This window comes from Wyeomyia smithii, chromosome 1 (genome assembly GCF_029784165.1).
Source record: "Wyeomyia smithii strain HCP4-BCI-WySm-NY-G18 chromosome 1, ASM2978416v1, whole genome shotgun sequence".
NCBI classification, from domain to species: domain Eukaryota; kingdom Metazoa; phylum Arthropoda; class Insecta; order Diptera; family Culicidae; genus Wyeomyia; species Wyeomyia smithii.
This window is the reverse complement of record NC_073694.1, coordinates 127,566,401-127,638,489: the sequence shown is the minus strand read 5'-3', so window position 1 is coordinate 127,638,489 and position 72,089 is coordinate 127,566,401. Positions and strand designations below refer to the sequence as shown.

Here is a 72,089-nt window from a genome sequence, read left to right as displayed (position 1 = left end):
TACGAAGTGTTAAAAACATATTTTAGTCCACCACATTTTTATTTTGGCCCACCTCTATATTTAGAGCCGTGTATGGAAATATTTCGGACCAATTATATTTAAGATCATCATCGGTATTTTTAAAGTAGAAATAGTAGGTTTGAGGAGGACATCCTCCTACTGTGAATTTTTGTAAATTTAAGGCATCTAAAAATAAAAAGATTGGATTTGAATGCGGTTTGACAGGCATTCTCAGCAAACTGCATATCGTTGAATGTGATAAATTAAGGAGTAATTACCTGTAAATTGTCACAAGCTGCTTCTTGTTTAGCGCGCAATGGCCGAATGGCTGTTAAAACTTGGCATGGCCAAAATATGTTCGCTTTAGAAAAAGACAAACATATTTCGGCCATGCCTTAAACTAGTATTTTAACTTTTTCCAACTTGTTAGAGTATACAAACTGTTTCTATGATATTTTATTGATGTTACTACAACAACGAATTGTTTCAAAAACATACATATTTGTACCACTTCCTCTTGACTTTAGGTTGACTCAGCCATGACTTAGAATATGTATCAACTAATTCCAAAATAATGCTAACTAGAGTCAATTTTTTGCCGAAAAGTATAGTGTAGTGTGATTCTAAGGTTGTTATTTCAATAATGCATGCATAGTTTCCTAATATTCATTTAATTTTTCAGATAAAATGCGTAAAATGTTAACGGGTGGGCCAAAATATGCATGTGGGCCAAAATACCCCCGTTACCCTATTCCTTAGTCTCATGTTTTGATTCTAGTTCACAAACGCCCAAATCATACCTATAATAATGAGGCAACGCATACTTATATAATCTATCAAACATGACAAATTAGACTAAGAAATTCAGATCCGAAATATTTTTTTAGTTATTTTGTTGGCCAGAATATAATTGATTCTGAGAATATAATTGATTGGGCGAGGACCAAAGGCAAAACGATTATTAAACAGAGATATTAAAAATAAAAGGACTTGATTCAGCTTACATGATTGATAAAACGGTTGAACAATAATAACAAAAAAATATTATGATATTTTAAAGTCTAGGGTTTCAAAGGATTTTTACTGAATCTCTCGAGCTGAAATCCCGTGCTTCTAAAGTTATTTGTTGTATTTTGGAAAAGGTTCCTGCTGTTGTGCACCTTTTGGATATTTTTCACGTAAAACGTCTTCAAACCACATGTGATGTGAAAGTGTAGTGAATGGAACCCCGAAAATATTTTGAAACTAATATGATATGTTGTATTTTGGAAAAGGTTCCTGCTGTTGTGCACCTTTTGGATATTTTTCACGTAAAACGTCTTCAAACCACATGTGATGTGAAAGAGTAGTGAATGGAACCCCGAAAGTATTTTGAAACAAATATGATATTAGGGAGATGGGTATCTCCCAGATGGTCTCAAGATACGATGCTGGCCTAACAAGCCAGTCGTCGTAGGTTCGAGTCTCGTCTCGGGAGAGACTGTTAGTGTCAGTAGGATCGTAGCGCTAGCCCCGCAATTGTCCTGTACCCTAAATAGTCGGCTGCGAAGTGTGTGTATAAATAAACAGAAGGTCAAGTTCAGAATCGGAATGTAGCACCAAGGCTTTGCTTTTTGTGGTGTTCTGAGGCGAAGAAAACAACGACAGCGTCTTCTCTTATTGAACAGGTTTATTATTTGTACTCCTTGATATATATTTTGTTGCGATGGGCCCATTTTTTCAAGTTCACTCTTTCGTAAACATTTCCGAAAGCGTGTGAATAGATAATTAAAAAATTTAACTGAGAGTGCAACTTGTATGAAGTGCTGATGATTATCTAAAAAAGTTTATAATTCGTAATCTACACTCTCATTATTAAATACGATGACGAACGTATCCAAATATAAGTGAAATATATATGGGGAATTTATTGTTTATTAAATTTCAATTGCAACCTGTTGTAAAAAGGAATCGCATGAGGTTTCGCGGTCCGCGTTCGCATTTCTCACGATGATCGATTCAATGGTTCCTAAAACGTTAGGAATTATATCAGAGAGTAAAATTGATAGCATGTTACAAAAAATACACGACAACATATTTCGTGCGATTTGGCTTTGGTCGATTGGTTGTGCAGTTTTCAAGCTTGTAAGGAGATTTTCGAGATTTTGTTGGTCTATAAAGAAGCCGTTAGAAATCATGGATTCGAAACGTTTTGCTTCATTGAAAACTTTAAACTTTTCTATGGATTCAATTGGAAATATTTGAATATGTTCTCATGATTTGCAATGCTTGTAACTGCTGGTGATGATCAAAAAAAGTTTTCCATTCGTGATTTACATACATTCTTTCTATTGAATACAAAGACGAATTGAATTTAAAAATACCGTAAAAAGTATTTAAAAGTTTAAAAAAGAGAGATATATCAGTGAGTATCATCAATTATTAAATTTACTTTTCTTTGATGTAATGAAAAGAAATGATGGTATGATGATGCACGATGCTCGTTATGAACTGAGAGAGATATTTAGTTGCGCGGTCGGAGTATAGAACAATATACGGTGATCGGTTTAATAGTTCTAAAATTTGCAAGAAACAATGTCCTGTTCACATTTGGATTTCCAATCAACCACGTTGAAAACGTGTGACCAACTTTAAAAAGCATGAATAACTTGCATCATGATATGTACCTACCTATCATGAACATTCGCTACATAGCATAGTGACGTCTGTACAAAACTGTGTATTTGATTTATTCGAACGATCAACCTTGGAATTGAATGGAAAAGCTCTCATTTGAAACGTATGCGAAATTGAGTTTTACATCATTTTCAATTTTTCCAGTATATTTTTCCAACTTTTTTTGCGTGTACAGTGGGTCCAAAAAGTATTCGTCTAGATGAAAATTTCCTGGAAAAGCTAGAGACTGAAGCTTGATTGTTACTAGAAAAGAAAACCAGTCGTAATTTCGGGTAGCAAATTAATCATTTCTTATTTACTTTTCGAAACATAAAAAAAAACTAACAATAAATGTAACAAGGGTGACATTTCATTATATTTCATTTTACGTGTGCTAAAAAAGTATTCGTCTACTTAAGGAATATACCATCTGAAGAGTTCATACAAGAGTTAAACTTCTTTACCGACGAATAAGCCCTCTGGCAGTATCTAGCCAAATGATATATTAACAGATCATAGTGTTTTGTTGTTTTTATTGTAATTGAAGAGTAATTTAAGAGACATCATGGGTCGGAAAGGTAAAAAGACGAGTTCTGAAGAAAGGAAGCTAATTATACGCCTGCATAATGAATGCAGGTCATCTTACGAGATAGCGAGACTTGTAGGTAGGCCTAGATCAACCATTCAATCAGTTTTTAATCGCTTTAGCATTACAAAAACACTGCAAAACAAACAACGGAGCGGTCGTCCTCGATCGTTAACTGAACAGGATGAGCGGTTGATTGTGCGAGCAATAAATAAAAATCCGAAAATAAGTGCGCCCAAGTTAGCAGGTGAACTGGAGAGAAAAGGTACAAAGGTATGCACCAGCACAATCCGAAATACCTGCAAAAAGTATGGCTATAATGGACGTGTTGCTCGGAAAATTTTTTGGGTGAGTCAAGTTAATTGTCAGAACCGGCTTAGTTTTGCCAAGGAACACCAATTCAAGAAGGAAGACTTCTGGAATCGAGTCATATTTTCCGACGAGAGCAAATTCAATATATTTGGATCAAACGGTCGGCGTATGGTATGGCGCAAAAAGAACGCGAAAATGCAACCGCAAAACCTAACACCAACAGTGAAGCATGGTGGGTGCTCCGTCATGGTTTAGGGATGCATGAGTGCAGCAGGTGTAGGACAACTACATATCATTGAAGGAATTATGGATCATAAAATGTATATCCGCATTTTGAAGGATAATTTGAATGCCAGTGCTGAGAAATTGGGGCTACAAGGGAAATACATCTTCCAACAAGATAATGATCCCAAGCACATGGCCCATAACACCAAGCTATGGCTTCTCTATAACACACCGAAACAACTTCACACGCCTCCCTAGAGCCCAGATATTAACCCGATAGAGCATTGATGAATGACGATGAAATTAGGAAAAGGCACATATCTAACAAAAACCAATTGAAACAAGTTTTGAAAGAAGAATGGGAAAAAATTTCATCCTCCGTCACGGCCAATTTGGTAAACTCCATGCCCCGAAGACTGCGAGCTGTTATAGACGCAAAGAGAAACCATGGTGCTCCCACAGACCGTTATTATAAAAAAATGCACCAAAGAATCTGAGTACACCATTCGATTCGTTATGACGTCCAGAATCTCTGGTCAAAATTTCAAAATCGTCGTACGGTACATTTTTGAGTAATGCCCTTTCGAAGGTCGTGAAGTACAAAAAAGTGATATTAAAACGACGAAATACTCAATGTAAAGCACGTTTTTCAGCCACAATGTTATGAAACAACTTCCAAAATAGTTTCTACACATTCCATATATTATAATTCAAGACATTTACAATTGGTGGAAAGATTTATTTGAAAATCCCACAGTGCACAGTGGTCTAAATTCGAAAAATCGTGACCGTTCTAGATTTGACTATGAAAAATTGATTTTATGTACTCAATGTCTTCAGCAAAATTGTTTCATAGAACAAGGCCTTACTTTTGGCGTTTTAGGTTTTTCGATCAATCCCTCTAGTAGCTAGATAAAAAAATTATTTTTTCTTATTTTCAATATACCGGATTGTTTCCTTCAGCAAAGTTGTGGAAAATTTTAAAAGAAAAACAATTGCCTAATACTGTGATGTCCTATCTGTACGTTGAATACGACAAAATAGAGTTTTTTGTGGAACACCCCTCCTTAAAATTAGTTTTTTGTCTATAATTTCGTCTGTAATGGTCAAAATAATGCAAAACGTTCTAAGAATTTATGCATTCAACTAAGCTTTCCTCAAGACTTTGTAAAATTTATTGTTTTGATAATCACAGAAAAAATTATAGACAAAAAACTAATTTTAAGGAGGGGTGTTCCACAAAAAAACTCTATTTTGTCGTGTTCAACATACAGATAGGACATCGCAGTATTCAGCAATTGTTTTTCTTTTAAAATTTTCCACAACTTTGCTGAAGAAAGCAATCCGGTATATTGAAAATTAGAAAAAATATTTTTTTTATCTAACTGTTAAGTGGATTGATCGAAAAATCAGAAACGCCAAAAGTAAGGTCTTGATCTGCGAAATAATTTTGCTGAAGACAATGAGTACATAAAATCAATTTTTCATAGTCAAATCTAGAACGATCACGATTTTTCGAATTTAGACCACTGTGCACTGTGGGATTTTCAAATAAATCTTTTCACCAATTATAAATGCCCTAAACGTAACCCATTTATGGTGCATAAAAGAAGGTTTAAACATAAACCCTTCCAAAGTTGTAGTAGTACCTTTTACTAAAAGGAGAAGACTTAACCTAATGCCACTTAGGCTTAAGGAAAGTATTATCCAATTGAGCGAAAGGGTTAAATTTTTAGGATTAATCCTTGATGCGAAGCTTAACTGGAACTCGCACCTAGATGGTGCAATAAGCAAAGCGGTCAGTGCTTTCTGGTTATGTTCTAAAACGGTTGGTAGAAAGTGGGGACTAAAACCAAAAATGATAAGATGGATCTACAAGTCTATTATACTCCCGAAAATAACATACGCTTCCTTAGTCTGGTGGCCCAATCAAAACAGGCAATAACGAGAGCAAAGCTAGCGAAGCTGCAGAGACTTGCGTGTATTGCTATAACGGGAGCAATGCGTAGCACCCCATCAAAAGCGTTGGACGCAATCCTTCACCTGCTGCCATTGCATGAATTTGTGCAGCTCGAAGCGGAAAGGAGTGCTCTCCGGCTCAAACGTCTGAAAAATGTCTTACCAGGTGACCTTCTTGGCCATCTGAGTATATTGCAACACTTCAAAAGAGGGCCAGTGATGAGTATGAACAGAGACTGGATGAAACCTATGATTAACTGCGATATTCCCTACAAGGTGCATGAAACATCACGTTCCGATTGGGAGTGCGGGGCTCATATGGTTCGTCAGGGGTCAACGGTATTCTTCACGGACGGCTCAAAAATCGGTTCCAAAACGGGTGCGGGAATCTTCGGTCCTGGAGTTCAGATATCGGTGGCTATGGGTGAATGGCCAACAGTATTCCAAGCAGAGATTTACGCTATAATTGAATGTGCTAACGTTTGCTTAAGGAGAAATTACAAACATGCGAATATTTGCATTTTCTCTGATAGTCAAGCGGCGCTGAAGGCTTTATGTGCCTCCAAATGCACGTCAAAAATTGTCTGGGGGTGTGTTCTCTCTCTGCGGAGCCTGTGTCGTACGAACTCTGTCAATCTGTACTGGGTTCCAGGGCACTGCGGAATTGAAGGCAATAAAAAGGAGACGAACTGGCCAAACAAGGTTCCACCTCCCAATTCATTGGTCCAGAACCCTTTTGTGGCATTTCAAACTGTACAATAAAAATGGAACTTAAAAACTGGGAAGAACAACGGGTGACTTCCAACTGGATGGCTGTCGGAGGATGTCACCAGTCAAAAAGGGTAATAACGCCAAGCGCAAAAATTACAAAAAAGTTATTAGAGCTTAATAAGTGGGCGCTCTGTATTTACACAGGACTAATAACAGGGCACTGTCCGAGTAAGTATCATCTAAAGAACATTGGTCGGGTTCAAGACGATACTTGTCGCTTTTGTAGCATAGAAAGTGAAACCTCGGAACATCTGCTATGCAGCTGTGGTGCATTATACATGAGCAGAATCAAATTTCTCAACAAGGGTTGCTTACAACCTAGTGAAATTTGGTCTGCTAATCCTCGGAAGGTAATTGGCTTTATTAAGCACATTATACCTGACTGGGAGCGTGCCGAGGCAACCGGTCATCACACGATCAATAGTGGGGTGACTGGGTATCCTATATAGCACGTATAGTAAGGGGGATATACTACAATAGTTCTAAATAATGGACGCAGTAGTCTAATTCCACAACAACAACAAAAAATGTCTTTAAATGTAATACTTGGAACGTGTAGAAACTATTTTGGAAGTTGTTTCATAAAATTCTGACTGAAAAACGTGCTTTACATTGAGTATTTCGTCGTTTTTATACAGTCGTCGTTCGATAACTGCAACATGTTTACATTGCAGTTATCGAATGCCGTTCGATAACTGCAACACTTGACACATGCCAAAATTTAGAGGGGGGTCCGTCACTACCATTGTTGTTTTCAATGATGTCGAAATGTATTTTTTTAATGGAATAGTGGCAAAAATAGCAAAAAACTAAAATTGGGAAGCTTTTCGATTAATCAATTTGATATTCATATTTTCGCATAATAATTTATTGCGTTTTAGTAACTTCTAAACATAACCAATATATAGGCGAAAATAAAGTTCATTGCTACAATAAACTATTCTACGAGACGTTTCTGAACTCAATTCATGTATGAAATTTTGAAAGAAAGCTCAGAATCGCTGACATAACGCAAGTAAAAGCGACAAAAATGACAGCAGGTGAAAGCTAGCCAAACAATGCACAAGGGGTATTATTATAAGAGAAAACTCTTATAATAATTACGGATAGTGAACCACATAACATGGTGATTTTGCTTCATTGATAAATAGGGGAGAGCTATAATCTCCCATCTAGAATGAAGAGACAACAAGTAAACGAAATCGAAAAAAAATCGAAAGAAATAGAAATGTTTACAAAGATTCAACAATTTTCATTTTCGAATGCATTTAGAATCCCCCCGCGAGATCTGTCACTTTAATGTCAGATATGACTTTGACATCAGATTTGACGGATTGCGGTCCGATAACTGCAAAGTTGTTGCAGTTATCGGTCTTGCAGTTATCGAACGGCGACTGTATCACTTTTTTGTACCTTACGACCTTCGAAAGGGCATTACTCAAAAATGTACCGTCGATGATTTTGAAATTTTGACCAGAGATTCTGGACGTCATAACGAATCGAATGCTGTACTCAGATTCTTTGGTGCATTTTTTTTATAATAACGGTCTGTGGGAGCACCGTGAAACCCAACTAAGTATTAATTTTTTATATTATAATTCTTATTGTTATACGAAAACTATTTTAAACCCAATTAGACGAATACTTTTTGAGCATATGTTAAATGAAATGCGATGAAATGTCACCCTTGTTACTTTTATTGTTATGTTTTTTTTATAATTTTCGAAGAGTAAATATAAACCTACTAGTCTGCTACCCAAACTAATCGTTAGTTTTATTTTTTATCAAGCTCCAGTCTTGAACTTATTAGAAAAATATTCGTCTAGACGAATACTTTTTGGACCCACTATAAACCCGACGCAGCCCACGACGTACAAAAAAAAGAACCATGCAAATCCGTCATGCCGTTCCCGAGGTATTCAATCGCACACGAACAGAAATTGGTTTTTATTAATTAGATAACGGTATAGCGCGGGATTGTACTGTCAAAAGCTATCTATGTTATAGCTCTGAACTAATCCGTCATGACCGAATAGTTCATAGCCTACTATTCCGTGATGAACAAATGCTTTATACGATCAACTATTTATGACTTAGAAACTATTGCAGTGGTGTATAAGCGTCCGTGTGGCAACACCTTAAAGTTACTGAACCCAAAAACAACTATGCAAAATTATCCCTGATATCCTACATGCTAATGTATGCCTGAAGGGCACTGGGTACTGAAAATGCCACTGCGACAGTCTTACTGATTGTCTTTTGTGGCTGGCCCCGATTGCTGTGCACAGGTTACGGATTGCTCGTACTCAGTGATGGAGTAGAATTGTTTTGTTGTAAACCTGTACCCCAATTAGGTACAACATAGTTGATGAAACTAATGACCTGCTTGGGATGAGAGCTCCATACTTGGTATGGAGTTGAAAGGTAACTTCCTAAGAAGTTGTACCTAGCGGAAGCAAGAGCTCCACAAGAGCAAAGCAGATTTGCAGAATCGGCAGGTGTCGTTCAACACTACACCGATTTTCTTTAAATGATAAAAAGCGGGACAGTGTCCGGTAAGGAGTCCCGTGATTATCCGTAGTTCATTACGATTCAGACTAAGTAACTTTCTGGCAGTTCCGGGGTTCGGATAGATTGACTTTTTAGCTTGTATACAACCCTGTACCTGATGCCATTGGGATGCTATTTCTAGCCTTTCCCAAGTTAGTAGTTCGCTTTTGATAGCGGAATTGGACGTACCCAGAAACGGCTCGGGGCCAATAAATCACTGAGCTGATCCCTGTCTTGCTAGGTAGTCAGCGTGTTCATTACCCTCGACTCCGCAGTGTCCGGGCACCCAAAACAGAAAAACTGAATTCTGTCGGGAAAGTTCCCGTAAAGTGATTGAAATGCATTCCCAAACAAGTTTGGAAGCGCATTTGACGGACTAAAGTGCTAGTAGTGCTGCTTGACTGTCCGAGAATATACCAATTTTCGCATATCTGTAGTTGCGTTTCAGACATATTTTTGCGCAGATATATATGGCATATACCTCTGCTTAAAAAACGGTGGGCCATTTGCCCAGGGAAAATGTTTCCCTGATACCGGGTCCGTATATACCGGATCCCGTTAGGGATCCCATTTTCGAGCCATCCGTATAAAAAGTGACGATGCCAGGTGGAAGATTAGGCCCTCCATTGTTCCACATAGAGCGGTTTGTTTCCATCACTCTATACGGAATATCCATGTTGGTCCTAACGTCCATCCAGTCGGAGACTGTAGTTAATAGCGGAGTTAGTTTGAACTCCCTAAGTATGCGAAGGTGGCCGATTTGGTCCCCTTCGAGTATAGTTTTCCTCCTTTGCAACCTTAGAGCGTCAAGCTCTGCTTCCTTTTTCAAATAAAGATGTAGAGGCAGTAGGCAGAGCATTGCTTCCATGGCTGCAGTTGGAGTTGTTCGCATAGCGCTGGTAACCGAAAGACATGCAAGTCTTTGAACTTTTTTGAGTTCGGCTTGCGCAGTCTTTTCGTTCACCTTGGGCCACCACACAAGGGCAGCATAGGTGATTATTGGTCTGGCAATGGTCTTGTAAGACCAGAGTGCCAAGTCTGGTTTCAGTCCCCAGGTCTTACCGAACAGAGTTCTGCAGGCCCAGATCGCCGAGATCGCTTTCTTAGCGGCATGATCCAGTTGTGCAGACCAATTCCGTTTCTTATCCAGAATAATTCCGAGGTATTTGACTTCATTGCTGAAGCCCAGTCTGACTCCATTCAGTGTTGGAGGAGTGATGGAGATCTTCCTTCGTCTACTGAATGGAATTAGGACTGTTTTTAAGGGGTTTATGTTTAGACCCTCCTGTAGACACCATAACGTGGTGGCATCCAGAGCCGCCCGCTTGCATTCGGCTCGACAGAGTTGCGTCATCTTTACCTCTGACGATGAGGACGATGTCATCAGCGTAACCAATGACCTCGTATCCAAGCTGTGAAAGCTTATTGAGAAGTGCGTCGACAACTAGTGACCATAACAAGGGCGAGAGGACTCCTCCTTGCGGGCATCCCTTGATCACTGATATTGTTACAGACGAATCACCCCAATCTGTGATCACTTTGCTAGAGAGCATTGCGTGTATCTAGCTCCTTGAAGTGTGGTCGATTCCCTTATGAGAGAGAGAGCCGTATCAATTGATGCAAAGGACGTGTGATCGGAGGCCCCTTCAATATCAAGAAAGGCACAAAGCGCCGTCCCCTGATAACTCAGGGACTTTTCAATCAACGTCACTAAGCTGTGAAGAGCAGTTCCTGTTGACTTGCCGCTTTGATAGGTATGTTGGTTCCTATTCAGCGGGCAGTCTTTAAGAAACTCATCACGGATATATTTATCCATTATTTTCTCCATCAACTTGAGGAGTGATGAAGTCAGACTTATGGGTCTGAAAGTCTTAGGTGGGGTTTTATCCTTTCTTCCAACTTTGGGGATAAACACTTCCTTCATCTTCAGCCAGTTATCCGGAATATGGCCCAGGATAGAGCTGGCTCTAAAGAGGTTTATGAGTTCGGACATGATAGCTGCGGCCGATTTTTGTAGAAAGATGGGTAGTATGCCGTCTGGACCTGGAGACTTCATAGGGTCGAGTGAGCTTAGAGCCCAACCAATTGAAGCCTTCGTGAACAGTCGGCGGGCCAGCAGGATGGACTCCCGAGACGCCATATGTCTCGAGTTGTCCCGCCGCGACCAACCGCTATTCTGTTCTTCAGTCTCTGTCGATCCGGGAAAGTGGGTGTTCATGAGAACCTCCAACGTTTCCTTGGTAGTGACAGTGAGGCATCCATCCTCTTTCCTTACTTGTCCTAAACCGTTAGTATGGTCTTTGGACATCGCCTTTTGGAGCCGCGTAGCTTCCAGCAGAGTTTGGATTCTTTCACAGAAACTAACTCTGGATTTCCGTTTAGCCTTGCGTAGCTCGGCGTTGTACCTAGTGAGGGACGCTCTGTAGTCATCCCAGTTAGATGTGGCTTTTGCCCTGTTGAACAACCGCCTAGTTTCCCGACGAAGGTCACTGAGTTTATCATTCCACCAGGGTACGTCACGGCATACTGACCGCTGTATTAGTGGACAGTTTGCATTAAAAGCATCCATGATTCTGTTTTGTAGATCATTTGCTGCCGAATTCAGGTCAACTGAATTTCGAATGTTGCTGTAACTGAAGGTTCGAGAATCGATCAGGTGTTCCTTAAAGGATTCCCAATCTGTATTCTCAGGATTTCTGTACAGCTCTCTTTTCAGAGGGTTAGCCTCTATATTAAAAACTATGTGTTTGTGGTCCGACAAACTAGGTTCATCGGAGACATGCCAATTTTTAATCCTTTCAGAAATAGAGGTGCTACACAGAGTGAGATCAAGGACCTCCTGTCTGATAGCGTTGATAAAAGTGGGGTTGTTCCCTACATTACATACATTGACATCGTTAGAAGTAAGGTATTCAAGTAGGTACTCACCCCTAGTGTTGATATCCGAGCTGCCCCAGATCGTGTGGTGGGCGTTGGCATCGCAGCCGATCAGAAACGGCTTGTTGATGGCCTTGCAGTACCGCACGAGCGCAGCAACTTCGGATGGCGGTATATCACCTTGGTCGCCCGGGAAGTAGGCCGACGCGACAACCATCTCCTGCTTTCCTCTGGTTGTCGGTACTTCAACCGTGACGGCAACGACATCGCGTTGGATAAATTCTGTAATAGGTAAAAATTTTAGTTCTCTATTTAGCAGAATTGCAGTTCTTGGTTTGGACTGCGTGTCGCAGTAGATTAACCTACCGTTAGGAGCGTTAAGTCTGAGAACTTTGGATTCGTTGATCCACGGCTCCTGGATGAATGCAACCGCCAGCTGCTCTTTGGCGAATCTCCTGCAAAGAACGCCCGAGGCGCCTTTTGCGTGATGGAGATTCGCGAAGGCTGCTCACTTTGCAGTGATGTTGCCGTCTTTGTCCGGATCGGAAGATGATCCGGGTATTGGCTGACAGCTCCCAACAGCGGTTTGGCTGGTTGATGGAAGTTGTTCTTCCTCACTGTTCGGCTTCGGTTGCAGCAGTCGATTGGCAACAGAAGGTCGTCGTGCACGCTGTGGCGGTTTTTAACTCCGGGGGGTGCGATTGTTCGGTGGTTGATGCTTCACACTCTTGCGAGTCTTCGGCGGAACCGTCCGAGCAGCCGCGGGGTTGCGTTGTTTGGGCGGTGACAGGGCACTCTTCGGGGAGCATCCCGCGCGTACCATCACAGCCGCAGGGTTGCGTTTGGGTGGTTGTGGGGCACTCCCGGAGGAGTTTCCCACGCGAACCTTTAGCCCATTCACAGTATCGCTTTGCCTGGGTGGTGGCAGGGTACTTCCGGAGGAGATACCCGCACGTACCTTCCCTGACATTGCGACGGAGTCTTTCCTGCCTGTGACGTTCGGCCTTCTGCTTACCTTTCGGATGCGTGCTTTGCCGAAACCGTAGTGCAGTTCATGGTTTCCATTTTCGATGAGTTTGGCCGATTCTTCGTCAATATCCAGAACTTGCTCGACCAATGTCTTTACCAAATTGCGGTTACAGACTCGCCACATTTTGGTAGAGAGATGGTCGTTCTTATTCTGGAGTGAACGAAGGATCTTCTCGTCCGGAGAGTACACGAAGCTGTGCTCCCACGGTACGAGGGAAGGTACCTCCCTTTCCAACCACTGCACTGCAGGAAGGCAAGTTGCAGGAAGCTGGTCTGTTGTGAGTAGGGAGCTGGGGTGGGTAGCAGAAGTAACCGCGAGGCTTATAGCTCCCGCCATGTCTATAAAAGTGGCCGTCGGGAGCGGCTTCGGACCCGATGACCCCAAACCAGTGCCGTTCCGCAGTATTTTAGGCTGTGGACACTTATTACTGGTGTTTGGGGACACCAAGTCGTCCGACCGCTGACGCTTGACGACGACTTGGTTTGTTTGAGCAAGCTGGGCCAGCTTCCTGGCTTCTTCGTACGAGAAACCGGAGCGAAGATTTTTGCTCAGTCGCCCCCTTTGCGCATTTGAAAGTCGCTTGACAAGGGGTGCCGATGATTCGGGTTCCCCTTCGTCATCGGGCCTTGTCTCTGGACCGGGAACTAAGTCCATTTGACTTTCGTCATTCCCTTGTGGAGAACGTAGGATTAAGAATGAAGCAGAGGGTCCTCCGTCCAGCGATTCGCTGTCAAGGTTGAAATCATCCTCATGCTCCATCTCCTCCGTTCTGCCCGGTGCGTTTGTTTTTATAGGACTACGCTCCGATAAGTCCATGGGTTCCGGCAAAGAATGGCTGCCGGTGGCCGAATTTTGTGAAGTTTTGTCGTTCATAAAATTCCCACGAGTCGCTGGGTAAAGAAGAGTCCGCTGCATCAGTAACCCGCGTGATGCAGTAAGGGCTAATTACTGTGAAGGGTGCCCTGGTGCTTCACAGGCTCCGTTAGAGGCTGGGTATTTCTTATATATCTTCTATATCACCCAAAGTGATGTTTCCAGGATGCACAAAGTCATAATCTGCGATGACACAAACATTTCCGTAAAAGGAAAATTCCTGGTGTCATATGCAGTCGATTGCAAATAAGTTTAGATATTTTTGCCTTTCTCCTAGAAAGGTATAGCAATCACTTGCAAAACCGAAAGTATAAAAGTGCTCCAAAGGGCCGAATGGCATATATCACTCGACTCAGCTCGACGAGCTGAGCATTTTCTGTATGTGTGTGTGTATGTGCAGATTTTTATTCTCACTCACTTTTGGCAGAGATGGCTGGACCGATTCTCATGAAATTAATTGCAAATGAAAGGTCTAGCTGCCCTATAAAACCCTATTCAATTTTATTGTAATCGGATTTTTAGTTTATAGGTTATGTATCGAAATGTAAAAATCATGAAACATCATTATCTCGCAAACTACACGACCGATTTGAACAAAATTGGGCTATCCTGAAAACCCTTGACTTTTGAATTTTATGAAGATTGAACTTGTGGTTCAAAAGTTATGAAAAGAAACGTGTGCTGAAGACTGTTTAATCTCACTCATGTTTCTCAGAGATGGCTGGACCGATTTTCATAAAATAAGTGTCAAATGGATGGCCTAGTTGCCCCATAAGACCCTATTGATTTGTTTTGCAATCGGATAATTACTTTGCCTGTTATGTTTAAAAATGTGAAATCCAGCTATGAAGAGGAACATATTCCGAAGACTACTTGGACTCACCCACTTTTCTCAGAGATGGCTGACCCGATTTCCACAAAATTAGTGTCAAATGAAAGGTCTAGCTGCCTCATAACACTATATTGAATTTTACTGTAATCGAACTGTAACTTCGTCTGTAATGTACCGAAATGTGAAAATCACGAAACTTCATTATCTCAGAAACTACACAACCGATTTGATCAATATTATTATCAGATGAGCGGGCTAGTTGAGGGTTAACTGATGAATTATGATTGAACACGTGGTTTCAAAGTTTGGCTGCCCTATACGTTCCCATTTCATTTGATTATAATCGAACTTAAGCAACCGCTGTGTATTAAATTGTTAATAAAACAACGAAAGTCTATTACCTCAAAGATTACATGACTTATTTTAACATAACTAGTGTCATACGAACGAGTCATCTCTCAAACTTACAAATAACAAACTTCATAACAATTTGTTATGTGGCTCAAAAGTTATGGAAAGAAAAAGAAATTCAAAGACTATTCAAAACTATTCCTGCATTGATCGATATATGTGGCCTCAACATAATTTAAATGTGGTATCGTACTATTTGAACGTTACAAATGCATTGATTCCTTGCGATGTGTTTAAAATCTGCAAATGCACGACGAATCGGCCATAGGATATGGTCAAAGTCAAATAACAAATCGAATAAAATGATTGGTTTTATCGAAATGACAACATCCTCGACTTTTGGCTTCTGTACATCGCCCTTATTCTGAATATATTCATATTGGGTGGTATTAGGTCATTTTCAGCAGATTTTGTGGCATCAATTTGATACCGGAAATACCCATATTGGGAGGAATTTAGTTATTTTGGTTGTTTTCCAGAAACTAAAAGTGGTCGTCTTTAAATTCAAAATGGTGTCCAGGGTCATTGTTTGATTTCTATGCATCATCTCGATTCGTAAATATCCATATTGAGTATTATTCGGTCATTTTCGACTGTTTCCTAGAAGTTGCCATTTAGCAATTTAAAATGGTGCTTGAGGTCAATTCTTAGCTCCTTGCATCATTATGGTTCCAGAGATACTCATATTGGATAGTATTTGTTTATTTTAGGCTGTTTTTCACAAACCGGTAGTCGCCATCTTGGAATTCAAAATGGTATTTAAGATAGTTTCTGGCCTCTGAGCGTCATTCTGGTTGAAGAAACACCCATATTAGGAGTTATTCGATCATTTTCGGCTGTTTCTCAGGAACCGCAAGTCGCGAACCGAGAATCTAAAATGGGGTTTGTGGTCGATTTCAGCTGCTGTGTATCCTTCTAGATCCGGAGATACTCATGTTGGACGGAAATCGGCCATTTTTGGCTTTTTCCAGAAACCAGAAATTGCCATCCTACAATTAATAATAGTGTCTGAGGTCAATTTCAAGCTTCTTGCAACATTCTGGCTGCGGAGATACTCATATTGGGTGGTATTTGGTCACTTTGGGCTGTTTTTCAGAAACCGAAGGCGTCATTTTGGACTTTAAAATTGTATGTGAAATCAATTTATGTCATCTGGGCGTAATTTTAGTTTCGAAAACATTCATATTGAATGGGTGGTATTTGGTCGTTTTCCGCTGTTTTTCCGAAACCGGAAGTCGCCATCTTGGCTTTCATAATGGCATTTGAAGACAATTTCGATCGATTTTAGTTCCTGTGAATCATTCTAGATCCGGATATTCTTATATTGGTCGGAAATCGGCCAAAATGTTGCCTGAGGTCGATTATGGAACACATTTGTTACCACTAAAAACATTTGACTGCCAAATTTGATTCCATTTAGTTGATTAGTTCTCGAGATGTGCAGCAATTTTTGTTTCATTTGTATGGACATATTTGTTACCCCTTAAAACATCCACATGCCAAATTCGGTTTCATTTGCTTGGTTTGTTCTTGAGTTGTGCAGAAATTTATGTTTCATTTGTATGGGACCCCTTTCTTTCAAGAGAGGGAGGGGTCTCAAACTATCATAGGAACCTTTATCGGCATCAAAAACCCCTACATAAAATTTTTCACGTTGATCGGTTCGGTATTTTTCGAGCCTATTTGGATCAGACAGACAGACCGGATTGCATTTTTATATGCATAGATTACAACATCAATATTTTAGAACCTAAAGAGTGAATATACATTTATTGGATTGAAGCATTCATGTAAATCTATTTAAACAAATAAAAGTTTGAATGAGAAAGGCTGGGTCTGACCGCTAGGTGGATTAATTTAGGTTTTTCTTCCTACTTGCAAAAGTAGAAATTCTCTCCCAAATGCTTCTAAAACTCAACTGATAATTTTTCCGCATAAAACTAGGGCTTCTTTCCTCAAACCAAACAATGATCATGTTGTCAAGATGAATGGGGTTATTTTAAGTTGGTCAGACAAGTTTAAGTACTTGGGACTAATTTACGATAAAAGACTTATTTTCAAAGAGAACATTGAGAGTATACAAGCAAAGTGCATCAAATATACGAGATGTTTATATTCTCTCATTAACAGGAATTCTAAACTTTGTTTAAAGAATAAGCTTCTGATTTATTAACAAATTTTTAGACCAGCAATGCTCTATGCTGTACCGATTTGGTCAAGTTGTTGTTTAACAAGGAAGAAAACGCTTCAAATGATTCAGAATAAAATTCTGAAAATGATTTTGAAACGTCCTCCTTGGTTTGTTACACTCGATTTACATAGACTTACTAGTGTTGAAACACTAGAAGCTATGTCAAATAAAATTACTACCAATTTTCGACAAAAATCGTTGCGATCCTCAATTGGGTCCTAAAGCTATATTAGTTTTCATCTATCGTTTGAAAAAGCCGCGTTTTCTGAGCAAAATGTGATTTTTAAAAAGCGTTTATCGTTTTCCTTCTATTTTGAAATCAAGAATAAAAAAAACTGCTCGAAAGGTCCTAAATGACATTTCGCCCATGTACAGTTAGAAAACCGTGTAAAACTTTAGGACCCAATTGCTACGATAAACTCTCTTTATAGTCAATAAGTTAGGAATTAAGTTAGTTGTAAGTTTATTTCCTTTACTTGACAAGTAGGTTTAAATCCCTACGAATGATAAGTTCTAATTGCGAAAGCAAACTAATCTTAATAATTAAAATTACAAATTTCCAACAGTGTTGAGAAGTCACCATTTGCTATTGGCCACATAAACTCATTATTTACTAATATTTATCATAAATACTTAAGCTACTAACAAACGCTCCTATTTAAAAAAACCTAAAGTTTTGCCAATGTGAAAGCCCTCTCTGATTGGTCGATTTTATTCAGCACACTTTTAATTTTTTTTATTAGTCGGTTGGCCGTGCTGCATAAACTATCGATATTTTTCAGTATGTTTCTGCTTACCTAGTGGATAACTGCGTTTGGTTTTCGTGTTCTATTACTAAACAATGAATTGAGAATGCTCCAAGATTGCTTTATCACAATGCACAGTTGTCCAGATCGTCGATTTAGCGGTATTTAATTTTTTGTGCAAAAGCAGCTGTTGTTAGGTTAATAGTATATCTGAAAGATACTTTGTGTTTAAAAAGGCGCTTCTTTATAGAAAATAAAAATTAGGGTGGCTCCATTTTTATCAAAAATAGCAAAACTAACTTTTTTGCTGATATAGATACGGTTCTTTTTAGTTCAGAGGAGTCGTAGATCCATTTATTCTTAACAACTTTGCCGAAGAAAGCTAGTCTATATCTTGCATAGTTTTCACGGTATGATGAATTGAATTTAATATAGCAAGTGGTGTCGCTGAAAAATCTAGTTTTTTCGATGTAACTTTTTTATTTTTGATTCTATTAAAACTTGGTCTTCTAACAGTTTTTAGATCTTTTTGAGGTGCATATTTTCTCTGAATACTGGAAAGCGCTATCTCATTCACAAGAAAAGTTATTAGGTTTTTCGCTTTCGAAATTTGCCCTTTTCAAATGTCAAACTATTAAAAAACACCTCATTTATTATGATCTTACGTTTGGGTTTAGTGATATAGACCGATCAAATACAAAAAATAAAAAAAAAATAAAAAATAGTAGCATGCATGTGACATATATCGAGAAATCCAACCAAAACCGCAAAGTTCAAATTGGATTTATTTGAGATAGAAAAATATCCACCCTCCAGATTTTAGATATTATATACAGAAAAGTACGATCTTTCGAACGCAATCAATAGTTTTAGTTTGTGTTTGCTATTTAAGTAGATACAAACATTTGAAAATGGCGTATTTTGAAAGCGAAAAACCTAATAACTTTTCTTGTGAATGAGATAGCGCTTTCCAGTATTCAGAAAAATATGCACCTCAAAAAGACCTAAAAACTGTTAGAAGACCAAGTTTTAATAGAATCAAAAATAAAAAAGTTACATCGAAAAAACTAGATTTTTCAGCGACACCCTAACTTGCTATATTAAATTCATCATGCCGTGAAAACTATGCAAGATAGAGACTAGCTTTTTTCGGCAAAGTTGTTTAGAATAAATGGATCTACAACTCCTCTGAACTAAAAAGAACCGTATCTTTATCAGCAAAAAAGTTAGTTTTGCTATTTTTGATAAAAATGAAGCCACCCTAATTTTCATTTTCTATAAAGAAGCGCCTTTACAAAATATCTTTCAGATATACTATTAACCTAACAATAGCTGTTTTTGCACAAAAAATTGAATACCGCTAAATCGACGATCTGGACCACTGTGCAATGATTTTTAACTGGTGGTTCACAAACCTTTTGTACAGTTAGAAAACCGTGTAAAACTTTAGGACCCAATTGCTACGATAAACTCTCTTTATAGTCAATAAGTTAGGAATTAAGTTAGTTGTAAGTTTATTTCCTTTACTTGACAAGTAGGTTTAAATCCCTACGAATGATAAGTTCTAATTGCGAAAGCAAACTAATCTTAATAATTAAAATTACAAATTTCCAACAGTGTTGAGAAGTCACCATTTGCTATTGGCCACACAAACTCATTATTTACTAATATTTATCATAAATACTTAAGCTACTAACAAACGCTCCTATTTAAAAAAACCTAAAGTTTTGTCAATGTGAAAGCCCTCTCTGATTGGTCGATTTTATTCAGCACACTTTTAATTTTTTTTATTAGTCGGTTGGCCGTGCTGCATAAACTATCGATATTTTTCAGTATGTTTCTGCTTACCTAGTGGATAAGTGCGTTTGGTTTTCGTGTTCTATTACTAAACAATGAATTGAGAATGCTCCAAGATTGCTTTATCACAATGCACAGTTGTCCAGATCGTCGATTTAGCGGTATTTAATTTTTTGTGCAAAAGCAGCTGTTGTAACTGTTGGGAGGAATGCTGTAAGAAAAATTTTAATTAGATCGGGTACATTGAAAGTTTCAAAAATCCAGTCCACAATGTCAGAAAATTTCACTAATCCAGAGTTTGTTTCATCAACTGGGAGTGCAAAACGAACAACTGGGGTTTTAGATGTTCCTGGCTGTGCTGGGAACTCCTTCTGGGACTTTAAATTTGCAAGCCCAGGAGGAGTTTGTTTCGGTTTTTCCGCAGCACTGTTTGGTTTGTTTGTAACTTTCATTTCACTTTGGGAAATCTTAGGACCTTTTCGGGGAAGTTTGAGAGAGGAAATATTTTTCCTCTTTCTAGACGCCCCAGGATTGGCATAAGTTGTTCCCGCTGGTGAATCGTCAGAATCGGTTTCATCAGAGGACAACAGATCAAAGGGGTTCGATGTTATGGTAGAAGTGGTCACGGTCTTCTCTAGCATCTCAGCGTAAGATCGCTTTGAACGCTCCTTAAGTGACCGCTTGATTTTATCTCTGCGCTGCATGTACACCGGGCATGTGGAGAGCTCATGCTGATTTTCCCCGCAGTGAATACATTTTTCAGCATTTACACTGCAAGAATCGTCCGCATGAGTTTCTCCACACTTGCTACATCGTGCCTTATTGCAGCAGTAGGCGGCTGTGTGGCCTAGCTGCTTGCAATTGGTGCAATTCATAACACGGGGTACATACAATCGCACAGGCCGACGAACCCGATCGATCGAGACGTGGCTAGGGAGAGCAGATTCGGCAAACGTAACACGAAACGAGTCTGACGGAGTGTACACTTTTGTGCCGTTGACAAGAGACACAGACCGCAATTGCTTGCAATCTATGATCTTTACTTTTACGTCGTGACACAAAGCATTTTTGAAGCAGCCAAAACCGCTTGCCAAGATACACTCGACCGACAGACTCGAATCGGTTATGACACCGTCGATCTCCACGTCTCGTGCGGGTATATAAACGCGATACTCGCGTGTGAAAAGCTCGGAGCGAGCAATAGCGTTGGCCTGTTCCAGGTCGCTGACCACGACACGGAGCTTGTTGGGTCTGACCTTGGAGATTTCGGTCACGGCCTAGTATCCCTCCGTCAGGTCTTTCGAAATCTACAGGATGTTTAACGATTTCGATTTCGGTCCTGCTTTTGGCCGAAAGAAAACAGTAAAGCTGCCCTGAGATCCGTCCGGGTAAAGCCTGGGGCGAGGGGGGACTGGAGAATTAACAGAGGAAGGGTTGGCAGGAGGGACAGGGTCGGAGGGGTTCGGGGATGGTGGCACGGGAGGCGAGGGATCTACATCCATCGCGCTAAATCTAGCGCACTAGCGCCGACAGAACACGTACCTCTTTACTTCTCCTTTCAGCAGGGTTGGTTGTCCGAACGGTCGAAGCTGCAGCCGTTACAGCCAGCAGCACCAATACAGCAGCTCCAAACAGCCACCAGCAGCGAGCCGGGTGTGTGATCACTCAGCACAGCGACACAACTCGCTGTCAACTGTTGGCTTCTTCTTTTTCCTCCTTTGTGTTGAGATTCTCGTCCACTGCTGTTGCACAAATCACTTAGCAGCCAAATCGGCTTACGCACCAGCAAACAGCCACGATGCGAAACAGTTGCACAAAGGCGGGCGACCTTGAACCTTCACTCGACCAGGCAAACAATGCCAACACTTGCTCACGCGTCTTTTGTTTTATATTCTATCGGAGCGATCACCAAACACGTCCTGTACTGATGCGTGTTCGGCACAGAATGATATTTTGTTGTTTTATAGAACCGGAAGTCTCCTTTCGGAACCCAAAATGGTGTCTGGGGTCGTTTTTAATTCTCTGGGCATCATTTTGGTATGGAAATACACATATTGGGGGTATTCGATCACTTTAGGTTGTTTTCAAGAAACCGAAAGTTGCCATATTGGAATTAAAAATGGCGGCTGGGCCATTTTCCTATCTCTGGGCATCATCCCGGTTGCAAAAATACCTATATTGGATGGTATCTGACCTTGTTTTTATTCACTGTTTCTATGACCAACAGAAGCCCCAGGGAAATCTGTTTCGGATGAAGCATTTTGAAAGCATATCACAAAACCAATAATTAATAAAGATTCTTTAAAAAAAAATGTGTAACCATGAAATTCCTCAGTTTCGAAGCTTATCCACGGGAAACCGGGTTTCCGGGAATAAGAAAAATACCTTTGAAGAAACAATTTTTTCTCCTTTCTTCGTATCCCTGGTTATGCTCGGGTAATTTCTGTACAAAAACATCGTTATTAAATACAGTTAGAGTTATTACATACGGTTACAGAAAATTAGTGCGTACTTTTGCCCCGCGGTTTGTGCGTTCTTTTGCCCCACAATGAGTTTTCCATCTAATTTGATTTTTATGACAAACACCAGAATATTTTCGGCAGAACAAATTCACCCTACAAACCACAATTATACAAGAGTTTTGTAGGTTTTGTTGTTTTAGAGTTTCTGTAGTTTTCGAATAAGTGAATCATAGTTCCTAAAACTAAGAAAAATTAGACACAACTTTGTCACACCCTGTCCTACATTCATGTAACGAACATCTATTTCTGTTACGATTATCAGCTGAACATCGCTAAGAATGGCAAATAATATGCAAAACGTTTAGGGAATTGCATAAATTATTTGAAATCAACTGATGTGAACACAACATGCTTCTTCTGCCTGCTTCTACATAAGATAAACTAACTATTTTCGGATGCCAGAGTGCCGATGATGTTGGTAACGTCATCAAATATATGGTAGCTTACCACCTCCGTGGTTTTTCCATTTTCATTCGTTTTAATTAAGGGGTTATATACCTTTTTAGTTTTCAAAAAATCGGATAAAATTTTATTACATTATCTTCAAATACAACATCTTGAGAACATTTCCACAAATTTTCATAAAGATCTGAGCAATAGGAAGAAAGTTAGAGCGATTTGCAACGCGCCTCGCCACGGCCGCATAAGCTAAACTTGAAACTTTACACGCGATTATCTCGGAATAGTTTTTTTTCCGGAAAATGACTTTTCCGTGATCCTGATTGCGGGAAAACTACTGAACCGATTTCCTTTATCTTTTTTTTAAATTTTCGTTATAAAATTCGCCGGTCCTTGAACGATCGCTTTTTGAAATATACAGTTAAATTTTGCCGCAAAAAAAAAATTAATGCAATTTTTTGCGCTCAAAACGTGCATTTTTTGGGAAAAACGTTCCCGTTTGCACTAAAAACAAAATACTCATAAAAGCGATCGTTCAAGGACCCGGCACACTTCTAAACTAATGAAATAATGAGTTTTTGATTTCGGTTGACCCGCTGAGTCTTTATCAGGATCACCGCAAGCCTCTGCAAAAAAATAGCGTTTCGGGGAAACGGCCATTACTCCAGTAATAATTGGTATATCTCAAAATCAAATGTATTTTCTTGTTGTTGATAAACTGTATTTTCAGAAAAATACCACTTTGATGCAATGAAAATGGTGCTATGCACTTAAAAATAAATTCAAACTTCCCTCATTTTTCTCGACCAAGAAGGTATATAACCCCTTAAGTGAATTAATGCAGCCACTAGAGGGTGACTTTTATACTATTTATTATATTATACTTTTCATACACCACTAAGTGGTCAAATCAACTATCGCAACGGAAAAAATAGATAAGTTCAAGGCGCCACATATATGTACATAGCGGCATTTACTCGGAACTTTATCGAGAAGTCCATTTCAAACTGTACCTAGGAGTCTGATTCAAAGCAGTTCCTTTTAAGGTGGAAGTGTGTTGAAGCCACAAATGGCCGACTTCGAGCAACCTCGTGATCGACTTCGAATACTCAAAGGCATACCACTCAGTTATAGTTAATGCGTCATCTGTGAAAACATATCCTCATGTTCGTTATGGTGATGAAAACATACAGTATTTTAATAGGTAATGCATCAACCATTTCCGAATCATGTGCCATAGAAAATACGTAGTCGACCACGTTGTAACTTCTTCTACACACTACAACCTTAAAAGCGAAAATATAGCATTTCTGAGGGGGGAAAGCAATATTTATTTTTAACCACTGGTGATCTATGTAGATGTACTAGATGCTTTGCTTTGTAGGTTATCATCGCAAGGCAAAGTTGTTCGGCATGTGTGGGAGTTCTCTTGGTATTGTTTTTTGTTGGTATTTATTGGACTGTAATTTATATTTCATCGCATCGAAAGCTCATTCTTCAGTTCATTAGCCTAAAGGCGAATGGCGAAAATAAAACATAAATCATTTCTATTAGAATGGGAATGCACATACTTATTCACTAACGACTCACTATTGACAGCGTGTATTTGCCTTGCCGAGTTGCGCTTCATGTAAATGACAGATTATTAATTGTATTTCTGGTTTTTTCTTTCAACTTTATATATGAAACTAATAAGTGCTTAACTTTTGCTTTGGCTTAAAAATCTATAAATCCATAAGAACCGACAGCTAGTTTGTTTAAATGAAAATAGAGGGGGTCTCAAATAAAAAATGAAACACCTGTTTAACATGCATCCAAGCTATACTGGACTCTAGCAATTCGTTATACACATAATACCATAGAGTATCAGAAAACAGCATGAAAATTTCTTTCTCTGATCACACAGTTCCAGTATATCGATCACTCATTGCAGGAATGCACCGATGGTCAAAGTTCTACACAACACACACATGATAGAAGCCGTTTATATTTATAAATACTCTACTCGGATTTCAATATTATTGTTTATTAATCGAAATTGAATGATTACTAATCAGCGATAGGTATCAATACCAGAAAATTTACTTCATGGCATATAGTTAGGGCACAAAAATTTGAGATTTGAATTCTGTTGCGTCCTTTAAGCATCATGCCTGAAACCGCGATACGAAAAAATTATCGACATTTAAGTGAGATATAAGATTTAATATATGAGGGGCCATCAATATACCACGTGAACAGATTTTTAACGATTTTGATTTTGAATTAAGCGATCGGCTGGTTGCAAAATAATATGCATCGAGGTTTTGACGAAATGACCTTGGAGAACAAATGCATTATTCTGGTGCAAAGAGCGAGAGTTGTCCTCTTACAATTCAAACGAATAGCGTCACATAAATGGACTACGTCTTAGTTTGCTATACTGGAGTACATTTTGTAAAATTACAAATGAAACTGGCAAATGTTATTTCAGATTCCAAACGGTAATAACAGCATAATCACATGATATGTTGGACAATTTTGCAATACGCTAATTATGATTACACTGTGCTACAGCGATTTAGAACTTCTGAAGTGACCTAGTATAGGTTGTAGGTCTTGTTGAGTGTAACATTCGCTCATACTAGAATTTTTCCAAACACCCCCAAAATCTGAAGTTATGGTCAAAATACGGTTTTTTGGACCTTATCGCATATAATATTTTTTTACTCAGTCATTTATCAACCGATTCTCAATATTTAAGCAATTTTAGAAGGAAGACAAATAGAGCTTTCAAAATATATACAGGTTCGTTCTAATATCAATGAAACATGTTAAGTTATTTGAGTTTATATCTAAATTTTTAGACTTTTTCACGAAATTTTTCAATTTAATTTTAAATTTGCCGTCTATTTTTGTATGAAAATCCAAAAAAGTTCATTACAAAAATGTATTAAAAATTGTGAATAAATTTGGAAAAATTTGAAAATAACATAAACTATCTTATTTATTTTAAAACTATTCATCACATATAGGTAAAATTTGAAAAAATATCATCTTATTAAATTATTGAATATGAATCATCTTATTTTGTTTAAAACAATTCATCACATATAGGTTAACTCTTCAGACATATTTATATGTTTCAAGAGTTCTATTTTTCGCCTTTCCAAAACAACCAAAATATAAAAAATCGGTTGAAAAATAACCGAATTAAACTTAGAAATGTGAGCTAAGGTAAAAAACAGGGTTTTGACGATAACTAATAATTTTTGGGGTATTTGAAAAACTTCAAGTAAACGCGCAAGTAACATTTGACTAAAGCTACAACCCACACTAAGTCATATCAAAAGTTCTTGCATTTTTTCATCATTTGTAGCTCCGTGAAATAACCAAAATTTCTGGTTTTCTTAAAAAATATATTACTTAACCAAATATCAACCGATTTCCACAAAACTACTTCCATTTGATTCGGAATTAAATATACTTTCAAAATTATAGTGTATTTGTGGTATGTTTCTTACAAAAATAGACGGCAAATTTAAAATTAAATTGAAAAATTGCGTGAAAAATTCTAATATAAACTAAAATAACTTGACATGTTTTATTGATATTAGAACAAACCTGTATATATTTTGAAAGCTCTATTTGTCTTCTTTCTAAAACTGCTTAAATATTGAAAATCGGTTAATAAATGACTGAGTTAAAAAATATTATATGCGCTGAGGTCCAAAAAACCGTATTTTGACCATAACTTCAGATTTTGGGGGTGTTTGGAAAATTTCTAGTATGAGCGAATGTTACACCCAACAAGACCTACAACCTACACTGGGTCACTTCAGAAGTTCTTGCATTTTTTTTTCATTTGTAGCACAGTGTTATTAATTCCTAGCTCGTGATAAAAATTGATAGAAAGTTTCAGGAACAAATTTCCGCGATCAATGATGCGTGCATGCCAAGCACAGACGACATGAGTAGACACCAACCATTTACTGTGATATTCTCTATATCAGGATCAAAAAAAATTTACAGTGTCTCCCCGTTCCAACAGGCCCATCAATGTTTACTTCTATGAACCTAACTAATTTGATGTCTCAAAGGTAAAGGTTTTTGAAAATGTTTGAAACAACCCTTTTATTCTGATAAATTTTTTAGTCTGCTTAGAACGTAGTAAAACACCCAAGTAACAATCGAAATGCTTCATAGACTTAAGACTATTTAGTTTTCGTTTTATGTTAACTAACATTAAAGTCTTTTATTATAATTTAGTTTTATTTGATAGCCACAAAATAGTATTCTTTACAGCCATCCTATGCCAACCGTCATATGCATTGAGTTGTATGATAGTCCCTCTGATGGCCAAATAAAACTAAAAACCTGCAGACTATAATTGTGGCTGAAATAAAACCTGATGATCGTAACTTAGACAGATGAAAACCGTGATAGGCGTGTTGGGTTTAAAATACGCTATGTTCTGATCAAATTAAGAGAATCAGTTATGATGGGGGATGCGTTCGAGGGTTTTCCGAAAACAACATGTCGCCTTAAATGAAAAAATGCATTATAACATTCAGTCCCAAATCAGCATTTTATTTTACAACATCACCGATACCACAGGGTAGTTTTGAAATGATAGATAAAGTCATACAATTAACAAAAAATGACAAATAATGGCATTTATTCAATCATCACCTTAGTTCATAGTAATTAAACTGTGATTAAATAGTTTTTTTTACAGAACTATGGCGGCGAGCGGTAATTACGGTAAAGTTCGTGGCCGGGTCTACCATAAATATTTCACGGCATTTGTTCTTGCATGCACGAAAATGATTTAAATGACAATAATAATCAATCAATATAGAAAAAAAACTCACAAATTTCTGTTTTTCACGACACTGTCCGAATATAATGTTGCACGCAAAAGTTGGACTGTGCGTAACCACATCAATATTGCGTCTTTCTAGAGCATTTTTCGCACTGTTTCGGAACCAGAATACAGAACGTGTGTTGTAATTTTTTTTTTCTTCATCTAATGTTGTTCATTGTTGTTTCGGAAATATTTTTAAAACGTAAATTTTGTAGACTGATAAATTATTATGACAATTCTTAACAGCATTTTCAGTATACTATCTTCTCGCACGAAACACGGTCAAATAAAAGACTGCATGACATGGTTGAGATAAAACCAAACAAATAGATTTTAATAGACCATGAAAAAAATTTATTTATTTTCTGTTGCGTAGAAGTTAAAAAAATGTTGGAGGAATTAGATACCAAAAGATAGCGAAGTCAGAAATAATTGAAATTTAAACTTCACTGATGTAACAGAAGGAAATGCTGAAATGTAAATACTTTTGTTAAAGATAAAAGAAAATGGAAAAGCTCTATTTTCTTAATTTTGAGATAGATTGATTGCGTAATTTTAAATTTTGCTGCTGTTAGAGGAAATTTTTCAGTCCATAATTTTATCAAAATGTAAGTCCAAAACAAAACAGTTCTGATTAAAATAAGTAATTTTTTGCGAAGAGTTATCTCTTTATTTGCTGTATTCAAAACTGACACTGGATTCAATCCCCATAACAGAAAAGCTCTCTCACAATCATTTTTTTGCTTTTATAAAAATTATTCGGGTTCCAGTTTTTCCTAGTTTTTTCTTCAACCTTTTTCCAGTTAAATCGAAAATTTTATTGGGAACTCTGTTCATAACGCATTTGGTGCTCTAGCGAATGTTCAATGTATTGGACCGCTCAAAATCAAAACACTTTTGAAGTATTAACCGGTGCTAGTATTGCCATGATGATTTGTACTGGTATTGGTAATATTTTCCAGAATGCTGCTATCGACAGTCTGCTCTCAACACTCAACGCGATCACAAGTTGTGTGCTGTAGCTCTGAAAATTTGAGAGTACAATAGCCTTTGTTCATTGCTTTGTTTCAATTCGATTTATACTCGTGAGTGACATTGATCGCTATGGCGTACAATCAATTTAGCCGAAAAAATACGTTTATCATTGACTTTTCTCCTGTGCCGCGTCAAGTTAGAGATGCCGAACTTGTGTCTTTCCTGGAAACCAAGCTACAGATTACCCACGACCACGTGATATCGTTACAACCAAAGCGTAACTACATTTATGTCGAAGCTCCGAGTCTAGAAATCGCGCAAGGTTATGTTGATGACCACGACAAGAAACACGTGATTCGAATCGATGATCATGATTATACCGTTAGACTTACAATGGAGGATGGAGGCATTAATGTGAAGGTTCGTGATATTCCACCTCAGTGGGACACTGATATCATCGTAGAACAGTTAAAACATTACGGAAAGATAATCTGTACCAAGGACGATGTTTGGGACACTGGTATTCTGACGGGAAAACGTAATGGAACGAGAACGATTAGAATGGTCATCTTCAAACCGATTCCCTCATACCTAAGGATTTATAACGAGCTAGCATTTATCTCGTACCCGAACCAGCAGCACACGTGCAAGTCGTGCCATAACCCAGTACACCCCAACAAGAAATGCTCCGAAGTCACTCAAAAAACGTCAAATCTTGCTCAACGTCTTGAGATGTCTGGTGATGACGAAAATGAAGGAAGTGAAAACCGAGTTCATGATCAAATCTTCGATAACGACCACGAAGCTTTTATAAAACAGCCGCCTTCGCCCCAGCTACTGCATCTGACGCCAAAATAGTACGCCGCAACTTTAACTTCCGAAAGATCGAGTGTCAATTTGAATCAGCTGAACAAATCTCTTCGTGATGCTGCCAGGAAACGTGGACCCCAAGATAGTGACTTGCTGACCCAAACGGATCATCCGGGTGATCAACGGACTCTGTTGAATGTAGTTCGTAATTTGAATCAACCCATCGAAAAGTCTTCCCGCCAGGAGAAACATCCGACTGATATTAAGATGTGATTCAAGCAGTTACCGATTTTCTCTAGTGCAACATAGGTATAATGAATAACTCAAATGATACTCTGACCTATACCATTAGTACGATCAATTTAAATGGTATCTCTTCACTGAATAAAGTTCAAGCTCTAAATAGTTTCGTTCGTTTGATGGACTTTGACGTGATATTTTTGCAAGAAGTGGAATCAGAATGTTTAAATTTATTTGGTTATACAATAGCATTCGATGTAGGTGAGAAATACCGTGGAACAGCAATTGCTGTTAAAAATCATTACAAAATTACAAGAATTGAAAGAAGCTTAGATGGACGCATCATAACTGCTAGACTCGGTGAAAATACCCTCCTTTGTAACATTTACGCTCCCTCAGGCTCAGCTAACTACTAAGATAGAGAAGTTTTCTTTAGCAGCCGTTTACCTTTTTTTCTTCGTGTAAATACAGAAAATGTTATATTAGGAGGAGACTTTAACTCGGTAGAGCGAGCAGAAGACTCATCAGGTAACAGCAATTTTAGTCCTTCTTTGAAAAGATTGACCGAATCATTACAACTTAAAGACACTTGGATTGTTTCGAATAGATTAGTGAACGAATATAGCTTCATACGTAACGGTGCCTTCTCGCGAATAGATAGAATCTACGTGAACCAGTCACTAAAAGATAAAATTTCATCTGTTCAATTCCAAGTCTGTGCAGTGTCAGATCACAGAGCCTACATCACTAGAATTCGATTACCGAAAACTGAGATTAAATACTGCCAAGGCCTGTGGTCACTTAAATCTATCACACTCTCAAATGAGAATATCAAGGAATTTTCACATAAATGGCAATACTGGATCAGACAGAAAAGATTTTATAATTCGTGGATGGATTGATGGTTAGGTTACGCCAAATTAAAATTAACATCTTTTTTTAAATACAAAACTAAGCTTATTTATGATTTCTTTAAGCTAAATATGGAGTTTTTGTACAGTAGGTTGAAATCTGCTTATGATGAGTATATAACGAATCCAGATGCGCTAACGGAAATCAATAGGATCAAAGGAAAAATGCTACATCGGCAGAGAGAGTTTTCAAGATTTTATTATAAAAATAATCCGCTTTTTTGTGAATTTGAATCGATTAGTACAGCTCATTCAGTAGTTCGCGAATCAAGAAAAAAAAAACTAAAATTGAAAAACTAGTGGTCGAAGGGGTTGGTTTTGAGGGAGATGATATAATAAATAATTTGATTGTTAATCATTATGAAAAACTATACACTGTTTCGGAAGACATTACCGATAACACAGATTTCTTTCCACAAAAAATAATAGAAAACAATCTACCAGAAAACAGAACATTGATGAACGATATAACTGAAGATGAGATATTTGATGCAATTAAACAAAGCCAATCTAAGAAGTCACCTGGTTCAGATGGTCTAATTCGAGAGTTTTATATTAAAACATGGCAAGCAATAAAAACTGAAATTTGTTTGATTTTTAACGAAGCGCTTAGAGGAAATACACCCAAAAAGTTTTTAGATGGCATTATTATTCTTGTAAAGAAGAAAAACTCAAACGATAGCTTAGATGGTTATAGACCTATATCGTTATTGAACTTTGATTACAAATGTTTTACTAAAGTATTGAAAAACATGCTTAACAAACTTACCCCTTTTCTTTTATCGAAGCACCAGAAATGTGCGAATGATGATAAGTCAATTTATGATGGATTATGTGCAATTAGAGAAAAATTTACAGAAGTTGTTTTGAATAACAAACACGCTGCTTTGATAACATTTGATCTAAGTCAAGCTTTCGACAAAGTTGAGCCAAAATATGTAATGGATATTCTGACCAAGATGGGCATCAACTCAAATTTCATAACTCTGTATAAGGCAATCACAGAAAATAGCTATTCTGGATTATTAATTAATGGCCGCTTATCAAAAGAAATAAAAATTACGAGATCGGTACGACAAGGAGATCCTTTGTCGATGATTCTATTCGTCCTGCAATTGGAACCTTTAATCAAATATCTTAAAATAACAATATAGTTCACTCTCTAATTTCCTATATATTTCCGTAAAGACAAACAGGGAACACCCCCTCTTGTGGTGAAAAAGGTAACTAAACTCATTGCACAGTGGTACAGTAAGGCAATTTATGCGGACATAAGCTTTTCGTAGGATTTTGGTTTGTGATTTAAAGCCATAGTTTTTGTAAAAAGTTGTTTCTTATCCATAGTCCTCTATTTATGTGCGAATGAAAATTAGGGTGGTCCTAAAATCAACGAAATAAAAACAAACTAACTTGGTTTTATTTGCATAAATAATTGTAAACCAACTAATTCTAAGCCTTTTCGCTCTATTTTTCAATTCAAATTGAAAAACAAAGTTTTCTTCGGTAACTTTAATCAAAAATACGACAATTTTGACGAAAAAACATCGTCGATATATTGTACAGATGGACTCTTCACTATTTCTATTTTAAAAATAGGCCCTTTTGATATATTGATGTTTCCGTTTAGGGCAAATATAAATAATTTTTTTTTGTATCATATGAAAGAACAAATATTGTATAAATATTGTGAAGAAATACCGAAATTTGCTTAAAATTAGTTGATCTACAACTGTGCCGATGAATGTATACATTTATTTCTGCAAATAAAAAAGTTAGTATTTTTATTTAGTCGATTTCAGGACCACTCTAATTTTCATTTGCACTCGCCTGAACATAAGTGCTGTACGCTCCTCATTAAAAATTGTTTGAAATATTCGACAGACTCGAACTTATTTGTTAGTTATATTTTGCCTAACATTACGAGTCCGCCTAATAAGAAACCAGTTAGCAAATTACCGCATATTTATCCGTCCTTGATGAACTTAACTTACGAACACAATCTTGAAGCCCCTTTTTCTATGAGAAAAATGTATTCTGAAAAAATAAAATCATTACCCAGACCTGCTATCGAAAACAAAGAACAAATGAACTGGTCTCGTATCTGGAGCAATATTTCGATTAAAAACTTGAATTCAAATGAAAAATCTTTTCTCTTTTTACTTGCTAACAGAAAAATGGAGCATAGAGCTCACATGTATCGTATTGGTATTACAGATAATCCTAACTGTCTTTCATGTGGTTACTTAGAAGATCTTGAGCATGTAATGTGTAAATGCTCCACAATAAACCAAGTAAGGAACTTTTTCATTAGAAATTTGCGAAGTAATTTTGACTCTCGTTTGACGCGATATTTAACCTATTCCAGATTGATATCTCCTAGTTTAGAAAAATTCAGCAGAAATGGGAAAATTTTGATTCTTAAAAAACTTTCACAGTTTATTCAATACATTGTCAACACAGAACGACACATGATCTCCTTATCTAGCTTTAAATTATTTTTAGAAATAAACAATTGAAACTAGCGTAGAATAAAATTAGTTCGTAAGGAATGATTTGTAGAACAGTAGCATAGATGAGAATAAAGATTTTATAAAAAAAAATCTTTGAAGCAGTGCATGCAGTAATCAATACTGATGATTTTGGTACTGACTAGGTTAACGCAAATATGAACTGAACGATGCACTATCCTGAATCCGGTCATTCAAAAACATCATCGAATCAATAACAATTAAAAAGACATTGGATTTGTTTAAAACATTTCCCAGAGAATGATTGTGTTCAATGTATATACATTCCATTTATACATATATACATTCCACTGCCCGTGGAACTGGAGGCAGGCAGCCATGGACCGAGTGAATTGGCGGAACCACGTTATGCAGGCAATGTCTTAGGACGTACGGCCATCTAAGTAAGTAAGTAAGTACATTCCATACTTCTTATCAGACCATTAAAATCAACACAAATTGAGATGTCATCATTCATTGGCTAAGAACTAGTACTTCACCCAGGATCGATTCTCAAACCTAGTAAACTTACGTTACCAATAAGACTAGAGCCGTAGTGACTCGTGCTGTATCAAGAAGTTGATGTCGTGCTGCTCGATTTTGGGCTGTGTTTCGCCAGTTCCCTAGACGTCTCATCACCCTCAAGTCTCTTTCGATCTGGTCGTGCCGGCAGGGTTACTGACGAAAAGTGATTTTACAGAGTTGTCGTCCGGCATCCTTACGACGTGACCGGCCCACCGCAAACTATTAACTTTTGCTAGGTGTGCAATGGGGTTCTCTACAAGCAGCGCGCACATGGTTCATGCACTGTCGCCGTTATCCGTCGTCCGTCTGTACTCCATACTATTTGAGTTGAGGCCTTCCGCCAGAAGCGTCGTTGTATCGGTTCCGTAGAAGACTACCGGTCGTATCAGGTACATCGTCTACTTTTTGCTTCGTCGCACTAGACTCGATCGAAGTGGTCATGACCGCAATTGGTGCGCACGTATGTCTAAGAAGAGCGGGCCGTCGATGAGAACATGGTCAATTTGGTTTGTGCAGGCTGTGCGGGCCGATCACCGGCTTATATATGTCTTCCCTACCGATCTGAGCGTTCATGCCCCCGATGGCCGAGCTGCAGGCTTCCACGGGTCGACGCCTGGTGACCGTCGAGGCCATGCACGCGTTGTGTGACCACCGACAGGTTATGATAGCATCGATTAGTCCCAGACCGGCAGCGGGAGCTTGCCTAGGGAGTGGTGGGGTTTCGGGCATTGGGCAGTCGATTCCCCGTAAAAGCCACGGCCACCCGTAAGCAGCTTCGACGGAGCGCGTAGTGCCGCTCCCATCACCCAAATGCACTAACCCGCCTATTGGGGCCGATACCAGTATGGTATATATTATGGTGTACTGGTCGCTGTGTTTTAGGGTTTTGAGATGGAATACGGTTTTATACCACGAGGGCGGTTGTTTGAAGATAGCCAGGAGGCTGGCCCGTCAGTCCAGCCAAGTAGGGAATCGACTAACGGCGAAGCCACAGGTGCAGGTGGACTGACCACTGTGGTGGACAAGAAGCGGCAAAAGCGGGAACGACGCGCGCAGCGCGGCGACCGCAATAAGAAGCCGCAGGGGTCGAACAGGTGGAGCAAGGGCGATGCGCTCATTTTCAAGACGGATGCGTTTAAATACGCGGAAGTCTTGAAGGCCATGAGAGGCGAGGCCAAGCTCAAAGACCTCAGGTCAATTCGTCTCTGCAGGGGCCCGTTCGGGACCCAGGTTGCTACCATACAGCTTCCACTAGCGGAGGGTAACAAGGCCCTGAAGAAGGCCACGTTGAAGGTGGGTTGGTCGGTCTGCCCCTTGGGCACCTTCCAACAGCCTGACGTTTGCTTCAGGTGCTTTGAGCGGGGGCATAAGTCCTGGTCGTGCAAAGGGCCCGACAGGATTAATTTATGCCGCCGCTGCGGTGGCGCAGGCCAAAAAGCACGGGACTGCGGCGCACCTCTCAAGTGTTTGGTATGCACCGGTAGCCGGGACGCCAAACGCGCCATGGGAGGCCCCAAATGTCCGGCTGCACGGCCGGCTACTAAACCGCAGGCTTGAGGGTGATACAATTAAACCTGAACCACTGCTATGCGGCGCAGCAGTTGCTACACCAAGCAGCTGCTGAGTCATTGTCGGACGTGGCCATCGTCTCGGACCCCTACCGCATCCCAACCGGAAACGATAACTGGGTATCGGCCAAGTCTGGGAAGACGGCCATATGCACGACAGGCAGGTCCCCGGTTCAGGAGATTGTGTCGATCTCCAGAGAGGGGTGCGTGATAGCCAAGGTGGATGGAGTATTCTACTGCAGTTGCTATGCTCCGCCAAGTTGGTCTACCGAAACGTTCGCACAGATGGTCGATCATGCAACCGTGGAACTGACGGGCCTATGGCCGTTGGTGGTTGCGGGTGACTTCAACGCTTGGGCTGTCGAGTGGGGAAGTCGCTGTACAAACCAGAGGGGCCAGATTTTGTTGGAAGCTTTGGCAAAGCTCAACTTAGACTTGGCTAACGTTGGCAGGAAATGCACCTACAGCAGGAACGGTGCGGAATCGATTATCGATGTGACGTTCTGCAGCCCGGGACTGATCACGAACTGGAGGGTAGACAACAGCTACACGAATAGCGATCCCCAATCGGTCCGCTATGAGGTAGGCGTGCGGAAGCGAGCAACGAGTAGGACCAATATTCCTTCCTTCTAAGGTTGGAAAACATTGCATTTCGATGCAGATGTATTTGGGTAGGTCATTAGATGGAAGCACGAAGGGGGTTGAACCACACCCGGGTGCGGACCATCTAAATTCGATGTTTGCATGGGCGTGCGACGCCACGATGCCTAGGTCTCGTCCGCCTACTGGTGGAGTGAAACGATAGCAGGCCTACGTAGTGCATGCCTCCGTGCAAGACGGAGGATGCAACGCGCGCGTTCCGACGAGCAAAAAGAAATATACAGAAAGTGGGAACGGTCTATCAAGCAACCAGTTCGGTTTTCGAAAAGGTAGGTCCACGGACGAAGCTATTCTCTCCGTCACTAGAACGGCTGAGTTTGCAATCCAACGTAAAAGGAGGGGCATTCGTTATTGCACGATCGTCACGCTCGACGTGAAGAACGCGTTTAACAGTGCCAGCTGGGACTCCATAGCCTTAGCGCTACAGAACCTCAGAGTACTGGCGCCGTTGTACAAGATTCTAGGTAACTACTTTGAGAATCGAGTGCTAGTGTACAACACAAACGAGGGTCAGAAAAGCGTCCTAGTTACCGCAGATGTACCGCAAGGTTTCATCCTGGGTCCGGTATTGTGGAATGCCATGTATAACGACGTGTTAAAACTAACACTCCCTCCAGGGGTGGTGATTGTGGGCTTCGCCGACGATATAACTCTTGAGGTCTATAGCGAGTCAATTAGAGAGGTGGAGTTAAAGACCGCGCTATCCATACGCGTAGCGGAAGACTGGATGCACTCCAGGAAACTGGAGCTAGCGCACCATAAGACAGAGGTCATTGTTGTAAATAACAGAAAGTCGAAGGAGGAGGCATCGATCAGTGCTGGTGCATGCACTATCGTCTCAAAACGCTCCTTGAAGCTTCTGGGGGTTATGATCGATGACAAGCTCACATTCGGGAGCCACGTCGATTATACCTGCAGGAAAGCTTCCATGGCTGTAGCGGCACTATCCCGCATGATGGCAAACAGCACAGTGTTCCGTAGCAGTAGGCGCAAAGTCCTTGCTAGCGTGACCACGTCCATACTCAGGTATGGAGGGCCAGTGTGGTCCAAGATTTTGGGTACCTCGTGCCATCGTGGCAAACTCGAGAGTACGTACAGGCTAATGTGCCTAAGGGTCACGTGCGCATACCGAACAGTGTCGTACGAGGTGGTTTGTGTCTTGGCTGACATGATGCCCATCAGCATCATCGTCAAAGAGGATGTAGAGTGCTTCGACCAACGCGACACGAGGGGTATACGCAACACCATACGGTCATCTTCAATGGCTAGGTGGCAGCGGGAGTGGTCCAACACTACAAAAGGTAGATGGACACACCGACTCATTCCAGAGTTAGCACGCTGGATTAATAGGCGCCATGGGGGAAGTAACCTTCCATCTGACACAGATCCTGTCAGACTATGGCTGCTTTAGGCAGTACCTGCATAGGTTCGGGTACGCCGAGTCCCATATGTGCCCCCCATGTACGGGTGTGACAGAAAAAGCGAAGCATGTGTTCTTCATATGTCCGCGTTTCGAGCGAATAAGGTACGAAATGCTGGCAATAAGTGGGACGGCCACCACGCCAGAGAATAATGTGCGTAGGATGTGCGAGAATAGGGAAATCTGGGATGCGGTCATCAAGGTCGCATCACAGATCGTCAATATTTTGCAGGGCACCAATCGACGGGAAACCATCGACGTGCCCCAGTTAGTTAGTAGTCAACTAACTGGCCTGAACAGGTTGCTCTGCTACCCGTAGAGGAAAGTGCTAAAAAGCACGACTGGCCCTCTCCCTGAAGTAATGCCTAACGGTGGTCCCGCGGAGACCAAGGGCTTTAGCTGTCCCGCTTAAGGTTGGTCAGCATGGGTAAGCAGCTATCGTAGAGTTTCTCCAGCTGAGCGTTTACATTAAATCATGGCACCAACGTCAGTAAATTATGTTTCGGTTGCAGACGGTGATTAGGGGTGCACGAGCCTTTGATACGCACCGACTCGCGAATGTTACCAGCGGTTTTTTAAGTCCTCTAAAACAGATTCGCCCAAAACCGAAGTCTACCGAAACACCACGATTTTGTGTATATTATACATATTCTGATTTCGATCTCTGTCAATGTATTCATTACGCAACGTTATCCATTTGACACATTTGTTGTGCAAAAGCCAGAGCATTTAATGTGCGTTTTGAGAGGACACATCGGATGATGTAAGCTTGAACTTTTGCATGTGTCACTGAGAAATGAAACCAAGATAAAATTGATTACCGTCTGCCGGGGTGGGATTGTGCCAAAAAAGGATACATTTTTTATCCTAAGTTTGTAATGTTCACGTTCAGGCAATGAGTTTGATCCAAACCACGTCAATGCACACTTAAATGTTTAGTTAACGACTGCCGTAAATATGGTTAAGTTACAATAAACTATTATTTTGCTAAAATTAAATGAACTTGGCCTAATATCACCGACAAACTGACATGAAACTAGATTCTAAAATTTGATCAAAAATCCAAAACCGTTATTCTAAAATGCAGCGATCGCTTATGTCAAAATTGGCTGTCAACACTGCTTGTCAACCGCGATGTCAAATATACTGCTTCTCGCTCGCTTTTTAAGACAAAGATACTTTTTTTCTTTCTATGTGACTATGGGTCGGTACTGTGAAGTTTTCGGGTGCACAAACAATGATGTGAGAAGTATCGGAAAATCGTTTTATAAGTTCCCAAAATGTGAACACACGTAATTTATGCGAAGGTTCCGTTCTCCTAGTTGCAGGTTATGGGTGCGCTTTTGTGGTTCGCAAGAACTATACGATCTGTTTCAAGCGTATGGTCCTGGAGTAGTCGCCAAGAAAAAGATATGTTCTGACCATTTTGCTAGAGAGGGACTTCTCCAACCAAACAGACCAGATCGAGGGTATGTGAACCGTAAAAAAACATTCTTTATGGTTATATAACTATGATTTATTCAGGCTCAGAAAAAGTGTCACTCCCACTATTAGAACATATTCAGACTCCGAGTATATTCTAGTCGATAGTAATAACAATGCGTATAAATTTCCTGAAAATTCTGAGAATTCTGAACCTGTGATCGCAAACGTGCCTCAAAAAAATTTAAAAAATTACGAATATATGGACATTGAGTTTCTCGATGAAGCGTTACTTAACAAAAATGATTACTTCGAAATATATTCAGACTCCCGATAAAGAGGAAGATATGCTTGGACACTCTAGTGTCCCTGGTATTCAAAACGATCATATTCAAGTTAACCCTGATAGGGTAACGGACCCATAAATCGCCCACTTTATTCATGACTAACCAGTTGAACGTTATACATTTTCATGTGTTACTTCGACGATGTGTAGTATTTACTGTATAGTGCACAATAAACATTGTGTTGCACATGCGGGTTGCTTTACAGCCAAAATAACTTATCTAGTCGAGTTAAATAGAAATTTCCTGATGGCTGTCCGAACCCCTAAATTCGACCCCGAAAATCCTAATTTCGTTCACCTAAGGATCCATTTTTCGCCCTACTCGGGAATCTGACGAAAACAGCTGTTAAATGAAACAAATCAACATATGAAAAGAAAATCAACTTAATTATGTAATGCAATTGGTTGGTTAACCGTGAAAAGCATTTATTTTATAGATTACCAGCTGATTACCCAGCCTTACTCGGAGTTCCATGTTAGCTCTTGTTGTTATGGTGGCTTAGAAGTTATTACGGTCTGGTTTTTTGATATTCTATGTTACTATTGAACCTATCATTTCAAACTGAATTGTAAGAAGATCATGTTGTCAATGATGAGTCAATCTTTGGTTTATTCTTCTATAACAATCAATCTTATATCGAAAAATACCTATTGTTGGGTTCAGTCGTACGTAGTCTAAGAATAACACGTCTATCTACGATGCTGGTTTAGATCCAAGTGCCCCAGTCGAGCGTCCGTTCGTTTCTATCACCGATCGCTCGCTTCTCCCACATACATAGAGCATCTGCAGTTGTGCCACTCACATATGCAGCCGCTCTGCGCTCGCTGATATTCGGCCACTGATCGCTCTAGATGGATTCGGTAAAGATACACTGACTCAAAATAACAATGCAATTGTCGGAACTCTACATCCTTCTCCTTGTCCAAAAATAATAATAATAAATAAGTGAAATACGCCAGTAAGCTTAGTTTGCTTCATAGTCAAAGGACCAGTTCTATTCTTTGAAAATTATTTAAAAAAAATGACAATGATATTTAAAAAAAATTAATCATTCCCAATATCGCGAAGGGATCTTTTTGTCCCTCGACGGACGTTTTACCGGGGGTTCGTCTCCGTCAGTTGCTTTCTCGTCTCCAATTTCCCGTTTGTTTTTTGCTTTCTGCATTTGTGTTGCTGGTGCTGATGCTTCAGGCTGTTGGTGGTTTGTAAGTGAGTCTGAAATTTCCTCTTCTGACGATGGGTACTTACGCAAATGTGTGATGGATCGACGATACATTACACCCTCTTCATTAGCGACAATAGTATCATTCCCGGTTTTCTTTATGACCTTAAACTTCTCTAGACGGAATTTTGGTTCTAGTTTATCCGTCTCGTAGTTACGCAGCATAACCATATCGCCTTCCTTGATGTCAGAGGGTGTTGCATGTCTACGCTTGTCTGCGTAGAGCTTCCCTTGCATCTTTTTCATTGCGTCCTTTTCACGTGTATCGGCATCTCGAAGCCAATGAGGATCGGTTCGTAGAGATGGCAAGAGATCCTTCACCGGGCGGCCAGTTAACAACTCCATTGGCGCTTTTTCAGTAACCGAGTGCGGCGTTGTATTGTACATGTAGATGTAGTTTTGTAGTGCTTTCCTCCAATCACTATTTGTTGCCTTTGCTATACGTAATGTACGTAGTATTCCCTGATTCTGCCTCTCTACAAGACCGTTCATTTGCGGCCAGTAGGGGATAGTACGCACCAATCTAATGTTCATGCTGTTACAGTAGTCAGAAAACTCCTCACTACCAAATGGTGGGCCATTGTCGCTCCGAATGGTTTCAGGATACGTCTGCTCATGAAAAATATTTTCTAATGCCGCAATCGTCTTGCTAGCATTCGTGCCCTTCTTTTCGACTACCTTTAGAAATCGACTGTAGTAGTCAACCACCACTAGGAACGTTGCACATTCTTTGGCTGAAAAGAAGTCTATTCCGATCTGCTGCCATGCTCGTTCCGGCATTTCTTTACGAATTAATGGTTCTGGAGGATTTTGTTCACTAACGGCGGCGCATCCAGCACATTCCTCCACAGTATCAGCAACGTCCCGGTCCATACACGGCCACCACATTTTCTCTCTCAGATTTCTCCTTATGGCTACCACCCCTGGATGACCTCTATGAGCAATGTATAAGGCTCTCTGTCGTAACTTGCACGGAAGAACAATTCCATCGTCCCTTATCACTATACCTTCGACTACTCCAATTTCCCTTTTAAAAGCTTGGTAGCGGTATAGTTCAGGTGGCCAGTCTTGAGTCTCCAGACATTTCATAACTGACAACAGGGTCTTGTCAGTAGCAGTTACTTCTTTGATTTCGCTCAAGGTGATAGCAAAGGGCTCATGTTCTATGGCAAGCAGGAAGTGCCCCGCGTGATCATCGAATGGTTTATCAGGTTTAGCTACCAGACGAGAGAGTACATCGGAGATATTCGTAGATCCTGGGGTATGCTTTATCTCGAAAGTAAACGGCTGCAGTCGTAGAGCCCAACCCTCAGCTCTTGAACAGGCACGCCTTCCATTTTGATGTTTTCCTCCGTATATGTACTCCAAGGTTTTATGGTCTGTGAAGATAGTGAAATGCAGCCCGAATAGGTGCAGATAAAATTTCTCGACTGCCCATACCACTGCCAATGCTTCCCGTTGCGTTTGCGGATACAGTCTTTCCGTACTTGTTAACCCTTTTGACGCGAAACTAATAATACGTGGCGTATTATGTCTATCTCTTTGTGCCAAGACTGCCCCTAGACCAACCGATGAGGCATCCACATACAACTCGGTGGTATCATTCGGATCGAAAAATCCCAACTTGCGTACGTTGTTGGATAACTCGAGCCTCAAATCGTCAAAAGCTCGTTTTTGATCTTCACCGAATAACCCGACGTCTCCACGGATAAATTTACGCAAAGGCTCGGTTCTCGTTGACAGATTGGGGATAAACTGTCCCACGAAATTTACAAGTCCGAGAAAACTACGAACTTCTTCTCTAGACGACGGCAAGCGGAAATTTTTAACAGCTGCAATTTTTTTTTCAGATGGACTAATGCCATATTCGCTAACCTTGAATCCTAAAATTTCGAGCTCTGTGACCCCGAAAATGCACTTGCTCTTGTTCAGTAAAGCATTGTTGCGCTCTAGAATAGCAATTACTTGTTTCAGCCGTCTGTCATGCTCTGCCTTGGTTCGTCCTGATACGACGATGTCGTCGATATAAACTATTACGCCATCTACTCCCACCAGCATTTCCGTTATAATTCTTTGGAAAATCTCAGGTGCGCAGTTAATCCCGAACATCAGGCGTTTGAACCGCATTAAACCGCCTGCTGTCATGAATGTAGTGACCCCACGAGATTCAGGATGGAGCTCGACGTGGTGATACGCCGAAGTGATGTCCAATCGTGAATAGAACTTCGATCCCCTTAGCTTGATCAAGAACGTATCGATGACAGGTAATGGGTAGTGCTCACGCTGAATAGCTCCGTTCGGGTGCTTCATGTTGATGCATATTCTGACATCATCTTTTCCCTTTGGTACTATCACCATAGGGGATATCCAGTCTGGTGATCCTTCGACTTTTTAAATGACGTCGGTGAGCAACATTTGTTGGATTTTATCGTTAACTCTTTCCTCCATAGCTGCAGGAATTCTGAGGTATGCCACTTTCTTCGGTGGGACGTTTCGGTCAATGGAAAGTTTCACCATGATGCCTGGAAACTTCGGGAATGGTTTGAAAACCGTGTTGACATGAAGCACATCGAGCCCAACTTTAAGAACTCGGAGTTCTTCAGACGTCCTTTTACTTAAAAGGCATTTGGAAGCCTCCTTGACAGCAAAGAATCCCGCATATGTTTTGGGTTTCGACGAATTCACATATATCCAGGCCTCGAACACAGCCGACACATCAAGTGGTGCATTGCTAGCATAAGCATGTAAGCGTCGATCACATTGGTATTTCTTTTTGAAAATACTCGCTTTTTCTTGCAACAGTTTATTCCAAGCATCCTCGGTAACCGTGTTTATCGAGGCTCCCGAGTCAATGAGAAATTCCACTGGGACATTGTCAATCGGGCATAGTATCAATCCATCACTGGAAACATGGGCTTGCATGTTCACCTGGTAAGTTAAGATTGGGTTATAATTTCAGATTTTTTTCTCTTCCGTTTTAATTTGTTATTTAATTTCGTTTTCAACCACAACATCAGAAAATTAAGTATGAATTAGTTTTTGAATAGGAACTCAAAATGCAAAAATGGATATTGAAAAGAAAAATCTTTACTCTACCTCGGCCACGTCATCGGCTGTCGGACGATGTGGTACTTCTTCCTTCCACGTTGTTTCCGAGCGAGCCAATGAGTTTAATTCATCCGAATAACGTTCAACTGTGCGCCTGGGAAAACGCGATCGCTGCTGCTGTGCAGTATTAATGGTGCATTTCCGGGCGTAATGCCCTCTTTGTCCACAACGGTTACAAATTGCACTACGAGCAAAACACTCACGAGAATCCTTGATATGCCTAGAAGATCCACAGCGATCGCATTGAATTCTGGATCGGTTGCCACTTAATACACGACGTCTGGTATCAGTCCGTTGGCCAAATCGATAAGGCGTTTCAAAATTTCGTATCGGACTTGCATGCCTGTTTCGACGTTGTCCTCGGCTAACGCTGTTTACCTCCTGTTCACCACGGAAAGGTTTGAGCTTTTCCCTTTGCTTCATAAGAATTTCACGGTTCACAGCGTAGTTGATGACTTCATCCAAAGTCATAACATTCTCCAATCCTTTGTCCTTTACTTTCTCGTCTTTAGCCCCCATCGTAATCTGTTGAAGAAGCTCAGTCTCCTCACGATCAAGGAACTCACATCTTGATGCCTGCGAGCGCAGTCTGAGTATGAAGTTGTTAAACGTTTCTTCACTCCCTTGGGTGAGAGAGCGGAAAACTTCGAGCTCTACACGTTCGTTTCGCTTGCCGATAAAAAATTTCTCCAAGCGTTTCACTGCGTTATCGTATTCTGGAATTTCCGGAGGCATCAGTGGAAACCTCTCCGGTACAGGAATAACTTCTTCCGGAACTTTTCGTAAGTTGTGGAAAATACGCTGCAGTCCTCTTCCTCCAAGTGATAGCATTGTCACATATTTCTCATGCTGAGACTCTATTTTCCGCATCTCCAGATACAGCTCAAAAGCACGATGCCACTCTTCCCACTCCATGCGTAAATCTTGGGAATCGACGTTCTCGTTGAAAATGCCCAAAGGCATTCGGTGTATTTCGTCTCCACTCATCTGAAATTTTAACAGAGAAGGAATACGTCGCAATCAAATCCACGAAATTGATAAAAAAAAAGTGAATATAATCTATCGCTCGGCCCAATAGAAAATGGACGTACTTCAATTTGCATGGTCAACACTAATCTTCAACCAACATCACATCACAAACACTAACTCCACTATCCCGAAATAATCAAACAGTTTGAACATGTTTTCTTGCTATCTCCGTTTCCCTCTGTTCCTATAGACGCCACTTTCTGTTTCTCTTGACTTCCTTCGGACTCGCTTGCGGTTCACAGCGTCATGGTTATCAACCTCGCCTTTTCTAATTGCGCTTCGGTTTTCACCGGACCCGCTAAATATTGACAGCGCTTCGATTTTCATCGGACTCGCTTTTTCTAACTGCGCTTCGGTTTTCACCGGACCCGCTAAATTTTGACAGCGCTTCGATTTTCATCGGACTCGCTTTTTCTAACTGCGCTTCGGTTTTCACCGGACCCGCTAAATTTGGACAGCGCTTCGATTTTCATCGGACTCGCTTTTGGTAACTGCGTAGTAGTTTTACCATTGCGGTTTCATTTAGTTTTCACACAACGCCTTACAATTCGCTTCGGGCTCACTTTTCATTTTAGCAGTGGAATTTTTTCCTAACCTAGACTTCCTAACCTCCTAACCTCAAAAGGGTACGGCATTGAAAATCTAGCACAAGCACAAGAATTCTTCTATCGCGAGCGGCAAAGAAAAAAATGTTTCAATTTTTTCAATTATACTTACCATTATCCTACCAACTGTGCCAACTTGTTGGGTTCAGTCGTGCGTAGTCTAAGAATAACACGTCTATCTACGATGCTGGTTTAGATCCAAGTGCCCCAGTCGAGCGTCCGTTCGTTTCTATCTCCGATCGCTCGCTTCTCCCACATACATAGAGCATCTGCAGTTGTGCCACTCACATATGCAGCCGCTCTGCGCTCGCTGATATTCGGCCACTGATCGCTCTAGATGGATTCGGTAAAGATACACTGACTCAAAATAACAATGCAATTGTCGGAACTCTACACCTATGTCAAGTTTTGTCTAGCTGTTCCGCAATGAACATGAATCATATATTCAAATACACCGCTTTTTTGATATGTTCTTGATAAATCTTCAATTTAAAAATGAAACAGCTCCAGCAACTTTTCGAAACGCATTTTAAACTCTCCGCTATCAAATCATTATCATTATTGCTACATCAAGAAGCGGGAGGTGAAAACAAACAATCGATCAAAGCGAATTTTTGAAGTGCTTCTCTAAAAATGTTTTTATGAAAGTCCAAAAATCGCTGGAAATGCAACATCAGCCACAGATATTGCTAAAAATCCAAATAGTTATCGATAAACGGTGGTTAATTATGTATGCTGAGTATCGGAAAACGTCGATTTACTTTTCGTAAACTGGAATTCGCCGTGTCGGGCTTCAAAATGGCATCGGACACCGATTCTAAAGCAGGTATTAGACGAAGCAAATATTTGTTATTTTTCAATACAGATTTTATTCTGTGCAAATAAAAATCGTACCAAAAATAGCAAATATTTGCGTCGTCTAATACCTGCTTAAGTTTCTGATCATGATCTTTTTTCTAGATGGTTATCCTTTTCTTTCCTTTCTACGACCATCAGCTCTTGATTTTTATATAAAAAGACCATATCAAGCTTATGTCGGAAACGTTGTTATTATTTTGGGACCGTTCCTAAACCACGTGGTCATAAAGAGGGGGACGGGGGGGTTTGTCAAAAGACTACGAAAGACCACGCATGGTGGTGGGGGGGGGGGTAACGAAATGACCACGTGGTCTTTTTTTCTGACTTATAATTAATTGCTGCCACCAAGTCAAGAGCAAAAGCTTTTGCATTTTACAAATATAGAATGTACCGAATGTTTAAAAATAAAAATTTTAAAAATTTAAGCGAATTTTTGGCACTAGACAAATGAAAAGACCACGTGGTTAAAGTCGCAAGGGGGGAGGGGGGTTGGCCAAAAGACCACGAAAGACCACGGGGGGGTAGGGGGGGTATAAAAAGGGATCAAAATATGACCACGTGGTTAAGGAACGGCCCCTTTCCACTTTATTGTTATTCACAGACAGGGCGAAAATTAGGTACACATCATATTCCCAAAACAGTGTATAGAGATTCGCCCAGGGCGAAATATGGAACCGAGGCAAGTAATGTGACCCATTTTTCGCCTCTTAATAATTATGAAAAATCTTCGGAAAAATCGATATTTTTGTTATAACTAACATGAAATCATTAAAATCACATTCAGGAAATTTCAAATGCCAATAAAAATACAATATGCTCAAAGTTTGAAGTACAATTCCGCTTAGAAATATTTAGCACTCGTTTCTGCAAACCAAATAAAATCAGTCTAACTAGCAGACGCTCTATTGATAGCTCGTAAAATAGTAGAATATTATAACCATGAATCACGTACCAGCGTTAAAGATATCATGAGATTTCAAGCTTGAGAGTAGCGAATATAAATTATTTGTCTTTGAACAATCAAAAGCATTAATATCGTGAAGATCCATAGGAGGGCGAAATATGGTGCCCGGACGAAATATGGTTCCTCTACCCTATACAAATTGAATCCTTCTCTGAGGGCGAACAATATATGGACGCTGATGGCTATTTGGTTGACATTGATTACACTGTGCTACAGCGATTTAGAACTTCTGAAGTGACCTAGTGTAGGTTGTTAGTCTAGTTGAGTGTAACATTCGCTCATACTAGAAATTTTCCAAACACCCCCAAAATCTGAAGTTATGGTCAAAATACGGTTTTTTGGACCTCAGCGCATATAATATTTTTTAACTCAGTCATTTATCAACCGATTCTTAATATTTAAGCAGTTTTAGAAAGAAGACAAATAGAGCTTTCAAAACATATACAGGTTTTTACTAATATCAATGAAACATGTTAAGTTATTTGAGTTTATATCTAATTTTTTTACGAAATTTTTCAATTTAATTTCAAATTTGCCGTCTATTCTGCCAAGAAACATACCACAAATACACTATAATTTTGAAAGTATTGAATATTCCGAAAATATGAAAGTAGTTTTGTGGAAATCGGTTGATATTTGGTTATTTTATATATTTTTTAAGAAAACCGGAATTTTTGGTTCCGATCGCACAATTATTTCACGGTGCTACAAATGATGAAAAAATGCGAGAGCTTTTGATGTGACTTAGTGTTGATTGTAGCTTTAGTCAAGTGTTACTTGCGCGTTAACTTGAAGTTTTTCAAATACCCCGAAAATTATAAGTTATGTTCGAAACCCTGTTTTTTACCTTAGCTCACATTTTTATGTTTAATACGGTTATTTTTCAACCAATTTTTCATATTTTGGCTGTTTTGGAGAGGCGAACCATAAAAAACACGGTATTTTTACTGTAAGCTTGTAAACGATTGTTGTCATTACCATGTTTTAACAACGTTTTTTGTCGTTGAGTCTACCACCGACAATAATTTTACCATGAAAAACATTGTCAGTGACTTCTAAATGTATGGGAAAAATGCCTGAAAAAATGCTGTTAAGATACATAACGACCCCCCTTTTTCATTGTAAAAATGGCAAAAACGATGTTTTTTATTGTTCTGGACAATGATATTTAATGTAAAATTGATATATCTACAATGAAAAACATAGTTAAATTATGGTATAACTATGTACAATCACAGCAATTTTTAAGATTTTTTAAATGTTTTGTTAATGTTATTTTTTTCGGGCTGTCCAGAGAGATAATAAGCTGGTGTGATCTTTCTCACGCTCACGCTCATTAAATACACAACAGAGCTCACTGCAGTGCTCTTACTGTGTGTCTCTAGAGCAAATATCAGAGGAAAATCTAGGTAGAAAAGTATATTACGTTGTTTGTTTTGCATCTCGGAACTGCACAAAAGTCTAAGCGCCTGTCACGCATGTTTGCTTTTCGAATGCTATCGAATTTATCCCAGCAGGCACACCGCGGTGTACTTCTGTGTACTGTGTGTATAGAGTGTTTTACCACTCTTGTTTCTGTCAGCTGTGGTGTAAGCAGCAAGTGTGTTAGTTTTTCTGAGAGCAGCAGAAACACAGCACAAAAAGTAAACGGTTAATACTCACTCTGCTCTACTAATGTATTGAGAAAAATGCCAAGCCTGTTTGTGCGTGTATATCAAACAAAATGAATAAATTTGGATTTCTGTTCGTGTGCAATCAAAGAAAAACTACAATGCTGCTACTGATGGTGATTACCAGTTAGCCTCATGAAGATGGCTTCAATTCACCAATTATAAATTATTTGTATTTCATTTTATTTACGGTGTTGAAAAAAATCGTGATTATACCAGAATCTCAAAAGAGTAAATTCTCAAAATAATCATTAAATTTATTATATGAGTATAATTCTGAGAATAATTTCGAAACCACTACATAGACTAATAGAAAAAACATTAGAAGATATCGTCAGTTGGATTCAATACTGGCACAACTCAGAATCGATAGTTTTGAGAAAAACGTGTTTGATAATTAGGATTAAAAATTTCGTTTTCCAATTCCAACCGAACTTTAAGACTTCTCGTTTTTATTGAACCTGTTAAGGTTTGTTATGTGCAAGTTGTACGAGTTGAAATTTCATTTTTCCACCATTTTTGGGATATTTTAGATTTGAGCTATAAAGACTTATGTACCTATAACTCTGTTTTTTTTTTTTTTTTTGTGAAATTTAAAACAAGTCTTTGTTAGATGAAACTTTGCAGTATTTAACTGTAGCCATTAAAAACTGAGACCTTCAAAATTTTGAGTTATGCCAGTTTTGAATTGAACTGACGATATGTGCTCAGAAAGCATGTTCATAATCAAACTAATTTATGATTTTTTCATTCAACAATTTTGTAAATATTTTTTCATAGATTGCAAAGGCCAAGTTTTAGCGAAACTAACAATTTCGTTAGCAATCTCGAAAACGAACGCAAACTGAAAATTAGTGGTAATAATTAGCGAATTGGGTCCGCTGTGAAATGATGCCAACAGATGCCAACCACCGCTGTTTTGTTTACCATTGCAAATCACAGCAAACAGTCATACTATCTGTAATGTTTCTCCTACTTGTTTCGTTTTTATGTATGTCCTTGTCTGTGTTGTCTGTCTGTCTGTGTTTATGTTAGTCGCACAAAAAAATAAACCTTCGCTCGGTTTGTTTACATTTGAAGAAGGAAACTTTAAAAATCAACCGTCATTTGGCGTGCGTTAACCGTGTGACTTAAGTTATGTGATGGCACTAGTAGTTATGGTTACAGTTACAATAGAGATATGAAATCAATCAGAAGATATGTTTGCTTGCTGCCTACGCTCTCGAGGATCCTGCGAGATATATACGAGAAATTTTTATTGCTTTGAAGAAAAATGTGTCCTATAGCTAGAAAATACAATAAATAGTTAAAAATGAATGATTCGTCTGAAGAGAAGTTTTCAAGTGTGATTATTGTAAATCGCAATAGTAATAATCAGAATACGAAATCTGTTTTTAATGGTTGGTCTGAATACATAAAAATTGCTGAATAGGTATATCATACATATTTGTCTGTTTCCGTACAGAAGAGCGATATTTTGCAAGTGTGTGGGTACAGCTTCTCTTGCAGTTTAACATTTACTTCAGTGGAATTTGGTTTGTTTCCAGTTTAATTACAATGTACAAAAAGGTTTGTGACATTATCGTTCTACGTTTAAAGTATACATGAAAAATCATTTTTTAATTGATGTGTAGTACTGCGATCTGTCGACTATTACTCGCGTTTTATCTATCATATCGCTGGTTATAGCAGCTCCGGTTGAATGCATTCGTTTATTTCTGGGCTATTCCGGAAATCTGTTGGATAAAGTATGTCATCGTTGTTTTGGGATTTAGATTCATTAATCAATGTGCTTTTCGTAGATACCCGATTTTGCTGGATACTGGATATTGTCTGTATTTATACAAACACCGCTACAGCTATACATGATGTCAAACGAGGCAATTCTCAAATATGTAATAAGTACAGTCATTCAAGCGGTTCAATGCGTTTTGCTCTTTTTACAAATAGTATCGAGTTTCGCAGCTATACGTCGAGCTTCGTTCTTCCATCGAGAACAATTCCAGAGTACAAAAACGCATCGATAGAAGAATATGGTTGAATATATGAATGAAAAACATGTTTGCAATTTATACTTTATATGTTTTATTGAAGTCATGTACATCAAAAAAGTTATTTAGGTAATTAATGTTGGCTCGAAACGTGAATAAGAACTTTTTCAAAGCATCCATATTTTGTTGGTTTGTTTTTGCAGAACCAAGCAAAGTTGTCCGTGATGGTACATAATGATTAAGGATCTGCAAATATAACGTAAAAACAACCAAACGAAAGGTCAAACTGTAAAATTAGTTTCTACAATGAATTAAATAACATTGATTGCGTTTTTGTTTAAAGATATTAATACTTGAATATACACGACATTCTGTTTTTGTTTAGAGATATCAAAAAGATAAAGATATCATCATACTCTATGTCTATGCAATAGTCTACAAGTCTGTGCTACAGGTATTACTTACTTGGAACCCTTTTTGAGCCAAGAAACCGTGATAAGGTAGTAAAGCCTCATCATAAGCTTTTTTCAGGTGATGCTTCACATTGTCACTACATGAGGTATCATCCAGCATGTTTCTAAAGAACATTTCTATCATTTCAAGAGCTCGTTTCAACCAGAGTAACGCGTCAGTTACGGTATCGAACGAATTCGCTTTTCCATTTTTATCAAAAAGAATAAGGTCTTCCAGATAATAAAAAGCTTCTTTGTTCTCGCTATATTTAGTTTCAAGCCGCTGTGGATATATATGAGGTAATGAAGCACATATAATGGGAATTTAACATAACGCAAATAACAAACCTTCACATTGCCACGCATATCACGCACTATTGGCACAAACAGTCTTCCGAATGATTCTGTGAGCATGAAACGACAAACAGCTGTTAATAATTGTATTCTTACACCAGAACCATGTACATTTATCGATGTTTCATGCGCAATCATAGTGATGACCTACCGATGCCATCGATGACTTCACCTGCTGATTCAAGAAATGTTACGGTCGGGATTTGACTGTTTTTGTTTTGGTAGTCGATTTCAGGAAAGCATTTCAATTTTATAAAATCAATCCTTGGTTCAATGTCTGCCATGATTTAAACCTAAAATATTCGAAAATTCACTCAAGAAATACTGCTTCAGTGTTTTCAGAAAAGAAATCAATAAATGAAGTGTTTTCCGTGAAACCGCAACTTAACAACTGTTTGAGGCGAACGAAAATGATTCATGCTGTGGGCTCTGCTCTTCTAAGTCTATAATCTGTGGCCACCGGTACTGATAAGGTTTCCACCATGCGCTGATATCGTTGCTATCTACAAGTAAACCTGTTCACGCTGTACTATTTCATTACATATTATCATTGACTTCTGTGCTCATTCGTAAATCTGTTATTGATTAATGTATCATTAATTAGCATAACAAACTTTTTTGATTTCGACAATTTGCGGCTTCAGGCATCAGGAAAAATGATAAAGGTCTGCATATACAAGTTTCTAATATCAGCTCCCGGTCAAGATTAAATGTAAATGTTTTGTATGTGTTTTTTGTTTCTTGTTTTATATATATATATATATATATATATATATATATATATATATATATATATATATATATATATATATATATATATATATATATATATATATATATATATATATATATATATATATATATATATATATATATATATATATATATATATATATATATATATATATATATATATATATATATATATATTTGTCGGTTTACAAAAGTAAAACTAGTTACATAATAACGAGGAGAATTAACAAATATCATTATTGAAGAGAAATGTTAGCTAGGTGTCTATCACCCATGTTTGCCCTTTGAACGCCCATTGAGCTGTATTGTCTTAGTGGTGCAAAATATAAACTAGTTGTATATGAAACAATTGGAGATAAATCCTGTTTACAATATGTCGACGTTTCATTATTGAATTTGTTTTTGTGAAGATTATAGAATAATCAAAGTGTTGTGAGCTTTCTAATGCTGCTTACAAACTATGTAGAAGTTGTTTATATTAACTGCCACTAAATTCATCAGCCTAATGAGCATTCAACGAACACTTATGGGTGAACTAACAAAGCTACAAAAACAACCATGAAACAGTAACATTCCATTCAACATAAAAGCAATAATGTTTCTGCTATATAAAATATATAATAATTACAATAATATTACGTGCCGTTATGCTACGTCAATGCAACTGTAATGTTACGTTTACGTTACCACTATGTCACTGTGTAAGATTACGATGTTATGTAACAAAGCGGGAAACAGAAACGATCCAGTAACTCTCAGGTGATGTGACTGAAACGTAACATCATTACAATGTTACGTAACAGTTTAAGTAATGTTGCATAACAATGTTGACCGGGAGGTGCAACTATTTTTTATACATGCAAATCATTTATTAAAAATAAATAACACGGAAAATGCAATTATGACAACAATTAGATATATTAGAGAAGTTCGATTATGCCTTCATTGAGATTTTTGGTAATTTTGAGCATCTGCAAATAATATTCTTCGTGTTGCCAGCAATTGATGTATCACCACGCCACGTCTCAACATAGAATTAGATCGAAATCTGGTTTATATAAGCGTTGTCGTAGATAAGATTGCATATCTATGAGATAACAGAATAGTGATAAAGAATCGCATCACTTAGCAGATTCAGGTGTTCGTGAAGCAAAACATGCTTTTTAAAGCCAACCGTTTAGCGTAAGGAACCAATTTGGAGCAGTTAATCAAAAACATCATATCAAGAAGACTGGCATCTTTGGATCGATCCCATACAAATGACAAGCGTCAAATCAAACAGCGCACTCCCTCTATTAAAGGTGGAGGTTTGCATCGCTGCGAAGACAGAGTGGGCGTATGTGGTGATCCAACCTGTGCGTTCGGCTCGCATTCGCATCGCCAGCACGCACACTAGCATGCGTCAGTGCCACTTTTACTCGAAAGACTGCGCTGCTAAAACTGTCGCTCAATCTCAGGCAGAATTCCCAGTCTTCTTGATATGATGTTTTTGAGTTAATGCTGCCTCCTATACGCATTGAGACGAATCGCCCGAAATATGCACTGTCGTGCAATAATCTTTGTACACTCAACATTTAACATATTATAAAAACCCCCTTTTTTCAGTGCGACTAGAGATATTTCACCACATCAACTGTGTTCTGCATTTTTTGTCAGTGATAAAATCATTGGCTTCACTTTCTACAAAGTGAGGATATATTCGTTCTAATCCCTTCGTCCTCCATGTACACCAGGACAGTACGGACAATACCAAATATAAATTCAAGCTGGTGGGCATACAATATATGTGTGTGTTGGGCGTCATTATATGAAAACAATTAACCTTGTTAGCATAAAGCCAGAGCCCAGTTTTTGTCCTATTTAGGGCCTCAAACAATCTTAAGGGGTAATATCCACCAAATGCTCAAAAAAACAAGGCTTGTTTCATGATTTTTTCAAAGTTCATTTGAGATGTAAGGTATATAAATAATATATCATTAGATTAAGGAACTCTTGCAGAATAAAAAAAAAATTATTGCTGTTTTTGTCACAAAATGGCGGCTATGCAGCGATTGCCGTAAACCGCTTTTTTTAAAGTTGTTCCGCGGCGAGCAGTAGAAGTCGTGCCCAACTCCACCTATAAACAAAACAATTTTTTTTCATTATCTACATAAGTGTCGCTAGTGAAATACACATGATTATATTTCTAGAATTTTCCTTCGCAAAATGGCAACGGTATGTGAAAAAAATCTCTTTCCACAGAAAAAAATCGAATTTAATTGTTTATAACTTTTTATGTTGTTAATCAATCGCTAAATCGTGTGTACTTCACTAGATATGAATGAAGAAGCTACAGTTAAAATGTCAAGTCAATCGGATGTAAACTTTTTCAGTTCTACTACTCGCCGATTTTGAAAACATGGTTTTGAGAAAAACGCGTTTAAAGTTTCAAAATGCTTTAAACCTTAAGAATCGCAATAATAAAGCTCCTAATAATTTTTTTACCATCAGTCAGCTATCCCTGCGCTGTGAAGTTGCCCTTCCTGGGCCTTATTTGCCTCTTCTTCCTTTTTTTGTCTGATGTAAGGCTACGCCCCCAGCTGGTCTCGAGGTACGATGCTGTCCTAACAAGCCAGTCGTCGTGGGTTCGAGTCTCGGCTCGGGAAAGACTGTTAGCGTCAGTAGGATCGTAGCGCTAGCCCCGCAATTGTTCTGTACACTTAACAGTTGGCTGCGAAGTCTGTGTATAATAAATAGCAGGTCGAGTTCCGATACGGAATGTAGCACCAAGGCTTTGCTTTGTAAGGCTACGCCTAGACTCCTTTGCGATATCGGACAGGCGATGCTCAGCGACTTTGACGTCCGATCCCACGCAAAACTCGTATATGTTCGGTCCAACGATTAACCCAAGAGCATGATTATGTATAAGAGGACAGTTTGAATTATATCGGCATCACCGCGGTTCGAACAAGACACAACCCGATCAGAAAAGCATAACTAAAAAATTACAAAATTCTATCAACACGAGATACAAATAACATATTTTGATACAATTTTGTATTTTGCCATATAATTTTGATAACAAAATTGAATCTGAATGTGTTATAATGTCAAAACCTGAAATGAAGTAGTTCTGAAACTGGTTTAACTAATTTTTCGTTTTTTTCAAAACCTAACTAACTAACAGCTTCTGTTACATTTTTGTTTTTTCTTTCTGATCGGGAAGAATCTTGAAGCCTCGACTGTGAAAATCGCATACCACTATTATATTTTTTACACGTGCTGTAGAAACTTGATGTAGCGACCTCTATACTTTAAATTTGAAACACGATATCGATCATAGATAAATTCTACTAGTTTACAAAGCCTCGAAATTTAAAAAAAAATGAGCATCACCAAAATAAACGAATGATGTGATTTTAGAGCATAAGAGTTGTTCGGTAAAATTTGATTTGAACAAATTTCGAGTTTCGATCAGTACTTGGGCGATGTAGATTTTGATTCTAGGATAGTTTTAGCATGATTTAGGCCAATAAAAGAATATGACAAAAAAAATTTTTTTTGGTGGATATTACCCCTTAAGTTTATCGGAAGTTGATTAGTTTTGTCTCCGCTTGGCGCATAGCATTCCAAATTTGTATTAAGATTTGTATGGGAATACCTACATATTTGCATGTTCCATTCTAGAGAGCTCAAAGTGGCTTTTTGACGAAGAACTACGTTTTTCAGGAAGTTGGGCTTCATAGGGATGTAAAATGAAAATCTAAAAATAGAAAAAGTGACAAATATGTCTAATTTCAAATGCAAATAAGTCGATTTCGTTAGATTTCAATGGTATTCCTTCGTTCTTGCAGCAATCGATTGAAAAATCTTCTATGCATCCGCCCACATGTAGAAAATTGTAACTTGATTATACAAACTAATGTACTATTGAAAATTGTCAAGCCTTGTTAAAACGCAAAATCCGACGAATGGTCACTTTACCAAGTACGGTCGACAGAATTACAGAGCTAGTAAATCGGGAATGTACTATTTCTCTTATATAGCAGCCTGCGTCTACCGAAACTAGCCATATTAATTCTGGGCAGCGGCTAGAACAATCCTTACTTAGCAGCAGCAGTAGTGGCAGCAGATAACAGTGGCAACGGATATTAGTAGCAATAGTAGCAGGGCCAGCTGGTGCAGCAGCACTTCCTCTAGTAAAAAGCTACTTTTGTGCGGTACTTCCTCCAATGGAAAGTTGCCACATTTTGACAACACATGAACCTTCTGGAACATTGCCATTCAAAATATATGAACCGTCAAATTTTTAGTACGAAAACAGCTTTCCACTTTGCTTCAATCCCTACTCTCAGGGTAGCGCGGCCAATTGTGGGGCTAGCGCTACGATCCTACTAACAATAACAGTCTCTCCCGAGCTGAGACTCAAACCTACGGCTATGAACATTACGAACGATATTAATGGGTTATACACCTTTTAAGTTTTTAAAAAATTGAAATTTTGTTCATTGCATTATCTTAAAGTACAACATCTTGAGAACATTTTTTACAAATTTTCATAAGGGGCCGTCCACATTCCACATGGACACAAAAATCGTCATTTTAGACCCCCCCCCCCTCGTGGACAAGCGTGAACATTTACCAAACACCTCCTCCCCCTCTTTGTCCACGTGAAAATTTTTTAAACAATGGAAAGTCGAAAAATGTTTGTTTCTGTGGTTTTATTTAGTGATTAAACAAAAAATGTCAGCAAAAGAACAACAAAAATAATTTCAAAATCAGCTCAAAACCACCTAGACCATTAAAGTCATAAATGAAAGAATTTCAAGAAAATCAGCCTAAGAGAGCCGAGAAATGCGCCAAATAAACAGAGAAGGGCTTTGCTTTGCCCTTTATAATTCAGAAGAAACCTGAAGCAATATAAGCGGCTAATTACATCTTCTGACCAATTTCGGTATTGCAGATGACGAGTCGACTGGATTTTGGACGAGTACTCGTCTGTCACCAGCCAAGTTTCACTCGCGTTCCCTCATACAACATTTTGTTCGCTTCGTTTTCTGAAATAGGGGCCATACTTTGAATAATTAATAACACTTTCTAACGCCAGAAAAAAAAACAACACAACAGATTTAAAAATTCACTCTAGAAAGATTTTGATTTTCGAAATAGTTGTAAACTTCTTGAAAAAAAAAAACAAATAAATGTGAAAAACCAAATCGGATTCAATATGTAGAAAGCTTCTGTAGAAGCTGGAGAGATAAAATTTTTTCTACAAGGTAGAAGAGTTAAAAAACGCAGCATACTGATTGAAAACATTCTAACCAGAAAATAAAAAGTATGTAATTCTAATTTTAGAAGAAGAGGTAAATTAAAAAGAAAAAAAAACAGGAAACCCCAAACGAATTGAGCTCAAATTTATCTTACGACAGGAAAAGGCCGTAAAACTTCTATAAAAATTTCGCCAAAAGACTGTAAAACCTCTCTAAAAACAGAAAGCAAACAAAAGTTTACACTGGAAAAAATATCTCTGATATTCAGAAGAAATCTAGAAAAAATAATCCTAAATATAACTATCAAAGACTTAAAACACGCTAAGGAAAACGAAACCAAAATTCTAAAAACGTATGTGAAGGTAAGAAAAAACGGAAAATGAAGGCAATTATAAATTTTTAATCCTTTTTTAAACAAAAAAAATATCTGAGTGTAGTCCAAAAGACGAAGTTTTTTTTGACGTTGGACTAACGTCTATATCGAAGTTAGGCACCTGAATTTGAAAATCTAGTAATTCAACCGAGGAAAACCAGGGAAAAGTGGTCAGGTTTTGAGCGCTTATATATCAGTCATTTCTTTTCAGAATTTCGAGGTTTTGGCATCAACCGATCAGAAATTCTTTTACGGTTGAATTTATGTAACAAAAATAACCTATTGTTCGAGATACACTATTGAAAAATTGATAAATAACATCGATTGTCTAAATCATACCGAGCAACCAATCACCACCTCTCTTCACAAGCACAGTCGACACTAACGGATACAACCGATCTGACTTTGTAAACAGTCTCACAGCTTTCAACCAATAACGAGCTCGCTTTCGGTAGCTGCAACAGGTGTTTCAACACCGTTTTAAAATGCTTCTTTTATCATTACCACTGAACAGATTCTAAACACCAATGGCTTGATTGATAGGGGAAATATTGCGCAAGATTGTCATATAATAATTTAAATATGTTTTCGATACTAAACTAGTTAAAAGTTGTGTTAAAAGTCGTGCACATTCGACCAATCACAAGCTCGCTTCTTGTTTGCTCGCGGATGGATTTTTGCTTTGGGCTATATAATAGCCTGTGTCGTCTCATAGCAGTCATCAGTTAACAAGTGAAAGGCCACCAGGCCGGTCTTGTATAATCAGCAGCGGTGGCTGATTCCAGCGGCCAAACTGAGCTGCAGCAGAACCAGAGCGGTGGTATCAGGCAGCAGCGGCGGAGGTAGTGGGGAGCTGCATTTTTTCATTCAGTTCGGTGCTCCTTCGATCTGAGTTGGACCCCACCAGCGGTAATCCAATTCAGATATCGTTGGGTGAAAACGTTGGGTGTGTGTGCAGTGTGCACATATAGCGTATGTGCATCTGTATTGCTATGACATTTGCGATGATAGGGATGGTGCTGTTGCGTGTGTATGGCTAGCTATAGCGTGTGTAAGACACTAGCATGTGTAGCATATTATGGCTATTGCGTGTATATCTTCAGCGTGTGTACGGATAGTTATAGCTTGTGTGTGGATAGTTGCTGCGTGTGTAATGATTAGTTATAGCGTATGTATGGATAGTAATAGCACATGGTTGGATAGCTTATGCGTGTGTATAGATAGTTGTATCGGATGTATGGAAAGGAATAGCGTGTGTATGGATAGCTATAGCTACAGCGTGTGTATGAATAGTTTTAACGCGTGTTTAGATAGTTATAGCATGTGTGTGAATAACTATAGCGGGTGTTTATCGAAGATTATTATTGTCATTGAAAATATTAAAACGTCTTAACGAACACAGTTGTGAATTTGATTTTACAGCAGCGATTTTAACTTCTTCAGCCAGTCTTTATTCATCGAGGAAAAATTACTACCTATGAATGATCAACACTTATTTACTAGAAATTTGATTTAGATCAAAACGGGTTCTTTTGAGTATCATAAGTTATTGGTAAAAAGAGTTGCAAGTTTTCTCAATGAGCATTCATTAAATTTTCGTTTTTGTTTCTCGGTGCGCGGTTTTGATTTTGTTTCTCGCACAAGGAGAAAGAAACAAACTTGTCGCTATCGTGAAAAATAACAAAACAATTAAAAATGCTCTAAATCACAACTGAAGAAGTTAAGATATTTTCCTGTCACTCGCCCAAACCTTGATAACAACTACCGAAAAACGTGTGATTGAGCTCTTGCTATATTGAGTTATTGAACCAAACGTTTTTTTTTTTTTAAATACATGAAGTTATATGCTGGGCTGGAGCTAACCTAGCATGAGTTTTATCGATTAAATGTCAAACAGTTTTCAAATTGAAAATTTTCGGTTGAATCGTTCTGGGCTCCAATTTCAGATAGTTTCGTAAAGTTTGCTTTTTGCTTAGATAGGAAAATTTTACCAATTCGCTCAATTAAATGATTGTCTTGGTAGTGCAGCAAACAAAAGGTTGATTCGAATATGTATGAAATGACAGCGATTAAATAGAATAATATCCATTCTTTTAGTATATATTATTATTTATAACGTTTTAACGTCTCAGCATCCAGAAATGCACTGTTAGATAAAATTGCAGCAAATACTAGAGTTGCAATTCTCTCTAATATTTGTTTTAATGGAATATAAGAATACCGTAGTCCAACGTCATGCGGTCGTGTCTTGAATACCACCCTCCTACTTTTTTTTCAAAACAGTCGAGACCAAAAACGAAAATTATAATGAAGAATAAAATTTACATGTAATCAACAAATGGAAGTTGATTGTCATTCCATAATTTTCACACATTTTACGTATTCGAACAAATAAAATGGCTCTAAACGCGACCTAAAAAGCATAAGAATAAAATCATCTCGAACATACCTCCAACTTTTAGAAGTCAGAACGCACAGTGGGGCAAATTGTTCCGCTGGCGCGACAAAACCTCTTAACTATTTATCAGTTGTTTTCACAGTGTTCATGTCTTCGGCAATGTTGTTCACCATAAAAACATCTTCTTGAGAAATGTATTCAGGCAGCTTAATTTTTTTTCTACAGATGGCGCTGACATCTATCTTCTGAATAAATGGTGCTAGCCATTTTGTTTCTTCGGGAAAGTTGTTTATATCATCGATTGACATAGAATTTTCGAACATATTACAACTGTAGGACTGACCGTTGACGAGATAAAATTATTTTCATTATTCATAAACCCAAAATTTCAGTAATGAATTATAACTGGGACTTAAGTACATATGTTTTAATTTCAGATATATTCGAACTTTCGAGTCATCATGAAATGAATTATTGAAGGTTTGTAGTTTTTTTTCTTCATCTATAATTTATTTGACACGGCACAAATACAATTTAATGTTTAACGGCGCCAATTATATCTGGTAGCTTACTTTCTAAAGTATCTTAATAACTAAAAGCAAATTTTTTATCCTCGCTGCCGACTACGAGCTGAAACTAAATCTAACTTAAAGCTAGAATGTTTTCCATCGCCATAGGCAAGCAGCATATTGAATATGTTCCGCTGCTGGGCCAAGATATTACGGACTGGCATATTGGGTTGTCTCCCTCGGGACCTGAGAGTATCGTGTGGGTCTAGTTGCTATTTCCGCATCCGGGGTCTTAACGTGTTCTTGTCGTTTGGTTGGATGTAGGCGGAAGGGAATAGGATTAAACTGGGGCGTGGATGGATTTCAGGAAAACGTATATAAGGGACATGTAGGATAGGTCACGGCTCGCCAAGACATCACGAACAGGAACAGCGGGCTGCCTACTCTCGGCCTGCAGGGAAGCAATTAATTTAGACCTGGCGTCACGGTGTACAGGGCATGACCAGACAACGTGCTCAATGTCGTGATAACCCTCACCACAGGCACAGATACCACTTTCCCCGAGCCCAACACGACGGAGATGCGCGTCAAATCTATAGTGATTGGACATAAGCCGGGACATCACGCAAATGAAATCCCGACCTACATCCAACCCCTTGAACCACGGGTTCGTCGACACCTTGGGGATTATGGAATGTAACCACCTTCCCAGTTCCCCTCTGGTCCAAGAATTTTGCCAACTGATGATCGTATTCTGACGTACAAGTGCGAAAAATTCATTAAAGGCAATTGGTCTTTCATAAATATCACCGTTTGTTGCGCCCACCTTAGCAAAAGAGTCCGCTTTCCCATTGCCCGGTATCGAGCAGTGAGAAGGGACCCACGCTAAGGTAATCTTAAACGATTTTTCGGATAAAGCACTAAGATGTTCCCGTATCTTCCCCAGGAAATACGGAGAGTGCTTAACATCTTTCATCGATCGGAGAGCCTCAATGGAACTGAGACTGTCCGTAAAGATGAAATAATGGTCCGTGGGCATTTTTTCGATAATCCCTAGGGTGTACTGAATTGCAGCTAATTCTGCGACGTAAACAGAAGCAGGATTATCGAGTTCATGGGAGACGGTTAAATTGTTATTGAAAATACCGAAGCCAGTGGACCCATCAAGAAGTGATCCGTCAGTGTAGAACATATTGTTGCAGTTGATGTTTCGATATTTATTGGAAAAAAATTTGGGGATCTGCTGCACGCGTAAATGGTCCGGGATTCCACGAGTTTCTTCTATCATGGATGTATCGAAAAAAACAGTAGAATCAGAAGTATTTGATAAGTCGACACGATTTGGAATATTCGAAGAAGGGTTAATATTTTGGGACATGTGATGGAAATACATTTGCATGCCATTTGTTGACATTTTTTCATCAGATACCTCACGTGACAACCCCAGGTGCCTTTAGAGTCGAACCAGATACCATGATATTTGTGTACCAAAGCCTGAGGAATCGTTTTACCCATTAATTGTGTTTGAAGCTGAGAAGGTTCATGCTTCCTAGAAAAAACTACTATCTCAGTCTTCTCCGGAGAGAATTCGATACCTAGCTGTAAAGCCCAAGCAGACAAATTGTCCAAGGTATCTTGCAATGGTCCTTGCAAATCGGCAGCTTTGGCTCCTCTAACAGAGATTACACTGTCGTCTGCAAGTTGTCTTATCGTGCATGAATTTGCCAGACATTCGTCGATGTCATTTACATAAAAGTTGTAAAGAAGAGGGCTTAAACAGGAGCCCTGGGGAAGACCCATGTAGCTAATGCGAAAAGTTGCCAAATCGCCGTGCGTAAAATGCATGTGCTTTTCGGACAACAAATTGTGCAAAAAATTGTTTAAAATTGGAGAAAATCCTTGTCGGTGAAGTTTACCCGAAAGAATGTCAATAGAAACGGAATCAAAAGCCCCCTTAATGTCCAAGAACGCAGACGCCATTTGTTCTTTGCGAGCATACGCAAAGGTTTGTAGTTGCCTATGTATAGTTTTTTGTCAACCTATGATGTGTCATCATATTTTAGAAAGAATATAAAGTAAAGTTTTAATGTTATTATTTGTGATAAAATGTTTCAAATAGGAACATCATTCATTGTTGTATTCTAAGAGCTTCTCTTGTTTAATTTTATACCATTTAACAAGAATACTAAGCGCTTACTTTTGTTTAAAACACTGTTCACCCAATAACAAACTGTTTCCTCGTACTAATAATTATTTCCGGGGGGTCTTAATATTACTGGACGTCAGTTTCGAGAGACCACCGAACACAATCATGGTCGTGTTGCATACACCGGCGTTCAGCAAAGCCTATTGTAGGAAAAACATCGATACGGACACTGCTGATTGACGATTTTTTACATGAATTTGACATGAATTTGACATGAAAACAATCGTTGTGAAAACTCGAATTACTCAGTAAGTCGCAACTAGTAACAGCTGATTTTTGGTTTAGTACTAGTCAATACCTTGTATTTTAGTACAATAATAGTGCCATAGCAGAACAACGTAGAACTTTATGTTTTTCATATTGCCGAATATGAGGAAAAATTACAAAAAAAAAACTTTTTTTACACACTATGCCTCCTACGAACCTATTTTCAACAAAACTGTCTTAATCACATAACCTATTAGTTTATACTCTTTTTCATGAGGATCATATGAGTTAGCTTATTAATTTCTAAGTATTTGCATGCCCTACTGGAAAATATCTGTGAAAAATTTTTCTTCCGTTTTACAAGCCTTGTAAAACCTCACTTTCACAATATTATAGCACATTTTCTAAATTATTTTTCAAAGTGAATTATCATGATTTCCAGTCGATAACATGTCTACTGCAAGTAGAAACAAAATGAGGCATGAAAACTTTCATTTTTTTTTGTTTTGTCGCGACTTTTCTGGGTTCTGCCCCACAGTGGAACGGTCAAAAATTTATATGATCAAAATTCAACCAAAATGCCGAAAAAACGTAAAATAGCGATGTCCAAGTTAAAAAGAAAAGTGCTCGAGCAGAGAAACGCCTCTAAAACAAGAAAAGCAGCTAAATTGATTTCAAATTAGTAACTAATAACTTGAAAGAACAACTATTACCCAAAAAACAAATACCAAACTCAAGGAAAAATAATATCAAGTTTATTTTAAATGCATAAAACTCCTACGATGTCTTACAAGGGGGGAGGGGGGTTCGAAAAGGTGGAAAAATATGCTTACGTAATTATTGAACGGCCCCTTCAGAAAGTTCGCGAAAATGTGAGTGAAAATCTCATCATCTTTTGGTAAATACAATAATACAAACAGTATCTTTTTTAATTGCATGAGAATCACAAATTATCCTCTTAGATTAAAAGGCGTAACACAGAGGAAGGTATATTAAAATGAAATAGATCACTGTATTGATTGAACTGGCGTTTCATTGATGAAATTGGAGCATAAGCAGCATATTGCTACGACTGATATTCAATTTGCAGCATAGTTCTCGATCGTAAAACTCTTGAAGGTGCATAGAATTCGATTTATGATAATAATTCGAGCGCATCGGGTTCGGCAGTAATCTAGATTCTCAATAAATACAGCTTGTGTTACATGTCTACGTTGGGCTAGCCATTTCCTGGCAGGCGATCTTCGTAAGGCGGCAGATTTTGCGGATCGTGCATAGGAGATGTCGTAGCGTATAGCGGACGAATTTTCGCTGAATGCTTTCCAGTTTATCAATCCAACTAGCCTGATAAGGATTCCAGATGACACTGGCAAACTTCAACTTCGAGCGGACTAGCGAACAATACAGTGCTTTAAAGCAGCGGTTCCCAGGCTTTTCGCTCGGTGGTGCACTTTTTCAAACCAAAATATTTGGCGGAGCACCTGCATTCTTCAATCTATGAAAAAAGTTTTCGTTGTGAAAACTTCACACAATTTTGTCGTTTACGTTGATGTAGTATCAGTATTTTCATCTTAATGATTAGAATCAGTAACAAATATCTCTTCATTGATAATTTTCGGTTCTATTTTGCAAATATTTATCGATAAAAATGGCTTGTTTAATTGAACAAGTAAGCTATTCCAGATATCGCAAGCTATGTAAGATTTGGTTATAATTGTGATAATTGTAGCCGGACATCTGGATCTGCAGTGAGTCGGGATCGATATTTAGTCTTTGTTACTAGGTGTATCGAAGAACCGGACTCGTACATGTATGTGGTTGAAAATGATGGGGAATTCGATTTGCTTTATACAATTGTAAATTTATTTTCATTCTAAAACCAAAACTCTCTCAGCGATTTTTTGTACTCAAATTTCTCCTTCATGTTCGTATCTGATGTCAAATCAATCAGTCATTTTGATTTGTCTGGCTGCTACACTCATGTCATTCCTTCGATTTTTTTTTTTGGAAACTTTTGGAAAATTGATAGCATACAAACACTATCACAATTGCTAGTCCTGTCACATCTGTGGATTTATCAAGCAGCATCGCAAAATTTCAAATTTTATAACGAGAAATCAAAGTGCTTTTTCATTTTTAGCCATGTCAAAAGTACGATGGTGTTGTTCAATATGGGAATCCAATCTAACAATCAATCGCAAACGACTTCTTAAATGCAACAATGCTTAAATGAATTTTCAGAAACAGTATGTGCGGCTAAAGAATCACTTTTTGGAACCAAGAATAAAATGTACAGGTTCACGAAATTGTCAAAATCCATGTTTTAGAAATGCATGAAACGTCGAGGTTTGGTGTTATCTAATAAAAATAGAGACTATGTCAGTGGAAATTAAATGAGTAATATTTTTCTTTCTCAATAATCGACTTCTAAGCTGAGACTGATATTTGAAAAAAAAACACAGGAGGGTTGTGTACAAAGCCACGACCGCAAGGTTGAAGTAGAATACTTTTACAAAAAAGATGACCCGGCTGCTTGCATGTCAGTCATTTTTTCTAGTAAATAAACGTTGACTAATCAGATCAATCGAATTTCGCGCTTCAACAAGGATTGACCATTTTCAATAATATAGTAAGTTGCTTGTCATGATTGGGGCTTGACGATTTTTAAATTTTGGTAATGCGAAAAATTAATTTTTATGCAGATAATGAAAATTTTTCGAATGTCGTGCTCATGACTGAAGAAAAAGATACGTTCTGAGACACGGAGATAAAGTAAAATTTAAAACTTGTACAAATTTAAAAATGTGAATTAACTCATTAGAAAATATTACCTCTTCAATCTGGCTTTTATTTCATCCTGAAAAGGACAATTTGTTGTTCAATTTAATATCGGATAAGATGCCGGTCGCATCTTGGCGTTATCACTGACAGTGCGAATGAAGTATTCCTTGTGATAAAATAAACAGTGAAAAGCTGATTTAACACTCAAAACTAGACGGCTCACGTGATGTCAACATGAGTCAACTTTTCATTGAATACATTTACTAGTGCCCGCTATCGCACAGAGACTGCATTACACTAAAGTGCCTCACTGCATCAGCTGCTATCGATGCTGATACCCGCTGTAACTGCTACAATATCCGTAGCCATGCCACAATTGTGACCGTTATACGCTGCCATTGGTATCCGCTGTTCCTGCATCAGCTGGCCCAGCTGCTATCGATGCTGAGATCCGCTGCAACTAGTGCGCTATCCATTGCTATGCCACAGCTGTGGCCGCTATCTGCTATCGCTGGTATCCACTGAACTGCTACTACTGATGCAAAGAGAGGACTGCTGTTGTCGCTGTCGAGAACTATTATGAGCGGCTTCGGCTGGAACAGGCTCTTATATAGGCCAAATAGCATATTTTAAATTGCAAAGTATATGATTCTGTCCACCGTGCTTGGGAAGCAATCATATAACGACCAATCAGAGGTCGAATTTTTCGTTTTGACAGACTCGACTATCATTCGTTGTTTTGCTTTCGTCTCGATTAGACGCAAATTGTTTATCTCCGTTTGAGTTCGCAAAATAACAATACACGAGTTATCGTACGGGTGTTTTTTGTCGATTAGTTCTTGTGCTGCGCGATAACAATAGCCTGTTATATATCGGCAGAAACATCTGCACACTGGTAGGGGCAGGCTACCCCGCCAGTGATTCGATACGCAGCTGATATATCAGCAAGAATAATTCTCCCGCACCGCTGTTACCCCGCTAGCAGCACGGACCATCATACGATCGAGCGAGTGGAAGTCAACTACAAGTGGCATCTACAAGGTCGCGTGTAGGACACGGCCACTGCGTCTCAACACGAAGCTGGATCGTCATTGTTTGTTCTGCGGAGACGCTCGATTAATTCTACTATCAGCCGTGAGGTCGTGACTTAGACGTTCGGTGAAGTATTACCTTTAGAATTTTTACTATTATTATCAATATTATTACTATGTTATAATATTATTATTAATATTATTATTGATATTATTATTGTTATTATTAATATTATTACTATAATTATTATTATTATTATTATTACTATTGTTATTAGAATTAGTATTACTGTTTTTTTTTTATTTGATCCATTGTAGATTGAAAAATTGTTTTTAAAATTTAACATCAACTACTTGAACCCCCCCCCCCCCCATATTCGAATATTTATCGTTTGTGTGCGGTAGAGCGTAACGCTCCCGCAAAATGGACGACATGCAGGTGCAACTTTTCCTGGAGGTGGAAACAAACGGGGAAGAAATTGAAATTTCTCCCATCAGCTCACCCCTACCTTCCCCTGTGCCCTCCCCTTTGCCAAGTCCTGTACCAAGAGTACCGGAAGTACGGGTAAAAGCTTACCCAGATGCCGCTGGCGGTCCCTACGTTGTTTTTTTCCGGCCCATAAAGAAGCCATTGAATATTATTCAAATTGGCAAAGACCTGGCAAAACATTTTTCGGCCGTAACCGAGATTACGAAGGTGAGGCCGAACAAACTGCGAGTTGTCGTGAGTAGCTTGAAGCAAGCAAACGAAATTGCTGGCTACGAGCTCTTCACGAGAGAGTATCGCGTGTACATCCCTGCCAAGGATGTAGAAATCGACGGTGTGGTTACCGAGGGGAATCTCACTGTCGATGACATTTTGCGTCATGGAGTTGGCTGTTTTAAAAACCCCTTGATGCAAAGTGTAAAGATACTGGATTGCAAGCAATTGCATTCAGTATCCATCGAAGAAGGGAAGACGAAATTCCTCCCTTCGGATTCCTCCCGAGTAACATTCGCCGGATCCGCGCTGCCGAACTACGTCCGCTTGGACAGGGTTCGTCTACCTGTACGCCTGTTCGTACCGCGGGTCATGCATTGCCAAAACTGTAAGCAGTTAGGTCACACAGCCACCTACTGCTGCAACAAGGCACGCTGTAGCAAGTGCGGAGGCAATCATGCTGAGAACGCTTGCAGTGGGGATACTGAAAAGTGTCTTTATTGCGAGGGAATTTGGCATGACCTTCCGGCATGTCCCGCGTACAAACAGCGCGAGGAAAAAATTAAGCGTTCCCTTAAGGAACGATCAAAGCGCTCTTTTGCAGAAATGCTTAAGAGGGCTGAGCCACCCTCGACAGGAAACATCTTTTCCTTTTTGCCAACCGATGAGGGTACATCTGACGATCCCGTCGAAGGGTGTTCCTATGCCTTGCCAGAGGGATCTAGGAAGAGGAGAATGCTCAACTCTCCTAATCTTTCTCGTAAAGGTCGTAAGATAACCCCTAGCGGAATGACCAATAAGACAACACAAAAAGGAAGCGGTGAAGAAAAACCGAAGCAAGTACCCCCCGGTTTTTATTTCAAATCAAACCAGGAGTACCCACCGCTTCCTGGGGCACCAAAAACCCCTCGTGCACCCATTTCTCGATCAGAAGACATAAAAGAAACAGGGTTCATAAAATTCTCTGATATTGTGGACTGGATATTTAAAACATTCAACATACCAGATCCCCTTCAAAACATTCTTCTTGCCCTTCTCCCAACAGTGAAAACTTTTTTGAAGCAACTCACAGCAACTTGGCCCCTCATTTCAGCTATCGTATCTTTCGATGACTAATACGTTGAAAGAGGTTAGGAATTTTGTCACTGTGTTACAGTGGAACTGCAGAAGTATCATCCCCAAATTTGATTTATTTTCACATTTGATAAACACATACAATTGTGATGCGTTCGCGCTTTGTGAAACTTTTCTTAATTCAAATGACCAACTTAATTTCCACGATTTTAACATCATTCGTCGAGATCGAGACTCACACGGTGGAGGGGTACTTTTAGGGATCAAAAAGTGCTATTCTTTTTTCAGAATCGACCTCCCCTCGATCTCGAATATTGAAGTTGTTGCCATTCAAACGAATATGAATGGAAAAGACCTTTGCCTTGTTTCGTTATATATTCCCCCATCCGCGCGGATTGAACAGAAGCAACTCCTTGATATAGCAGAATTGCTTCCCTCACCTTTTTTGATTTTGGGAGATTTTAACTCTCACTGTTCGCTATGGGGGTCGCTGTACGACGACAACCGATCTTCTTTAATTTGTAACTTGATCGACGACTTCAATATGACACTTTTGAATACTGGGGAAGCGACACGTGTACCTAATCCTCCAGCACGTGAGAGCGTGCTTGACCTATCCCTCTGCTCGACATCACTTGCGTTAGATTGCCAGTGGAAAGTAATCAACGATCCCCACGGTAGTGATCATCTTCCAATCGTTATATCAATTGCTAATGGTTCAACTCCCCCGAACCCAATCAATATTTCCTACGACCTTACACGTAATATTGATTGGAAGCGTTATGAGTCTATTACAGCGGAATCTATCGAGACTCACGAGGAACTTCCTCCGGAGGAAGAATACGCGTTCTTAGCTGGCTTGATAATCGACGCCGCGACGCAAGCTCAGACGAAACCGATACCCGGGGTAACGATTAGACAACGCCCTCCCAACAAATGGTGGGACAAAGAGTGCTCTGAGCTGTACGCGCGAAGGTCCGCGGCGTATAAGGACTACCGGGAGTACGGCACTGTCAACCTACTACGAAAGTACGAGGCACTGGGCAGGCAGATGAAGAGCTTAGTAAAGGCGAAAAAACGCGGGTACTGGCGGCGGTTCGTAAACGCGTTGTCGAGGGAAACAGCGATGAGCACTCTTTGGGATACCGCCAGGCGCATGCGGAACCGTGACGTTTCGAATGAGAGTGAGGAGTATTCAGATCGCTGGATACTCGATTTTGCCAAAAAGGTCTGTCCGGATTCTGTACCGGAACAGAAAACCTTTCGCGACGCGTTTATAGTAACTACGGAAGAGCCTCCATTTTCGATGTTGGAATTTTCAATGGCTCTCCTGTCGTGCAACAATAAGGCTCCAGGGTTAGATAGAATAAAATTCAACCTGTTGAAGAATCTACCCGACTCTGCAAAAAGACGCTTGTTGGACTTGTTCAACAAGTTTCTTGAGCTAAATATTGTTCCGCATGACTGGAGGGAGGTAAAAGTCATTGCTATTCGGAAACCCGGGAAACCTGCCTCTGATCACAATTCACATAGGCCGATTGCGATGCTCTCTTGCCTCCGGAAATTAATGGAGAAAATGATCCTCTTACGGTTAGACAAATGGGTCGAAACAAACGGTTTACTTTCAGATACTCAATTTGGCTTTCGCCGGGGCAAAGGGACGAACGATTGCCTAGCGTTGCTTTCTACTGAAATTCAACTCACATTTGCTCGAAAAGAGCAAATGGCTTCTGCGTTCTTGGATATTGAGGGGGCTTTTGACTCTGTCTCTGTAGAAGTTTTAAGCGCGAAACTTCATTCGCAGGGACTTTCACTAAATCTGAATAACTTTTTGCTCAATTTGTTGTCAGAAAAGCATATGTATTTCTCACATGGCGATTCGACAACTTCCCGAATTAGTTACATGGGCCTTCCCCAGGGCTCATGTTTAAGTCCTCTCTTATATAATTTTCACGTCAATGACATCGATGAATGTCTTGCAAATTCATGCACGCTAAGGCAACTTGCAGACGATAGCGTTGTATCCATTACTGGTAGCGAGGCTAGCGATCTGCAAGGACCATTGCAAGATACCTTAGACAATTTGTCTGAATGGGCTCTTAAGCTGGGTATCGAATTCTCTCCGGAGAAAACTGAGTTGGTCGTTTTTTCTAGGAAGCATAACCCAGCTCAGCTGCAGCTCCTACTAACGGGTAAAACGATCTCTCAGGTTTTAGTCGCTAAATATCTCGGGGTCTGGTTCGACTCTAAATGCACCTGGGCTTGTCATATTAGGTATCTGACACGAAAATGCCAACAGAGGATTAATTTTCTTCGTACGATTACCGGAACCTGGTGGGGAGCCCACCCAGGAGACCTTCTAAGGCTTTACCAAACAACGATATTGTCAGTTCTTGAGTACGGCTGTTTCTGCTTTCGCTCCGCCGCGAACACGCACATTATAAAATTAGAGAGAATACAATATCGTTGTTTGCGTATTGCCTTGGGTTGCATGCAGTCGACCCATACGATGAGTCTTGAAGTGTTAGCGGGTATTCTTCCGTTGAAACATCGTTTTTGGAATCTCTCTTACCGGTTGCTAATTCGATGCACAGTTATGAACCCATTAGTAATTGAAAATTTCGAGAGGTTGGTCGACCTTCAATCTCAATCCAGATTTATGACTTTATATTTTGACTATATGGCTCAAGATATTAATCCTTCTTCATACGATTCCTCCAATGTCGCACTTTTAGATACTTCTAATAATGCTATATTCTTCGACACCACCATGAAACAAGACATTTCTGGTATCCCGGATCAATTGCGACCCCAAGAGATCCCTAAGATTTTTTCGAATAAGTTTAAACATGTTAGTTATGATAAAAGGTTTTACACTGACGGATCTAATCTAGATGAGTCCACTGGCTTCGGTGTTTTCCACGAAAATTTTACCGCCTCCTACAAACTCGATGCTCCTGCTTCCGTGTACGTCGCAGAACTTGCTGCTATTCAGTACTCTCTTGGAATCATCGAAACCCTACCCACAGACCACTACTTCATCTTCACAGATAGTCTCAGTGCCATTGAGGCTCTGCGATCGATGAAGCCTGTGAAGCACACCCCGTATTTCTTGGGGAAAATACGGCGGTTTTTAAGTGCTTTAACAGATAAAAATTACCGGGTTACCTTAGCGTGGGTCCCTTCTCATTGCTCGATTCCGGGTAATGAAAAGGCTGACTCTTTTGCTAAGGTGGGTGCTATTGATGGCGATATTTATGAAAGACCAATTGCTTATGATGAATTTTATAGCATTTTGCGTCAGAGAATACTCAACAGTTGGCAATCATCATGGAACTCAGATGAACTGGGACGGTGGCTACATTCCATTTTTCCTAAGGTATCGACGAAAGCATGGTTCAAGGGGTTGGATGTCGCTCGGGACTTCATTCGCGTGATGTCCAGACTTATGTCCAATCACTACACGTTAAACACGCATCTCTTTCGTATAGGGCTTGTAGACAGTAATCACTGCGTTTGTGGCGATGGCTACCATGACATCGAGCATGTTGTTTGGTCGTGTACCGAATACTGTGGTGTTAGGTCCGA

The 72,089-nt window shown here is 39.1% G+C and overlaps 4 protein-coding genes across 5 annotated transcripts; 1 reads left to right on the top strand and 3 right to left on the bottom strand.

Annotated features, from left to right (window-relative positions):
* Positions 1 to 40,015: 40,015 nt before the first annotated feature.
* On the bottom strand, positions 40,016 to 42,547 carry LOC129717186 (uncharacterized protein K02A2.6-like). Its single transcript, XM_055667034.1, has one exon. The coding sequence runs from the start codon at positions 42,545 to 42,547 to the stop codon at positions 40,016 to 40,018; it is 2,532 nt and encodes an 843-aa protein (XP_055523009.1).
* Positions 42,548 to 42,580: 33 nt separating this feature from the next.
* Positions 42,581 to 44,555, bottom strand: LOC129717185 (uncharacterized). Its single transcript, XM_055667033.1, has 3 exons — positions 44,389 to 44,555; positions 43,286 to 44,284; positions 42,581 to 43,117 (listed from the first exon to the last, which is right to left on the bottom strand). The coding sequence occupies exons 1-3, from the start codon at positions 44,398 to 44,400 to the stop codon at positions 42,581 to 42,583; spliced, it is 1,548 nt and encodes a 515-aa protein (XP_055523008.1). The 5' UTR covers positions 44,401 to 44,555.
* Positions 44,556 to 49,487: 4,932 nt separating this feature from the next.
* Positions 49,488 to 50,450, top strand: LOC129718013 (transmembrane protein 17-like). Its single transcript, XM_055668390.1, has 4 exons — positions 49,488 to 49,823; positions 49,889 to 49,992; positions 50,058 to 50,171; positions 50,226 to 50,450. The coding sequence occupies exons 1-4, from the start codon at positions 49,736 to 49,738 to the stop codon at positions 50,448 to 50,450; spliced, it is 531 nt and encodes a 176-aa protein (XP_055524365.1). The 5' UTR covers positions 49,488 to 49,735.
* On the bottom strand, positions 50,232 to 52,624 carry LOC129718011 (glycolipid transfer protein B). Of its 2 annotated transcripts, XM_055668387.1 has the most exons (5): positions 52,602 to 52,624; positions 51,372 to 51,513; positions 51,215 to 51,270; positions 50,880 to 51,149; positions 50,232 to 50,660 (listed from the first exon to the last, which is right to left on the bottom strand). In XM_055668387.1, exons 2-5 carry the CDS (start codon positions 51,502 to 51,504, stop codon positions 50,493 to 50,495), a joined length of 627 nt encoding a protein of 208 aa, XP_055524362.1. In that variant the 5' UTR covers positions 51,505 to 51,513; positions 52,602 to 52,624; the 3' UTR covers positions 50,232 to 50,492. The 2 variants fall into 2 exon arrangements, with proteins under 2 accessions (XP_055524362.1, XP_055524361.1); XM_055668386.1 differs by lacking the exon at positions 52,602 to 52,624 and having other exon boundaries at positions 51,372 to 51,764.
* Between the last annotated feature and the right edge of the window lie 19,465 nt (positions 52,625 to 72,089).

Bases quoted from the DNA above. Each gene is read 5' to 3' on its own strand.
- LOC129718011 (XM_055668387.1), bottom strand. From the start codon at position 51,504: ATGGCAGACATTGAACCAAGGATTGATTTTATAAAATTGAAATGCTTT. The intron at 51,150-51,214 runs GTTTGTTATTTG...ATATATCCACAG, and splicing joins ATATGCGTGGCAATGTGAAG to CGGCTTGAAACTAAATATAG. The intron at 50,661-50,879 runs GTAAGTAATACC...TTATATTTGCAG, and splicing joins TGGCTCAAAAAGGGTTCCAA to ATCCTTAATCATTATGTACC.
- LOC129717186 (XM_055667034.1), bottom strand. From the start codon at position 42,547: ATGGTGATAGTACCAAAGGGAAAAGATGATGTCAGAATATGCATCAAC.
- LOC129717185 (XM_055667033.1), bottom strand. The intron at 43,118-43,285 runs GTAGAGTAAAGA...TTAACTTACCAG, and splicing joins CAGCCGATGACGTGGCCGAG to GTGAACATGCAAGCCCATGT.
- LOC129718013 (XM_055668390.1), top strand. From the start codon at position 49,736: ATGAATGATTCGTCTGAAGAGAAGTTTTCAAGTGTGATTATTGTAAAT. The intron at 49,824-49,888 runs GTTGGTCTGAAT...GTTTCCGTACAG, and splicing joins TACGAAATCTGTTTTTAATG to AAGAGCGATATTTTGCAAGT. The intron at 50,172-50,225 runs GTATGTCATCGT...TGCTTTTCGTAG, and splicing joins CCGGAAATCTGTTGGATAAA to ATACCCGATTTTGCTGGATA.